The sequence below is a fragment of the Episyrphus balteatus genome, chromosome 3 (genome assembly GCF_945859705.1).
Source record: "Episyrphus balteatus chromosome 3, idEpiBalt1.1, whole genome shotgun sequence".
NCBI lineage: Eukaryota > Metazoa > Arthropoda > Insecta > Diptera > Syrphidae > Episyrphus > Episyrphus balteatus.
Window position 1 is genome coordinate 98296480 of NC_079136.1, and position 72089 is coordinate 98368568.

Sequence of the window (72089 nt, forward strand, 5' to 3'; positions counted from 1 at the left end):
GCCTGTCAACAAAACTCATACTTCAGTGTTGACACTTGTCAGTCCAAATGAGATAATTTGTAGTGAAAACACTTTTTTGGAAATTTGCTAAATTACCTCATTTGGGCTGTAGTGAAAACAGGCTATTAGTCAAAATTTGAGTTTAATTAAATAAAGTAATAACTATAATGCCTATTGTGATCTATGCTCCTCGCTGAACATGCTCATCCAATAACGTAACGTTAACGTTATTTACTCATCCGCCATCTTTTAATTGCCGATGTGTCAACGAATTGTCAAAAAAAAAGAAAGAAAACCCGAAAAGATGAAAAACAAGAGTCGTACTAGTAGGAAGTGTTACAAATTGTGCAAACTAAATAAATTATTTATGCCATAAAACCATTCGCGAATTTTTATTCTAAAAACTTTTATTCAAATACTATCCAGCAGTGAATTATGTTAAAAGTTTTTCCATAGCTAAAAGACAAACATGTTTAAACAACAAAATAATCTAATAAAAAGACTAGTGTGTTTCTGGTTTTGTGTTGCAATTGCATCAGCTACAAAGCAGGTGATTATTTATTTATAAATTGTCCTTTCTGTAAAAGAATAATTATTTAAACAAATAATTCATATTGAAATTCCACTTAAAAATACAGGGTTGCACCGATGTCGCTCGAGATGAAGAACCATTAATGGTCTTTTCAACATTAGGGGGCGGATTAACAGCCATCGATCCTATTACAAGTGAAATTCGTTGGTCAATATCGGATGGTAAGTGATTAAGGAGTTTTTACTACTTTAAATGTCTGTCACTATGCAGCAATTAAAATTTATTTGTATAATTTTTTTAATGCGACTTTAAATTTGTTCAACGTTCTGCTTGCGTGAACCAATTTTTCTTATCAAAAATAAATGATCTTTGTTTAGTCCATGAATTATTTTTGATATTAATCTAGAATTAAATAATTTACAATTCCAATGGGAATTAAGTGACGTAGGTTGGTATATATAGGAACAATAATATCATCGTCATATTATTTTGCCACGGTGGATTTCGATTGGAAAAATATTCGGTATTTTTTGTATGTACAGAATTATTATCTTATCAGCTTCACATACTCGAACTGAAAAATGAAACTGTTGAGGATGAGAGCTACAAAAAAAACAACAGAAATGGCTTTTTCAGATAAAAATTTGTATGATTGTATCTAAAAATACTTGTTGGTAACCGAACGAATGTGAAAGCCGGCTGTTTTAAGTCTTGACTTGACACTTTGTTGAGGCGAGAGGGTCTTTCTTCAATTTAACACATTTGTTTATTTGTTGATAATAGACAAATAAAATTGATAATTACTAATTTATGCAAACATACTTGAATGTATGTCTGAAATCTTATAAAATATAAACAGCATTTACCTACATTATGACTAATTACTTATTTTTTTTTTTTAATAAAAAAAAACCTTATCATTTTATACATTTGAGGCCAACATGTTTTGAACTTAATTTTTTTTTTCAGTTTGAAGACAAACAAAATTTCCAATTTATAATTCTATTCAATTCCAAAGTAAAATACTATTTGTATTTTTATTCTGATAAACAACTTTTTAGAAACATCTGGTATACCTTGAATAAAAAGTTTTATATGTGTATATGAGTAGGTAACTACGCGTTAATGTGCGTTATTTTTAAAAATGTGTATCATCTTAATTTTATCAGTAAAATGTTAAAAGATTTTTATCGTATGACGTGACAGAATATTATCATTATTTTGGGCAGAAAATAATGATAACTTAATACGTCTTTTTGGTAACTAGCGTTCAGATGTGTAGATATGTAAGGCGTTATCTTCCCAACGCAGATAACGCAAGTGTCTCATAAGCCCTTTAGAATTTTATGGAGAAGAATCAATTGTTCGAAACGTATTTTTTGTCGATAGTAAACCAAAGAATTGTATTTGTTTTTTTTTTATCTCCGATCTTTCATATCAGTTGTGCACTTTTGAATTCTTTGAAACCTATGTTCATATGCTATATAGCGTTGCCTTATAATTAAAAATAGAAGCCACACCGAACTTTGTTCTACCGCTAATGATATGTACACAGAACTCTAATGTACTTTTCAAAAAACTTGAACAACAAGACAACAATTTGTTCAATATTTTCAAGGAGTTTTAATGAAGTGATATAATATTTTTAATAGTAGGTACAATAACACTGTGCAAGTCGAAATCTTTGACATGTGCGCTGTTGACTGTTTCCCCCTATTTCGGACCTTAGAAATCGATTGGCATCATTAGTTTTTCGATTTGTCGCTACGACTTCGAACAAAATTTTTTTCGGAAGTTTTTTTCAATAATTTTAAACATTTTGCCCAGTTTAAAGTCATTTGTCTTGTTTATATTGCTATTTATTTTGCATAAACTACTGTCTTTGTAAAAATGTATATCTTAGTAATGAATGTGTTGCCGTTGTGTTGTAATACATTTTTTTACATTTCAAGGCGATATGTGAGATAATTGCTTCTACCGCCTAAACGATTTAATCTTTCACTCTCATATAATGTTTTTCTGTAAATAAAATCACAGCAAAAACATTACAGTTAAAAAAGGAGCCAAGTTATCCTATGTTTAAATTATGCTGGCACAAAAAGTACTGAGATGTAAAAGTGTACCAAGTTCGAAAGTTTGGGTTCAAATTCGTATCAATAAAATTTTGATTGTTCTCTTGACAATTTTTCTTTTAATTACCGATTTTTAAAGTTATTTCAAAAATTGCCAAGTAAACAATCAAAATTTTATTGATACGAATTTTTACTTTTACATCTCAGTACTTTTTGTGCCAGCATAATTTAAACATAGGATAACTTGGCTCCTTTTTTAACAGTAATGTTTTTGTTGTGATTTCACTACTTTTTGCAAGGTATGTCTGTAGAATTGAAAATCTCTATGTTTGGTGAAAATTCAAGGAAATTCTGGCTGAAATTCTCAAAATTTAAATTTTTTTCTTTGTATAAACTACCATCTCTACCATTCTACCAAATTTCAAGATTCTACGATAATCAGAAGTGCTCTATAATATTTGATGATAATTCAGCGGAAATGGGCGGTTGCCACGCCCCCTGGCTGAAATTCTCAAATTTTAAATTTTGTTCTTTGTATAAACTACCAGTTCTACCATTCTACCAAATTTCAAGATTCTACGATAATCAGAAGTGCTCTATAATATTTGATGATAATTCAGCGGTGAAGCAGTGAAAATCTCAAATTTTCCATTTTTCCCTTTGTATACACCACAAGCCTTATCACCGTGTAAAATTTCAAGTTTCTACGTTAACGGGAAGTTCTCCATAATTTTGATGATCTGTCAGTGAGTGAGTGAGTGAGTCAGTCAGTCAGTCAGTCAGTCAGTCAGTCAGTCAGTTACGGTTTTTGCGATTTTTGAAGCCCTATATCTCAGAAACTTCTCATCGTAAAAGGCTGAAATTTATTGAGGAGTTTGGTTTTGACAAGCGAAATAAATGTAGCGAGTTTGAAATTTCTAGCATCTTTGGTGTGGAAGTTAGAGGGGGGTCGAAAATGGCCTGAGTAGTTTCCTGTAAATCGTAAAAGGCTGAAATTTATTGAGTTTGGTTTTGACAAGCGAAATAAATGTAGCGAGTTTGAAATTTCTAGCATCTTTGGTGTGGAAGTTAGAGGGGGGTCGAAAATGGCCTGAGTTGTTTCCTGTAAATAAGGGTGTAGTGCCAAAGTTGCTAGAGAACTTGGCTGGGCACTACCGTGCCCCTTGATAAATAATCTTTGTACATCATTGTATTTATGAAATTCAAAAAAAAAACAAGTTTTGAAAAAATTCACCTATTTTTAGTTTAAACAAAACGGCAACACCGGCAATTTTTAACACATAGATTTTAAAGTATTTTTCATTACTGATGTTTAAGAAAAGAAATTATCAAAATTGGATCTGTAATTTGCTTTGGTTACTCCACTAAAACATAATAAAACGATAACAATGCAAAAAAAATCAAAATTTCATGATTTTTTTTTTCAACAAAAACTTGATGAATTATTAAAAATAAATCGCATAAAACAAACAAGAAAAAATGAAATTATACCGGGCAAAATGCTTAAACTTAAAAAAAATCTTCCGAAAAAAAAATTTGTTCGAAGTCGTACCGATAAATCGAAAAACTAATGATGCCAATCGATTTCTCAATTCCGAAATAGTAAATAAGGAGCGTTTAAATGGGGGTTAAAATTAAACTTAAACAAATTTTTTTTCTTTAGAATTATTAAAACTGACGGAAACAAAAATTTGCCTTCGAATTTTATTAGTTTTTCAAAACCATGTTGACGTGGTAAAGGAAAGAAATCTTTCGATTCACGTGAATCTAATAGCAGAATAGGGCTGTATATTTTTTCTTCTCATATTTTTTTTGAACACAACCTATTAGGTTACCACAAGAAAAACGAGGATATTATGTACCTCATTTCCACACTATATCAACTAGAGCTGTGTTTTATTTTCCTCGTGATTCAGATCAGATCAATTATTTATTTGCGAAACAATAACAAAACAAAATCTTGCTTTAGTTGTAAAGCTATATAATAAAAACAATGATCTGATCTGGATCACGAGGAAAATAAAGCACAGCTTAAGATACAAATTCTTGGAAAGACATTTTAAATAAACTGATTTGAATTATACAAAACTTATCATAGGTTTTTATTATTGTCGTTTTCGATTGGACGCCCAAAAGCGAAAGAAGTGCTTCTTTGGCACATAATTGAGAAATATCGATTTCAATTCAGAATCCCTTCATTTATAGGATAAATTCCAGGTTTTCCTAGCAACAGCTTAATGCTACGTTCCCACCAAAACTTAATCTAAATTTAGGGTAGAAAATGTAAAATTAGATAATTTATGAGAAGTTTTATTTTGTTCAAAAATTAATTGGAATTTTTATTTTTATGAATGTTTTGCACCTGTAATTCATTTATTTTATGCCAGAAGGTTAAATTTGTACATGTCAACTTTTCAATTTAGCATCAAACTTACTAGCCTTTAAAAAGATTAACATGAAAATTATGTAGCGGTTCAAAAATTTAGCCCAATTCACGCAACAAAGATACATTTTATCTTCTACACACATACAAAATTCAAAAATTTATCCTACGCTAAAATATTTAATTCAATTTGCACGCGACCCAAGTATTGCTCCAAAGCGTTGGTTAGAGCGTCACGTCAAAACCTACAGAAAACTAAAAAAAATCTCTCAATACGCCTCAATTGGTGTTGAGATAATAAATTTCTAATGTTAAATTAAAGTATTTTAGGTCGAACGACGCACAGTGTGGCCAATCACGAATCTAGCTGGACAAAATTAATAACTCGCGTTAAATCGACTTTTTTTCTAAACAGTTTTAAACAAATGAATGTGAATAGATAAAATTCTATAAAAAAGAAAGATTTTTTAAAAAGAAATCTATAACTTCTGCAAAAAGTGGGTCAAAATAGTGATGAAGAAAATGAATTTTTATAGTATTTGAATTTATGTTTCCGTAAACATATTCTATGATTGGATATACTTAAATATTAAAAAAAACGCTTGAAAAATCTCAATAAATAAAAACTCTTTTGCTATTCACGAAAAAAGAGAGGCAGAATAATTAGTTTTTATTAAAAAATAGAACTTTTACACACGTTTTTGACAGGTGACATATATGATTTATTTTCTCAATATCATGCTTTAAATTAAAATTTAAGCAATAATTTTAATTAAATATGTTTCCCAATCATAAAAAATGGCATCACCTTTAAAAATATCTGCAGATAATTTAAAAAAGTAACTCCTTTTCGTGCGATGCAAACTTGAAACTTAAGGGCCTATTAAAAGCAGCTGTGTTTATTATTACCTTCGATGTTTTTCAAGCTAATAATTCTCTAAATTTCTTGGTGTCCCTATTTCTGGCCTTTTACACTTGCTTGCTTTTTGCATTTAACTTGTTTTAGGTGTTCCGACAGAAAAGCATCATTCATCAATGATAATGCCTGATTAGTTGAAAATTCCAGTGGTTTAGTGGTTCCAGAGGATCAGAACTTAATCTTTTATACATTTTGATCCTTCACTCAAAGAAAATTTCGATAAATCCTTTACGGTTTTATTGGAATATGCTTTTTCAATTTTGCGGAGAGCGATTCTACTGATTTTAACTATTTCTAATGGATAGGTGCACTTTTAACCTTTCGTTTGTTATATTTTTCCCATTTTTTTAATTTTTAAAAATTCTTTTCTTCTTTGTTTCACTATCTACTGTTTTTGTTTATTTAGTTACCACATAATATTGGTCAAGCAAAATGAAATTCATGTTTAAAGAGCGGTCCAAAGTGTCTTCCACCTTTTTTGTTTTTTTTTTTGCTTAACTTGAAGCACAAAACTTTTATATATGTTTTTAATTTTTATTTATTGTCAAAAATGTTCCAAAGATGATACCTGCTCATTAAAAGATCAAAAAAACTGTCTTTTCGATCTTATTTGGCAGTTTTGACACATTTTTCGAAAATTTGTTTTTTTGAAAATCTTGACTTCGAAAAGTGAAAAAAGTTGTATGGCGGTCGAGAAAACGCGAGACATGTAAATAGCTAATCTCAAAGACAACACTCCACAATACATTAATTAATTAATTTCAGACCGGAAAAATGCGGAAAAATTAACTTTACCTCTATTTGAAAAACAAAGATATTTTTTTTTGCACTTCCTAGCCTTCTTACAGAATTTATTTTTTTTAAATAGTTGCAATGGTAATTAATAAATAAAAATTATAATACTTTACCTCCAAATGTAGATTAACAATTTAAAAAAACAATTACAACAAAAAAACTACCAAAGCGTTTTTAATCGTCAACCAAACTCAAGCGAAAAATAGAATACTTTGTATTATCTCCATCCAACTGTTGGCAAGAACCAACTTTCAAGCTTAGCTTAAGCTAATCCGAGATGAAAACCAAAAAACCAAACATGAATTACAGTTACCCATTGTATTGAGAAGCTCAACTCATGATTTAAAATCATGTGGCTAAACTTTTTTTTTTCTATTTTGTCCAGTCAGATTGGCGAATTACCACACTGTGCGACGATTGAAAAAAGGCCGTGAAATTATTATTATGAAAAACACCATAAATTTTATGTCGATTCCTTTACTCCACTGAGAGTACACTTTTGGTACTTATTTTTGGGCTGTTAAGGCTTTGTGTTCCTTCCTCTAGAGACCTAGAAAGATCCTGAAAATGGCAAAAAAATGTATTTATTTTAAAAAATAGCGGACCCTAAGTCTAATCAAATTGAATCAAATAAGTCTAATCAAATAATTTTGTATTCCTATGTATTACGTTAAGTTTGATATTTTGTTAATTATATTGTAATTTGTATAGCAAAATAAAGTCATAAAAATGATTTGATCTTAAGGCTTTTTTGATATAAATAAAGAAATATTAAAATATCAGATAACAGTGCTATAAAAAAATATATGGTTGAATTAAGCATCTGTATTGAAAAATGGCCTTTCGTAAATATTTTTAGACCCTCCTGTGATGTCCGAAAACCAACCAAATGTGCCTGTAAAACAATATTTGCCAGATCCTCGTGATGGAAGCATTTACCAACTGGGGGACATGGGGGACCTCAGAAAGCTGCCGTATACCATACCCCAATTAGTTGCTAACGCCCCGTGCCGATCATCTGACGGAATACTATATTCGGGCAAAAAAAGCGACACCTGGTTTCTAGTCGATCCGAAAACTGGTCGACGCGAAAAAGTCCTCGGCTTTGGATCAATGGAAAAACAAGAAGGTGACAGTATTGGTTGGGCAACTTCTAGATCTGTTTATCTCGGGCGTACACAATACACCGTAATGATGTATGATAGTCTTACAAGAGACAAAAATATCAAGCCGTGGAATATTACCTTTTATGATTACACATCGCACTCAATGGCACCCGATGTGTCCAGTGAATATGGTTAGTATTGTTATTAAATATTTTAATTTATTTAGAAAAATAATTAAATGTTTCTTTTATAGAATACATACATCTTGCCGCCACACTGAGTGGAGAAATTTTGACACTAAATCGTAAAAGTGGCCAATTTTTGTGGCAGAGAACCCTGAATAGTCCAATAGTTAGTGCATTTTTATTAGGCTCGGAAGGACTACTTAGTGTTCCATTCACATCGGTTTCTGATGATGCTTTTAATTCAATTGTTGAAGAATCCAAAGATGGCAACGTGAATGCCGTTGAGTTGTTGTAAGATAGTAAACTTTAACCTGAAAGATAAAAATTCAATTATGTTTTCATTTTAGCGAATCCCTTTACATTGGTGAACACTCGCATGGTCTATATGCACTGCCATCATTGGTCGACAAAGACACGCCGAGAATTTCATCAAAACCACCAGTTAAATTACTTGGTGGTCCAAATAAACCTCTGAAGGAGCCCAACAACAATGTTGTTTATTTAAAAGAGCTCTTGGACAAAAATAAAAACGCCATCATACTTGGACACTACGAAATGCCCAAAAACGATATTAAGCTCAAAATTTCTCCATCTCGAAGTAAAGGTGCTGATAGTCAACAACTGGCAACTATTGTTGAAATGAATGGAAACAACAATAACTTTGTTATTTTCGAATCTTCGGGTGGCAGTGATGGAGTGAAAGGATCTGTTGAAATCGGCATCCAAACAGATCCTGAGACCGAAGGAAGTTCAACTGCTTTTAATAAAACTAAAAAGTTGATTTTAGTAAATAGTGGTAGGATTGGACAAATGTTCAATGACTGGTTGTTGGATCATCCTAGCGGAAGAGTACATCAGATATTGATTGTGCTTGTTCTGGCAATGGTGGCTATGTTTTGGTACACCTGCAGTACTGTTCGAGAACTTAAAAATCAGAGCGAGAATGGTTCCAAAACATTGAACCGCAGTTCAGGAAGCAGTAATGGAAGTTATGAGGATTTAATTGATCTTGGAGATGGCGAAGTTAAAGTTGGTAAAATAACCTTTAACCCAACTGAGGTGTTGGGTAAAGGTTGTGAAGGCACTTTTGTTTTCAAAGGACAGTTTGAGAAACGACGTGTGGCTGTAAAGCGTCTTCTGCCAGAGTGCTTTACCTTTGCTGATCGTGAGGTGGCTTTGCTTCGTGAAAGCGATGCTCATGAGAATGTCGTGCGATATTTCTGCACAGAGCAAGATCGGCAATTTAGATATATTGCTGTAGAGCTTTGTGCTGCTACACTGCAGGATTATGCAGAAGGTGAGCGTGCAGCTGAGTTACGTGAACTTATTGAAACTTGGGAAGTTCTGCGACAATCTGCTGCCGGTTTGACGCATTTACATTCATTGAATATAGGTAAGTAAGCAAAGAAAACACTTTTCAAAATTTAACTGTTATAATTATTTCCTTTTTTTTAACCAGTTCACAGGGATATTAAGCCGCAAAATGTTTTATTGTCACTGCCCGATGTGAATAATCGTGTACGAGTTATGATTTCTGATTTTGGTCTTTGTAAAAAACTTAATTTTGGTAAAACAAGTTTCTCAAGGAGATCAGGTGTAACTGGCACAGAAGGTTGGATTGCTCCGGAAATGATGAGGGGACAAAGAACTGTATGTGCTTATTGTTCGATTTATAGAAAATATTTTAATTGCATATTTATTCATGTTTTAGACAACTTCTGTTGATGTATTCTCTTTGGGTTGTGTTTACTATTATGTTTTGAGTAAAGGACATCACGCATTTGGGGACACCATTAAAAGACAAGGAAATATTTTGTCAAATGAATTTGATTTGTCAAATTTGGAAGATAATTCACCAGGGGAAGCTAGCAAAATGGTAAGTTATTTATAGCTGATTTTTGATACTCATCTTCCTAACTCGGCAGGATGTTGACATGTGTTGAGATAAGAAATGTATTAGATAGAGAATCTTGTTGCTTCCGTTCAGTAGGGACAAATTTTCTAAAAAGTGACTTGAAATAATCTGTCTAGTTTTACTGACACTGGGATAGAGTTGTACAAAAAGTGCAATAACACTGCAATTATTAAATTGATTATGCACTGTTATTGCACTTTTTCTCAGAATTATCGCTATAAATGGACCTCCTTGTGGTATTCACATAAATCGGTTGCCTCTCGCTCAAGAATTCTTGCCAGCTATCAGGCTATCTGTTTTTGCTCAAATTACTTAGTTTATGATGTAATGAAATAAAAAAAAAACCGGTTCATATCCGTTTAAATTTGGATTTTTCATGGTGCGGCTATACGTTTGCAAATCACTGCATATTCATTCCTTTAAGGACGTCTCTTCCACCTCTCATCCAGGTAACAATACCACATTTGAATTAACGTAAAAGATCTCCATCTCCTGCTAAAGAAAGATGCTTTGGTCAACGGCTACAGGCTCATCGCAGAAGATAACTCTAATTCCAAGATAATTCACCCCTACATTCTCACTGAATTAAATAGGGAAGAATTACTTAAAATATCTCTAGTAGACAATTGTCTCCCAAGATATAACTTCACCCAAAACACATTCCCATCACGACATGATTGGGAACAGAACAGACCCATCTTCAATAGCGAGTCTCATGTATGGTACACAGATGGCTTCAAAACAAATGAAGGAGTAGGGGCCGGAGTATTCGGAATGAACACCAAAACTTATCTGCACCAGAGCATGGACAAATTTAATGATGTATTCCAAGCAGAGATATTCGCAATTTAACTCTGCCACGGAGAAAACTTTAACAGAGCTGTGACAAACAAAAATATTTATATTCTCTCTGACAGCAAGGCCGCACCTCAAGCTCTTAGGAGCAATGAAGTCATCTCAAAACTAGTATGGGACTGTATACAACTATTACACCACCTTGCCAGTACAAACAGAGTTCAACTCATTTGGATACCTGGTCACAGCGGTCACGTAGGAAATGAAATAGCAGACACACTAGCCAGAAAAGGTTCCGCATCACCATTCATGATGCCAAGACCATTCTGTGGCATACCAACAAGTATTACATAAATAAATGGCTAAGAGAAGGAGTTTATTATTGGACGTATATGCAAGGTAACAGACAAGCCTCATGTAAGGTAACAGACAAGAAACAATTTATACCAAACATCTCCCACGCCAGAACGAAACAACTCCTCACTCTCACAAGTCAGAGTCAGATTCGCATAACCACAGGCTTCTTAACTGGACACTGCTCAGTAAAAAAAAAACACCTCAAAACCATGGGAATTACACAAGACGACATCTGCAGAATGTGTAACGAAGACGAAGAAACAGCAGAACACATACTGTGTCACTGTAATTGCTTAATCAATACACGTCGACGTCACCTCGGACGGTATTATCTCGAAGCGGAAAACATCGCCGCTAGTTCACCCAAAAACATACTAAGTTTTCTAAACTCAGGATTTCTACGTGAACTTTAAAAAAAGAGGAAATCACAATAGGCCCATCAGAGGCAGGCCGCAGTGATAAGTAACAAAAATGAATACAATTTGGATTTTAGTAATCAAATGTCGTTCTAGTTTTATTTTACTCTTGTTGTCAAGTTTGAAAGATATGTATAGTAGGCAAAATTAGACTACACCACTATCATCACAATTTTATAACGATGATCGATTTTATAAATATCTATTTTATTTTCAGATTCTTGCTGAGCAGCTCATCGCCGACATGGTTCACAAAGATCCACAATTTCGTCCACCATCTCGTTGCATAACAAATCACCCAGTATTTTGGAATGGTCACAAAATATTAGCGTTCCTTCAAGATGTTAGCGATCGAGTTGAAAAACTTCAATTTACTGTTGAACCACTTAAATCACTTGAAAAGAATGGACGCTTTGTAGTACGGGAAGACTGGAATCTCCATTTAGATTCAGTTATCACAGACGATCTGCGTAAGTACAGAGGTTACATGGGTGCTAGTGTACGTGATCTTCTCAGAGCATTTCGAAATAAGGTAAGACTCATTAGTTCCATATTTTTATCGATTTATTATCATTTATTTATTCCTAAACCAATAGAAACATCACTACCATGAGCTTTCGGAAGATGTCCAAAGCATACTCGGCAGCATCCCTAATGAATTTACAAACTACTGGATAGATAAATTTCCGTATTTGATATCTCATGTTTATCACGCGTTTAGCATATGCTCGATGGAAAATGCCTTCAAACCTTACTACCATGCAAACTATCATTTTTCTCGCCCGGATTATTTCGAGGCAGATGATTCGGAGTTCATATCTCTACAACAAGATCCAAAACCGTTACAAAAGAACACATCAAGTCCTAAAAAAATCCCAACAGACAAATCTTCTCAACCTAAAGTAACAGGGATTTATAGAAAAGTTGCCTATAATCTTCGAAAGAACAATATGCCTGCAGATGAAATGAATTCTGCTGTAGACGGTGCAGATTCGAATACATTTGAAAAAAGAGATGCATTCGCGAATTTCAGACTCCGCCGAAATCAAAAACAACGAAATTTCAACCGCAATGTAAGGTGGACTCAAAACTCGGATGCCACAAACAACGAGTAGAAACTTAAATTTAGCACTGTTTGTGCTATGAGATGATAAATGAATTTTTTTTCTAAATGGTGACCGTTGCAATACTATTTCCCGCATGTGTGAAAACAACACTAAAGACATTCTTTGTTATTTCTTGTAACACTGCACCAAAACCGTCTGTGATATCCTTCAAATATTATTACCTAAGTGTATTTTTTTTTTCGTGGACATTCTAAATTATGTCAAAAAATTTAACTGCATTATGTATGTTTTTTTTTCTTAAGAATTCAAACTGGGTGTAAATATTTGTATTCATAAAAAATCTACACACAACTTGTGAAGTTTCTAAGATTTAATTTTTAATTTTAAGTATATCACAATTTTTTTATAGAGTAAATTATTTTGTAATTATATTGACATTAAATAAATATATAGAATTATATTATTTATTGAGTTTTTATGCAATGCTTTAATGGTGAATTTATATAATGTATTGTACAAACTTGAAAACTAGGTACAAGTAGCTACGATGACTAAGGATGGAGTAAATTAATGGACGATGAGCATCCAAAATTACTTTGTTTAAGTAAAACTGCTCTTAGACTGTGACGTGAGTTCGTGTTAATTTTTGGTTATTTGATTTTTCCAACAGAACTTCTCGCTTAGTTTTTTTGATATAATCCTTGTATTATCTTATATATATAATTCTCCTGTGCGTTTGTTTGTGATCCTACTCCTTCTAAACGACTTGATAGATTTTTCTGAAATTTGTTGGGTGTGATAGGTAGGTGGCGCTATTGTCAAGTTATATGCAAATTCCGTATTTGGGGTCGAATGATTGAACAGATTTTTGTGAAATTTTGTGTGTGTGATAAGGTCCATCCGAGACAGATTTTGTGTTAGAATTGGACCCGGTAGGTGGTTTCCCCCTTTTGTACATTTTTATCTAAAAGTGTATATTTTTTTTTACTCGTTTTAGTAAATCCGATAAAAACTCTAAAAAATGAACAATATAAACAAAAAAAAAATGTATTTTTCTGGTCGCTCTCTCAACGCTCTACTCCGAAAACGGTTAAGTTTACAGAAACATTTCATAAACATATTTTGCAGAAAATTTCAAAGCAAACAATTTTTAAAATGACCTTTGTTGACCTCCGACCATTAGGACGAGAGATATTTATGAAAAACTGATTTTCGTGACCTTTTGACCTCTATAACTTTTTACACTGGGAAGATATCAATGCCGATTTTTCACATCTTCATAACAACGCCGTTATTAAGCTTTATACCAATAGTTCTTGTGAAAATAATTGTGACGACGCGTTGTGTCGCGTTGTATTGTGCCGCCCGCGAATAACTTTTCTTGGTCATTTCAGATGTTGCGTATTGTAAACCATTAACAATTATCTTATGTTTTTTGACTCATAATTCAACATTTTTTCTTATTTAAAACTTAAAAAAAAAAAACAGTTTTTTTAAGAGAAGATAATATTTTATTTAACGATTATTTGCAAATACAAAAACAATCATACATTTTCATAATATTAGCTAATAAATTATTTATAAATTAATAATTTAAGTTAAAGTCAATTAAGTCCTAGTTGTTCGTAAGCAGTTGGTCAGTTAAATTTGGAAGAGAGGCTATATTATAAGTTTTACTTTTGTAGTTAATTTTCTTAACTGATAAGGAAGTTAGTAGGTGAATAATCTGTTAAAAAGGATTTAATTCTACTTCCGATTTTGTTTGATTTCTTGTCTTAGACAATGTTTAAAGGCATCCCATCCTTCAGATTTGGCAACAGACTATAATTAAAAGAATATCATATAATTAATTATATTAAACAAAAAATAACTCTTAAACCACATCACAAACTAGTAAAATGCTAATTTTGTTGAAACATTCATGCAAACTTAAACAATTTTGTTCTGCGCGATTCCTTTCGGTATAATGATGTCCAATGACAAGGCGTAAAACAGTTCACGACATCAAAAGCAAATGAAACAAAAAAATGCAGTTCATATATTCGTTTGTATATAAACCTTCCACAGAGTCAGAATGGGTTTTAAATATTTTTTTTACTAAAAAAATATTCTTTAAACTCATTTAATTTCTGAATGTAGTCACGGTCAAAGTGGACTAAAATTATTTCTATAGACAAATAGTGACTGCAGTTTACCTATGTCTTAAATAAAAAAATATAAAATATAATAAATAATATAAATTTAACAAAATAATAATTTCTTTATTTAATTTTTAAGTACATTTGTACATAACAAACAAAAGGTTCTAACCAATCAATATAAATTAGAGTTTACCAACAACATTAAAATTATTTCAAATTTATTTTTCTACATCACAACAAAAACTCAAAAGCAATAATAACAAATAAATAATTTAGTTTTGAAGAAATAAATACACTTGCCAACAAAAAATTCTATTAACTTATAATAAACAAATTCATTGCAAAAAATACAACTAAAAAATGCTTACAAGAATTCGAATGAAATAAATACTTTTTATAGATAACAAAATGCGAATTGATAAGTTAATAACAGGCTTAAATTAAGAATTTTTTAAATTGCAAAAAGAAAACTTTGTTGATTTTTTTGTTTTAAATATTGACAAAATTAGCTTAGTTAATTTAATATTGCATAATAACTTTTATATCTTATAGGTATAAATTTTGATTTTAACATCAAGGTTAAAAATTATGCGCCAACCAATACACTTCATCTGACACTGACTGGATTCATTTCGTCTCTTAGACACTGTTTAAATCCATTAAACCCTCTAATTGGTGTTGACTGAAATAAATTATTATTAAATGATATTTCAAAATAAAAAAATCTTTAACACAATTTAACACAAATTAATAGAGTTTCGACCCGAGTTAACAAATCATAATTATGTATTTTTATTCTAGGCAGGAAATTTTTTTTTTTTTACTGATTCGTAGTAGTTCTGTTTTTGCCATAAAATCAGGTCGTTGAGAATAATAACTAATGGGTAATTTGTTTAAATTCTGAAAAATAAATAAGTATTCTAGATTGAAAAAATGCCTATCAAGGAGCTGATTAAAAGTTTTAAAAACAATAAACCAGTGTCAAAATAATTATATTTTTTTCAGGGCCCTAGTTTTTCGTTTCGCTTTTGAATTGGTGTTCTGTAAAAATTTTGAAATGAAGAACCTAGCAAACAGACTTTGCTTCTCGAGTCGAAAAACTATAAATTGAAAAACCTCTAAACAAAAATATGTATACAAACTTTTCTAAGTTTAAAATTTGTTAGTCCCAAAACATTTGATCAAGATTACCTTTGAATGGTTATGGAGTTCTCAAGTGAGAATTATTGGCATTTCACCCATATATTATTTTATTATTTTTGTAAACTGAATTAATAAAAATATTAGTCATGTTTTGTGAAGTTAATATTTTTTTTTTATTAAACAAAAATAAAAACTTAAATCAACCAAATATTACGCGTCTAAAAACAAAATCGCCGGAATACCATTTAAAATCAATTTCTTTTTATTTTTTTCAATGCTTAAATTTTTCAGGCCACTGTTCATTTTCTTTTCAGAGATTCGTAATTCATACATGATTTGAATGTTTCTAGCGTACCAAGTCTCTCAGTATACTGAAATATTAAAGATGATTTTAAAATATGGCTAGGGCTTTGAGAAATTTCAAAAGACTACAAAGCAATTGATCCTACATATTAATAGTTAAATATATGCCCAGCAATGACTTGATGTCTGAACTATGTACTTTAATGTTAAGTAACTTTTAGCCCTATTCTGCTATCCGATTTTCGTGAAAGTATAAAATAAGAAGTATTTAAAATGCGGTCAAAATTAAATTTAAAGAAAAAGCCTTTCTTGAAAGTTTGGAAAACAAAAAGAAACAACGCTTTCCCATCGAAAGCTAGAAGATTTCAAAATAAATTGTGTTTGAAATGGAGGAGGTTAATTTGTGAATCGAATAGCAGAATAGGGTTGTATATTTTTAATAATTTTTTTTTTCATTTAGAGTAGAAAATGTCACATTTTTTGGAATGAAAGCCGATATTTATTTGGTAACACCTCCTTTCCTCTTCCTTAAAAATGATGTTATCTTTTTTTCAGCCTGACGCTGACCTACATTTAGTTCCTATTAATTTAATCTCTATCTATCGACTATATTTTTATACGGCTTTCTTTACGACTTATATTCCATGTACTGTGAACAAATTTTAGCTTAATAGACATATTAGCCAGTTTATTTTAAAATCATAGCATTATTTTATACCTAGGCTCAATAAAGGCTAATTTACAAGTTCAAACGTACATTTTAGCAAGACCCTTGTAAATATTGCATTTGAGTAAAATCTGAAATCAAAAATGACCCATATTTTCGAAACAAAAGAATTGAATAATAAAACTGTGTAACTATAAAAAATACTAGGGTTTTGTAGGACTTGTTGAACTGATTAAGAAACAGTATGTAAATAAATAATAACACCCGCAGATTTTTGAACCTTCAATTAGAAAAATTAAAATAAAGTGAAACATCTGAACTTCATAAGCTCAAGACAAGAGTTTCCAGTGTTGTCTTTTTTCACATTTTTCAACCTTAAAATCGATTTAAACATTAGCATAAACTTAATTTATTTCTTACATTTAAAAGACACGATTTCCATCGAAATTCATACTTATAGCAGCTCCAAAGTACATCAAAATGCTTTTTTATTTTTTTATACAGCGTTTAAAGATTGGTAGTATAATAAGAGAATGTCATCTTTTTGAAAATACCCTCAAATATGTAGTAATTCTAAAGTGCTGTGATGTATGTTTTTATTTTTTATTTAACTTTTATTTATTAAATGTCAATAATTTATATTTTTATTTAGAAGTTTTTAATTATCAATCATCTATCAATTAATAAATGTAACAAAATAATATTTTCATGTAATGGCGTTTTCGATTGGCAGTCCGGAAGCGTCCGGAATCATTCTGAAAAAATTTTATTCACACAAAACTGTCAGTTTTGTACGAATAAAACGATTTCAGAATGATTCCGGACGCTTCTGGACTGCCAATCGAAAACGCCATAAGTTTAAACAATTTTTGTAACAGTGTAAAAAGTTTTCAATATAATATCTAACAGATTTAATAAAACCCCTGAAGAAGTCGAGACATTACGACGAATTGTAGGGAAAAAGTATGAAATAAAGATTTTAATTTGCATATAGAAGGAAGTGACCAAAAATGCCCGATTCAACATAAACAAAAATAAAGGTTATAGGTTGATTCTGGGAGACTTTAGAACTGCTATAGAGGTTGAAAATGTGTGTCGATACACAAATTCGTCAATTAATTTGTCTAACCCGAATTCTATATTTCATGTACTATTTTTTTCTTAACATTTCCCCATCTATGGAATCCGAATTTTAGAGTACCTACATATTTTAATAACTTGGGTGTTCAATTTTATTTTGTTTAAAGAGCTGACCCACAACATTATTAGTGAAACGAATATCAAACAAAAAATTAAAAAATGTGACACATACCCATTAAAAAAGCATTATAATTTTAACAACAAATAAAGCAAAATAAAAGCAAGTGTATAAACAAATCAATTGAGTGAAGTTATGAAATCAAGTTTATCCAATTAAAAAACAAAAACAAAAAAATCATAAGAAATTTTGATAAATGTTTAATATTTTGAACATAAAGCTTGAACGTTAACATGCGAAATAAATGATATGTAAATTAATAAAACACGGTATAGGTTTAAAAAAAACTTGTACAATAAATGAACACTAAAATGTAATTATAAATCTAAACTATAAAGATATTGTCTAACGCGACGACAAGCATGTGATCTTAGCAAAGAGATCACAGGAAAATGAGGATCACCTTCATCGAGTAATTCCTCGTCATATTCAATAGTTGAGTCACTTACTTTGAAGCCACGATGAAGTCGATCCTTCATGATTGCAATAAACTCCTTATAAGACAAAAGGCCATCGCCATCCTCATCAAAAATAGCAAATACAGTTTCAATCAAGTGACTTGTAAGCTGGTAGCCTGTACAAATCATTACAGCCCTGGAAAATTCATCTAAAAATAAAACAAAAACAATTTGATAAGTAATCATATTTACACAAATGAATCATTATATAATACCTTTTGAAATAGAACGATCTGCCAAAGTGTACATTCGCATGGCAATTGTGAAATCATCTAAATTATTCAAAAAACGACAAAAATCTTTGAACTCGTGAAACATAATTCCTTTTTCATCCTTAACCCGATCCAGTAATCTTTCTAAAAACATATCATACTCGTCAGTATCCAAATAAGTATAACGTAGAAGGATTTTGGCGAAATCCACTTCTGTAATAGCTGGGTTTCCTTTAGAGAATTCACTAAATTCAAGTTCGAGGACTTCAGTTTGTAAGTTGTCCATGAATTTGTAAAAGCCATCATAATTTAAATCTTGGTTTCCTTTTCGACCAAAGAAATGCACTTGAAGAGTTGTATCGACCTTATGCCTGCGTTGTAGGCCTTCTTCATCGTCGATGTAACTGTCTTGCTATAATAAGAGGTATTATTTAGAATAAGATCATGATATTGTTTTTATTTAAAAAAAAGTCAAGGGCAAGTAATATTGTTCCTCAGCAAATAACACTCAACTTTCTTTGAGTTCTTAAATGTTTTTTAGTGAAATTGATCAGACGGTGTTCAATAGTTGAAGGAAGAAATTTGTATTCAGTTGAGTGCGTGCTTGTTAAGATTGATACATTTATTAATTTATACCTACCCTACATGCAATTTAATGGGTTTACATTCCTTATTAATGGAAATTACTTACGTATTAGTTGAATAGTTTTATTTTGTGGGTATTAGTATCCAAGTATCATTTTCATCTATTTGAAAATCGAAGTGAAATCTAATAATATTAAAGGGTCCTTATATTACGTGTGAATCTGATTAAGATACATCTTTGTTGGTGCAATTAAGACATTCCAAGCGTTCAACGCAGGCCACCTAGACCTAAGTTCTGAAATTTTAAAGGCTCTTATTGATCAGAACCAAATTTCACGTAAATGCCACTGGCATCTGAACAATCAGAGCCTCTGAAAATTCAGAACTTTATTTCAGGTGGCCTGCGTTAAACGCGGAGATTGACAAGCTTGTACAGCAAATAAACGTCAACCATACCATTTTCTACTTTAAATTTTTGTTTCTTTGCAAAGTACAATCACGATTAATGTATAGGACGAGTTTAGGATTCGTAAAAGAAATCGAACAAATGAGAAAAAAAATTATCTCGAAATCCTGTATGTCTTTCTCTCGAGCTACAGCGAAATTAAAACGAAAGAAATTACAATTTGAATGCAAAAAAACAGAGGTTTTCATATCAAAATAACAAACAAAAATCGAGGCTTTTATTCAAAAACAAATAAACAAACAACAGTCGAGAAAATGTATTTATTTTTCTTTATTTTTTTCTAAAAAGCCCTGTCTTGTTGCTTTTAAATTGTAATATCTTTAGTTCTTCAACTTTGGAAACCTTAATACATTTTTGAAAACTGCAATAACACGGCAAGTTTTTGAAATAATAAACCTGAACCACACCATACAAATTTTTTTCAGGCTGTTACTCTGAAATAAAAGTAAGAAATAGAGTTTTTAAAAAACATGGAACTGTTAATTAATTTGCAGCAAAATGGCGTATGAAATAAAAAATATTTTGCTTAATTAATTATTTCTTATTATTAGACAATGTTTTTGTGAAAGAATTGTAAAAACAAAAATCAATTACGAGCGGAGGAAGCAAAATACTGTTGCAAAGTCGGTATTTTTCGAAATTTCACAAAAACTGCATTAAATCGAAAAGCGTAAGGATTTGGGATGAACAAGTTACCAAATTTTGAGAGCCCTAAAGTTGGCCTATCAGCATATTTCGTTTGATCCATTACTTTTGGGACACCCCGTATAAAATAATTTGGAAATCACTTTTGTTTGCGAATTGTATTCGCAATAATTGAGTTGTGATTACGATGGTCCAAATTCTTATGTAAAATACATATTTTCATTTTATTAAAAAAAAAAAATCAAAAGAGATTATAGTCTAAGAGATGGCTGCAAGTTTTCGGACTCACTCGGGAAATGGAATTTTTTTTCATGAAATTGTTGGATGGGGGTGGGATAAGCAAATGCCAAATTGGCAGAAAGCAGACTGGATGGAATAAGCGTGGGTGGGCGGTCAAACTTGCATTTTTTTTTGGAAAAAAAACTTTCTCGGAAATGGGTGCAGAGTGGTGGAGGTGGTTGAAGAAGGTGTTAAAGTGACAATTCCAAAATGGCAGAAAGCTAAGTGGATGGAAAAGGGGTGGCAGAAGGGCGCAAAGTGGTAAATTTTTTTTTTAAATTTACTGACTCGGAAATGGCTGCCATTTTGCAAGTGTGTTCCTGATGGTATGTAGTTTCTAAATTCAAAATGGCAGAAAGCAGACTGGATGGGTTATATTTTTTTTCAATTTTTTACTTCGGAGAGTGCCAAAAAAAAACTTTTATTTTAAAAAAATATTTAAAAACAACGGCAAGTCCTACAATCTTGTATTATAACTTTTTTTTAAGCCAAAACTCTATTATTTAATTATCTTTTCAAATAATGTCGTTTTCGTGAAAAGTTTTTGAAAACCAAATTTTTAAACTCAAAATTTTAACTTTTTTTTAATTTTTGTTTTTTACTTTAATTTTTTCTTTAATTTTACACGATCAAGCTTTGTTTTTGGTAATTTAATTTAATTATCTAGCTAATTTTCAACCAATTGTTGAAAACAAGATGCTAAAATGTCGTACAGTTTTTGAAATAATTAATTTTTAAACTCAAAATTTTTAACTTTTTTTAAATTTTTTTTCTTATTTTAATTTTATTTTTTATTTTACGATTTCAAACACTGCTTTTGGTAACTAAAATCAATTTCGTAATCAATTTTAAATCAACTACTGAAAACCAGAAGCTAAAATGTTGTACAGTTTTTGAAATAATTAATTTTTAAACTCAAAATTTTTAACTTTTTTTAAATTTTTTTTCTTATTTTAATTTTATTTTTTATTTTACGATTTCAAACACTGCTTTTGGTAACTAAAATCAATTTCGTAATCAATTTTAAATCAACTACTGAAAACCAGAAGCTAAAATGTCGTACAGTTTTTGAAATAATTAATTTTTAAACTCAAAATTTTTAACTTTTTTTAAATTTTTTTCTTATTTTAATTTTATTTTTTATTTTACGATTTCAAACACTGCTTTTGGTAACTAAAATCAATTTCGTAATCAATTTTAAATCAACTACTGGAAACCAGAAGCTAAAATGTCGTACAGTTTTTGAAATAATTAATTTTTAAACTCAAAATTTTTAACTTTTTTTAAATTTTTTTTCTTATTTTAATTTTATTTTTTATTTTACGATTTCAAAACACTGCTTTTGGTAATTAAATTCAATTTTGTAATCAATTTTAAATCAATTACTGAAAACCATATCGTCGGCGTAAGGCAAAATTGTTCACAAAAATATTAATTGATTTATTAAAAATAGAATAATATATAGGAGAAGTGGGGGCAAGACTGTTTTTGTACTATGTTGTATAAAAAAGTAAAATTGGCAACACTTGCAATATAATATAGGTGCCTTTTAGTGTGATCGATCACCTCTGTAAGTTTTAGCAAGTTCACTTGACACGCCGAAAAGTTACGGTAAATTTTGTGATTTTTGATCAAATTATTATCGTTCATGTGAAAAGCCAGTTGTATTTTTAACACTGAAAAAATTAAATTTTTAAGTTTTCCTTTTTTATAATAGAAAGTGAATATTCAAAAGTATTCTCTGCGAAAGAAAGAGTCATAAAGATAAATACAAAAATAATAATCCAGAACATCAGATATGATATGAATGGGGCAAGACCGCCCATGGGCGAAATTGAAAGTTAGTTAAGTTGTACACCGTTAAATCTTCCAAAAAGCTAAGCGACTGCTAAAAATGTAAGTGATGATTCTCAGGAAGAGGACTCTGCAGACTGTATTTGTACCTTCTATTTGCAACTGTTTTCTAGATCCCATTCAAAATATTGTTGGATTAAGTGCAAAATGTGTACCAAATGGTACAGCTTGTGCTGGAGTGAGAACTAATGAAAATATAGCATAATTGTGTTATTATTGCAAATAGACTGCAATAAAAACAAAAGAAACGATCTTTCTAGCAACAAAATTTGATATTGCGGTCTTAACCAAATGTTGGGGCAAGACCGTTTTTTGTTAGATGTTTTTTCAAAACTTATTATCTTTTGTTCAATATTTAAATTTTTTTTTATAATAAGGAGAGTTTTTTCAGGAAACATTTAATTTAATGAATAACGATTTTTTTGATTAGGAAATTGAATTAAATTACCAAAAGCGATGCTTGATTTATCGTAAAATTAAAAATAAAATTAAAATGGGAAAAAATTAAAAAAATTGATTATTTTAAAAACTGTACTTTATTTTAGCATCTGGTTTACAGTACTTGATTTAAAATTGATTACGAAATTGATTTTAGTTACCAAAAGCAGTGTTTTGAAATCGTAAAATAAAAAATAAAATTAAAATAAGAAAAAAAATTTAAAAAAAGTTAAAAATTTTGAGTTTAAAAATTAATTATTTCAAAAACTGTACGACATTTTAGCTTCTGGTTTCCAGTAGTTGATTTAAAATTGATTACGAAATTGATTTTAGTTACCAAAAGCAGTGTTTGAAATCGTAAAATAAAAAATAAAATTAAAATAAGAAAAAAATTTAAAAAAAGTTAAAAATTTTGAGTTTAAAAATTAATTATTTCAAAAACTGTACGACATTTTAGCTTCTGGTTTTCAGTAGTTGATTTAAAATTGATTACGAAATTGATTTTAGTTACCAAAAGCAGTGTTTGAAATCGTAAAATAAAAAATAAAATTAAAATAAGAAAAAAAATTTAAAAAAAGTTAAAAATTTTGAGTTTAAAAATTAATTATTTCAAAAACTGTACAACATTTTAGCTTCTGGTTTTCAGTAGTTGATTTAAAATTGATTACGAAATTGATTTTAGTTACCAAAAGCAGTGTTTGAAATCGTAAAATAAAAAATAAAATTAAAATAAGAAAAAAAATTTAAAAAAAGTTAAAAATTTTGAGTTTAAAAATTAATTATTTCAAAAACTGTACGACATTTTAGCATCTTGTTTTCAACAATTGGTTGAAAATTAGCTAGATAATTAAATTAAATTACCAAAAACAAAGCTTGATCGTGTAAAATTAAAGAAAAAATTAAAGTAAAAAACAAAAATTAAAAAAAAGTTAAAATTTTGAGTTTAAAAATTTGGTTTTCAAAAACTTTTCACGAAAACGACATTATTTGAAAAGATAATTAAATAATAGAGTTTTGGCTTAAAAAAAAGTTATAATACAAGATTGTAGGACTTGCCGTTGTTTTTAAATATTTTTTTAAAATAAAAGTTTTTTTTTGGCACTCTCCGAAGTAAAAAATTGAAAAAAAATATAACCCATCCAGTCTGCTTTCTGCCATTTTGAATTTAGAAACTACATACCATCAGGAACACACTTGCAAAATGGCAGCCATTTCCGAGTCAGTAAATTTCAAAAAAAAATTTACCACTTTGCGCCCTTCTGCCACCCCTTTTCCATCCACTTAGCTTTCTGCCATTTTGGAATTGTCACTTTAACACCTTCTTCAACCACCTCCACCACTCTGCACCCATTTCCGAGAAAGTTTTTTTTCCAAAAAAAAATGCAAGTTTGACCGCCCACCCACGCTTATTCCATCCAGTCTGCTTTCTGCCAATTTGGCATTTGCTTATCCCACCCCCATCCAACAATTTCATGAAAAAAAATTCCATTTCCCGAGTGAGTCCGAAAACTTGCATCCATCTCTCCGTCTATTATACTTACATCATCTTCTTCCTCCTGTTCCTTTTCGGGGTTATCTGATTCGGATTCTGTTAGCCCACGTTTATCTTTCCATGCTCCACTGAAAATTTTTTCCATCTAGGTTTCGTGCGTTAGAGGTTAGTTAGTTATGGTAAAATCTTATTTTAATAACAAATATAAATTTTGTTAAGAAAATAATAGGTAAGATATAATAACACGTGCAAACGGAAATCAAATATTCAAATAAAAAAACAAAAATTCTGAACACAAGAAAAACTATAACTTCAAATTGTGAAAAATAAAAACAATTTTGTAAAGAAAAACTTTCTTATCATAAATTAAATCATAAAACAAAATTATCGTAAATAAATAAACAAAAACAGGAAAAGCTTTAATCAAAGTTGGTAAATACTTACAAACAATTAGTTGTATCCTTACAACTTTGTGAAATACAATACATAATTAAGTTTCTTAATTTTATGAGAAACAAATATTTTCAGGTATAAGTATGTATTTTATATGTATATGTTTTTACGTCTTCACGCAGAAAAGAAGACATTCACAGAGTAGAAATGAGTGAAAGAACAATTTAAGCCAGAACAAAAAAAAAAGTAAATACTTAAGCTATCCGTACTTTCGGACGTTGGGTATAACTGTGTTTGTTGTTTGTAAGCTGTATTTTTTATAATATTGTATCTGTATGTTTAAGCAAAGTCAAAATTATGTACAATAGTACATTACTTATAGAAAATTTGGCTGAAAGCTGGAACTTACAAAACTTATCTTCATTTGTTTTTTATCATTATTTCTCTCAAAAAGGAATTTCGCTTCATCAGGGGAAACCAATCGTTGGAGCTAAATTTTGTTTAAATCAAGAAATTAATCAATTATTGGGAACTTGTTTGCAGAGTTATTAAAAAATTTAATTTAATAATGGTTTTAATTAAGTTAAGCATAATAGAAAAAGGAATTTTAATTCGAATAAACTCTGTTAAATATGTAAATCAATTGGATGTTAAAAATATTTAAAAAACTTACAGAAAGAGAATTTTAACAATAACTGAGGCCTTGTCAAACAGATAGCATTTTAAACTCTGCGTTGAGATTGAGATCATTTTATAGTGTTTTCGTTTGGTTTGGTAGAGAGAACTGTTTCGAACTGCCTGATTCGGAATGCGAAGCAAACAAATTTAAATACTTAAGATTGTATTTCACTGTATTTGTAATAGAATAGTTTCAAATATAACCACACTAGTTAGTTTTGTTAACTCCATTTAAAGTTTCTTTTTTTTTTTACTGTGGTGGGAGTTTACTCATGAGTAGATGATCTAGTACATTTACTATTAGAACCACTCATGCTCTTCTGCTTGCATTGCTTTCGTTAAAAGTACGTTCATCGAAAACCCCTAATTAACTAATGATGTTCCCAGGGGAACAGGGCTGTTAATCGATTAACTAAAAAAAATAACACTATGATTTGAAATTTTAATTTTGTGTGTGTGCACACTTTTAGTTTCTATTCAGAATCGATAAATCGAGCATTTTCGAAAGCATTCGGATGGATTCCAAAAAAAAGTTCCGGATCGTGAGCATCAAACAGTGAATTTTAGCAATAAGTAACGCGATGTTCCCATCTTTGCGTCGAAATAATTTTACCGAAAACAGATGTAATATCAATGCGCGGTTAAAAAAACTCTTTGTTTGAAAAGGCTTTTATATTTTTTTTTTCATTTTCCTTATTTTATAATTTTATATGAACAATTTATTTGTCATGTTAAAATTCTTTTTTATGTGTAGTCTTTATTATTAATTTTTTATTTGAGTTTGTTATCATCAGTTAAACTATCAGAAGAATAAAAAAATATTATTTCTTACGATAATCAATCTGAGGTTAAACAGATTTTTAAAAAGTAGAAGTCTAGAAATATTATAGCAGAAGAAATTTATTTATATTATGTTAAAAGCATATTTTTTCTAAAAAAAATTGTCAGGAGAATGATATATTTTATTTTATGTTTTTTTTTTAAGATCGAAATGAGAGTGTTAAGGCTTTTGACGATAAAAAAGAGAAATATTGATTTTTGAAAAAGAGAAATATTTATCGACACCAATCAAAAACATTCATCAATTATTTTTTCTGACTTATTTTTCTTGTATCTGCGAAATACAATTAGTTAAGATTGTAAAATAGTCTCGTTGTAGTTATTTAACATTTTATCTGTGCACAAAAACACAAAAAATAATAGTTTATATGTATATTTTGATGGCTGCATCAAAATAATTGATTGGATTTTTCTGTTTTAGAATTTTAGCTCCTTATAACAATTTGCAGAATCAGAATCCATTTGCTAACCGTTTTCAATGTTTTTTCTAATAAACTGTTGTTACACTTGGCTATAAACCTCAGGCTCCTATTGCGATAATTAGTTTGTGTTCTTTAAAATTTATTGCAATTATTTTAAATAATCTGGAAAAAAATCTAGACTTGAGCAATTTGTCAATTAAAGAAATTCTGAACTTATTTTTTGTATCGACAATCGCAATAGGAAACTTTTGGTTTTTAATATGTATTTATATTTGCTTTGAGGCAAAACAAAAAAAGAAAACATAAATTAATCTTACAATTCTACGTGTTTCTTCGTCTATTTGATGTTTTTGCAACGAACCGCCCAAAATTTTTTGAATCTAAATAATAAATTAAAAACAGAAACAAAAAATAATAAAATAAATAAATAAAATTAAAATAAAATAAGAAAATAATTAAAAAAATGATAATTATAATATAACTGGTTATTGTTGACCAAATCTTACCACTAAAAATTCATTTTTATCAACCCGTTGATTGCCGTCAGTATCAAACATGTTGAATGCAATGCGGAATCCTGATTGTGGTTCTAGTATGTATACAAATAAAAATGGACATTACACAAAAGTATTGTCTAAAAAAAATTTAAAAAACTTACTCGTCAAAATCGACAGAAGAAACAGATATTCTGTATAAGAAATAATTCCTAAAAGAAAAATTGAAAAACGTAACATTAATAAACAGATGAATGTGAATTTAATAAAAATATAAAAAGTTGCTTGTAGCATATATGTAACTTTTCAAAAAATTGATATTAATCTGGAAAAGCTTGTTTTTAAATCAATTAAGACAAAGACTTCAAGTGACCTCCACTCAGGTCACCTAGGGGCGGGTACGATAGTATATTAAGGAATTAGATGATCTTGAGTCGTTTAGTTTTCAACAAAAAAAATCCACCTTTGATAAGAAGAAAAATTAGTTAGTAATATATCTATTTATCTTCATAACTGGTCTTAATTCTACGTTAAGGGCCGGTTATAGCGATCAGGAAAACGTATCAGGAAAATGCTTCAAAGAAAGATCTCAAACTAATCGATAGGAAATCATTTAAGAAAAGGTTTTCAAAAAAAAAAAACAAAGTTTGAATTCAACAATTAATTGTTTATTGTAAAATATGAATATTTGTGTTTTTCTGATGGTTTCGATCAGGAAAATAAAGAAATACTTTTTTAACAAAGAATAATTTTTCAATTGAATATGTTTTAAGCAAAACATTTTCTTTTAGAGATCTTTTATCGAGAAGTGTGGCATTTGTTCTTTAAATCGCATAAGATACCGTTAACTATTGATTTAAAAAAATTTATTCTTACTATGAAGTTATGTGTATTCTTTTGTTTTTCATCGGTCACATGGCCACACATTCATTCACAAAAAGAGATCGCTACCTTTTTTAATTTCCTAAACACCAAAAAAGTATCGACTTTAGTAGCGATTTTAGTAGCGACTGCAAGTGGGTGAAAGGAATTCGACATAAATAAAGATGAGTTAAACTTTTTTTTAAAGACTATGAAAATTTGAATTCACCGAATATATTTTCTTTACACAGATCAATCAATTTAATTAAATTCTTATTACATTTTGCATGATTGTTTACAAGAAAGTAAAAGTTTGAAGTATATAATACCTTTGTCTCGTAAGTCTCTAAACATATTAACTGATCCTTTTTTCAATGCTGGTGTGGCATCTTTAATTTTTTCAATGTCATTATCAGTTAATGCTCTCCTTTTCAATCGAGCTGGAATTGAAACATTCATTAAACAATTTTCTTTAATCAAAATAACAAAAAAACTTACGTCGAGGTTCCTGCTCAACAACAGAGTCCAAAAAATCTAAAGGTGTCATGTAAAGTTGACCATTGTATTCAACGGAAGAAAACTTGATAAACCTCCGTTCTCGAGCTGTGAGTTTAACAAAGCGTTCGTCTTCCTAAAAATAGAAAAAGACAATAAATACAATGAACTCAGGAAAAAATTAAATGAATATGAATATTAAAGAATAAAGTCTGATTAAAAAAATAGTTCTCAAAGATCAAAATCGACATCAAGAAGGTATTGTTATCTTAATTGCAAAAGGACTTTTGAACCATTATACAATAAATATCGAAACGGCGACAATTAGTGTTGTTATAGTGTTGTTACTTCCAAAGGAATTACTTTAAATACAGAATTGTCAGTAAAATCCAGTCTCATGGTTGGTGGAAACCTTCAGAATTCGCAATATTTTAATTTCCCTTTCGAGTTAATCATAAATAAAATGAGATACCTTGATTAAAAAAGCAAATCAGCTTTCGAGGATGTCTTTTGTAGTAAAAGAGAAGGCAAACTACATTCGACATATTAATTGCGTTGATGACACTTGTTAAACTAGAATCGATTATTATTTTTAGTTCAGCAGGAACTTTTCACAGCTTTATAAAATTGCAACAAAGTAATATAAGAGGTTTAAAAGTTTATCATTTGGGTTTATCGATAAGTGTTGACATTATTGACAGGTCACTTGCAAATCTACTGAGTACTGATCTATTTATAGTAACAACTTATTGTCAATGAGTGACTTATTTATCCAGTTATACCAGTTATTTTAAGGACACAATGACAATAAAATACCAATACAAACTAAAGTTGGTTTTAATCCTCTGATAAAATCCCTGCACATTGTATGAAGATTAATAGACTTTTCTGTATGTGCCCACTAATTGAAGCTGGTTGACAATAAAGTTCACAATCTCAGTCTCAGGTATGCGCCTGTGCGACGACATGTGACAAGATACAATGCGCCATTAACATTAACCCAAGAATTCTGTCTGTATGCGCACTAATATACCTAGAGAAACCTTGAATCCCACGTGCGGCAGTAGAACCTTAAGGGCTATTAAAATAGGATTTGGAATTTCATTTTGTTTGTCAACCTTTAAAAAAAATTTCTTTTGGCTCCTGGGAGTTGGATTATTATCCTTTTGATGGCACAATTAAGTGGAATTTTATATTTTGTTGTGAGTTTTCTGAATGATGAATGTCTTTTTGATTTATTTGTTTTCGTGTTTTATTGTTGTTGGAAAGAATATATGAGTAGGTGTGATCATAGGATTTTATGACTAATTCATCATAAGAACACAACATAATTTTGAGTATTTTTTCGTTTGTGTAATGTGATCTTGTTCATGAATCACGATCAAAGGTCAATGAAATAAAAAAAAAAGGAGAAAGGGTTTTGTATTTTATTGAACAAGGTATGTTGTGTTATCCGAAGTCCATCATCGATTTTTGGATAGGAAGAAGATGAACTCTTGCTGGTTTTTGAAAAGGGTGGGCATTATAGTCAAAGAAGATCCTCAAGATTATAGTTTCGTGGGAGATATAGAACTTTAAGGTGAGGTGTTTGAATAGTGGAATTCCCGTGAAGATTTACATGAATAAATCACTTATCTTATGTGTTGTCGAGGGAAATAACTTTTTTTGTTGGGAAATTCGAGAGAATTTTGATAAGATTCGATTATGATTGGGATAACACATTGAATAATCAAATTAATTAAACAAACATGATACGCCAGAACATAATGTGTTTAAATTTATAGAAGACAGGTATTAAGACAATTAAATATTTTAGTTTTTTTTTTTTTGGTACCTTTTATTTATTTATATCATGACCTGTGTGTAAAATTGTATAACAACTCAATAAGAAAATTGTAAAAACCCAATTTTTTAAAAACAAACAAATTTAACCGATGTTTCTCATGACATTGGTTAGTCAAAATAATATAATGATTTATTTAAGTAATGGTGAGCTGATCAGAAATCATTTCGAGCTTTTGAAAACCTGCGAAAACGTTTGAAAAAAAAAAAAAAACATTTGCGGAGTAACTAAAGGTCGAAAAAATTTAATTATCTGACTATCTTGATAATGGTCTAAGCCGCTCAGATTTTGATGATTTTTGTTTAAACGTTGGTTTAAACTAGCTCTTCAAGAACCGATTTTAGTTTGTTGAGTTTGGGAAATATTTTGAGTGTCTAAATAATGCAAATGCTCTAAAAAGTTATTACTGTTTAAAGTCGTTGATTTAGCCGATGTAGCTGATTTAGTTTGCTATGAAACACAAATCACCGATTAGACTAGTCTAGTAATTTGGCAAAATATCTACTAAAAAGCTCATCCTATGAGAGAAATCAATGGGTGAAATTGTGAAGCAGATCCTTTGCTTAAAGTGTCACCACTTAAATTCTAGCAAATCTTCTTGTTTTTACCAAATGGCTGGTTACCATAGGATATAGATTAGACTGATTCAAAAAAAAATATTTTTTTGTTCAAAGCATTACCGAAAATATTGTTGGAAATAACGAAAAAAAAAATACTGTAAAAGTTTCAGCCCTTAATATTAACATTTAGTACCGCCGTATCGCAAATTTCTATTTCCCATACGATTTGTATGGGAAAGATTGTGTATTTGTGTTTAGAATTTTTTATCTTTTTAATTTAACAAAAAGGAATATAAAATTTGCACAAGTGAAGTGTAGATGAAAAAAAAAAAAAAAATCATTTAGACAATTGAGATCTTAAATATTTCAATTGAGTAAGTATTTATTTGCTGTTTCATACTCTACCTGTTTTTCTTAATACCAAATCAAGTCATTTCAGGTTATTTTTTTTTGTTTTTATTTATTTATCGTTGTCCACCAAATTCGGTTTCAAGAAAGAACTGATTTAAATAAACAACTTCAAGTAGAAACAAATCTTAGAGGATATAATATATGGAGTGCTTGTGCTGTTAGTTCCGTGAAGCTTTTATAGAGGGCTCTAGTTTCTTTAAGTTTTTCGATGAGTGCATGCCTCCATTTTATTTTAATTAGATGACCTTCATCAACAAGCGTGTTTATTTACAGCTGCGGAACCGGACTCGCACTGAAAAACGACGGCAACGACCCCTATCCATGTATATGGCGTTACAATGTATTAGGTATAGGAACAAGCACTCCATATATATTATATCCTCTAAGAAAAAATTAAACAAAACCGATAACAATTAATTTAAATCGATAGCAATGAAAACGACGCAAAAATATAAACAATAAACAAATCTAGAAACTGGTGGTAAAAAAATCAAAATAGATTACATCTTAGAGATATGAGTAAAAATTACATTTGCGTTATTAAATTATGTTTGTGTTCTTTTTTAAATCAAAAACTGTGTATACAAAAAATGAAATATGAAGAACTTATGTATGTAGGAGTTCCAGAAACTAAATTTTTTAAGACTTTTTATACAGAAATTTAGTAAAAGAAAAAGAAATGAAAAAGAAATTAAAAAAACTCTAAATTCGTTTTTCAAATTAAAAAACATGTTTAATCGAATTGAACTTCAAAATAAGCATGCAGTTTAAAAAAGTTTAAAATAAAATTGGTATGCCATTTTGTAGCTATCTTTAATCAAGTACTCAACCAATTGGTATGCCATTTTGTAGCTATTCTTAATCATGTACTCAACCAATTGGTATGCCATTTTGTAGCTATTATTAATCAACTACTCAACCAATTGGTATGCCATTTTGTAACTATTATTAATCAACTACTCAATCTTAAACTAAAATTTCAAAAAATTTCATGTCACATTTCCGAAAATTTGATTTTTCAAAAAAAAAAAAATATCAATTTTTTTTTTTAATCAAAAATCAGTTTGTTCAAAATTTAATTTTTGTTTTGTACTAAAAAAATTGGTATGCTATTTTGTAGCTTTAATTAGTCAACACCTAAAACTAAAAGTCCAAAAAAAATTTCAATGTCACGTTTTCAAAAATTTGATTTTTCAAAAAAAAATCTAAAATCAGTTTTTTTTCAAAATTTAATTCTTGGTTTATATTAAAATTTTATAAATGTTTATGTTATAAAAAAAATTCGTTCAAATAAAATTTGTAGTTTCGGAGAAAACGGATGGCAGATACCGTTAATAATGATTTTCGAAAAAAAAAAATTCATTAAAAGATAGACTTTGTCTTAAAACTAATATTGGAATTTTTTTAACAAAATCGTTGGAACCGTTTTCAAGCAAATCCAATTTTGCTAAAATTGGTATATGACAGGTACCGTTATTTTTGGTCAAAAAAATTACATAATTCTAAAAACCCCTCTGGAGAGTTGTCAAAAAACGCTTCACATGATGTTAATCTACAGACATGTATGTAGCTTCGTATCGTAATGTCATGTCTTTTTTTTTTAGTACGAATAACTTGATAAGTAAAAGTGTAAAGTAAAAGTGTCATCTTTTCAATCTAAGCTCTTCAAATGAGAAGGAATAATTTTTAAACAAATTCTGAGCTAAGATTTTATTTTTTTAAACTCGTTCAGATAGTTTGGGATTTATTACTTTCCTGCCTACAGATAAGCTATGAATTCCTTCCTAGAATTTGTATTTTCATTTCTCAAAACAAAGTTGTTTCTGAATCCAACTTTAAAAATAATCCTTCCAATGAAATCGAATTCGTAATCGTTAACTCTTTATTTAATAACCTCTAAATGTAAAAAATAAGATGAAAACAAAAAAAAAACTAATCACGTTGTTCCGAGCTGTCAGCAAACAACCTATTAAATTTCTTCAAATGGTATCCCAAAATACAGGCGTTGCATTTTATCGCAAAGCTAAATCAGATCTTAAATCGAACGTTGTGCAATATTTGCCAGTTCCTGCTGTGTACCACCATCAGCGATTTTTAAACAAAGGACATGGCTCCCAATCAATTATGAAATCCTCATGGTGCCAATAAAACTAAAAGACAAATAAATAAACGAAACAACAGAAAATACACAATACCTAATGGTAAAAGCATGCGTAGCTACAGTAGCCTTCGTCCAGGGTGTTCTCCATGTATCTTTTTCAAGGAACAGTGTGAACAGGTATTTCCAAAATATAAAAAAAAATAAAAGAATATACATTCAACTTCTTTAACTTCCATCGTTTCGTTCGATGCAACATGCGGGATTCCAGCTGAGAAAGTGCTTTTGCCTTGAATCCAATATCTCTAACATTTACATAGTGTTTGGATTTTTTACAGAAATATTGTCGCTCCAAGAAACAAATGTTGCAAATCAAATTATGTAATAAATTTAATTATCGCCTCGTAAATTAGAGAATGATGCATTTTGGATGCGCAACGAAATGATTTACCATTGAATGTTGAATTCGTTATCAAGATTGTGTGGAGAATTGAACATGAGAAAAATTTCCGGAGTGCAATGACGAAATATAGCGGGCCCTAACCAAAGGACAAAAAAAAAAGCAAAAGGAAGAATTTACGAAAGAATTCCCGAAAAAGAAGCATATCTTATCAGATGCAACGATCGATTGGAATGGGATTGAAGATTTATAGGGTCAGCAGTTGGATTGTTTCGAGTTTTTGTCTTTTCTTTTTAAATATGCGACATAAGGTAGGAGACTCACTGTTGTATTTTGAGTTTTATGTTAATAATATTTAGTGGCGAGAAACTTTGGTCAATATTAGTCAACTTTTTTAAACCAACCCGACTTGATGAGAACCTTAAGCTTAAAAATGATATTAATTGAAAAATGGCAAATGAATCTTAAGTTGCCGGAATCGAGTGGAATTTTAAACAACACGGATTTTTCGAAGTTTGAATTTCTAAGCACCCCTACAAACTGCAAATGAATTCGCTGGTAGATATGAAACTGAATAAAATTTTGCACACAACTTTATTTTACTATAGAATTATTGTATTATAGAAATAGAATTAAGAGGTGCCCCATATATTTTGAATTTAAGACTTCAGTGTGAAGACAGAATATGAAAATAGATTCCACAAAATTTGTCATACGATTCCAATTCCAAGCGATTTGCGTATGTTTATACAGTAGTCTCTCGCCAAAAATTTTCATTGTCATCTCTATAATGTGAACTTCGAAAATTTTTAGACTCTGTAATGTGAATTTCTTTTGTAAAAGCTTGCGTGTTTTTCTTGTTCGTGCACGCAATTTTTTTTACTGGCCTGGATAACTATTATTTGTCTAGAGTCTAGACATATCTTAAGAAATATTGAATGCAGTTGCTTTTATGAAGAATTGATTCTACCGATTTGAATAACTTTTTTTGATGTTTTAAAATGGAGTGTTGATGTGTACCATTGTTTGGAGACTCTCTAGACGGGTTTTTGGAATTAATTTTTTGTACCAAAAATAACGGTACTTGACATAACGGTTTTAGTAAAATTGAAATTTCTCGAAAACGGCTTCAACGATTTTGTTAAAAAAAAAATACCAAATGTAAGTTTTTTAACAAATAAAAAAATTGTTTTTGAAAATAATTATTAACGGTACCGGCCATAGAACCGTTTTTATTTTTTAAATTCGATTTTCTCCGAAGCTACTAATTCGTTTCAACGATTTTTTTAAAAGCATTTTCAGAATTTTAATATACGCCAAAAATAAAATTTTGAAAAAAGAATTTTTGAATTTTTGGATTTTTAAACAAATTAAAAAAATTTTTTTTTAATCAAATTTTCGAAAACAGGACATTGAATTCTTTTGAAGTTTTGGTTTTAGTAATTTTTACAAAATGGAACACCAGTTTTATTTTAAAACCTTTTTTTCAAAAAAATATTTATAAAAAAATAGTTTTTTTAATTTTTTTTTCTAAAAATACTTTCTAACAAAAGAAATGAAATTGCATCAGATGATGTTTGTTTTTTCCTTTGAAAAACGAATTCTTAGTTTTTTTTTTAAATAAATTTATAAAGTTTTTATACATATTTATAAATGCTTTTAAAAATGTTATCAACTATAACCCTAAGAGCAAGTTCGTGCGACCTAGTCGTGCATTTATTTTTCAACAGAATACGTATGTACGTACTACGTACAGTCACTCACAATAATTTTGTGGTGACTGTGACTGCGTTTTCCAATAATTACAAATTTCTTTTAGGAATAAATGTATTTTCTTTGATTTTGCTTGTCGAACTAACGGCTTGAAGAATATACAAGTATCTATGCATTTTTCAAAATATTTATTTATTCCTTCTTGATTTTTTTCGACATTTAACTCAAGACAACGATTTGGCCCAATAATTTCGTGAGTGACTGTATGTACATAACATTTCAAATGTTTTTGTTTTTACCTAATAATGGTGATACCCCTGATCAAATTGAAAAATCTTGGACACTTAAATATCTACTCTCCAGAAAATTTTCCAAAAAAAAGGCAAACAAATTTGTTTGGGTTTGATTTTTTGAAACATTTTGTATGATGACGTTGCGGATATAAGCTAATAGCTGGATGATCAATCAGTGAGTCAGTCAGTTATGTTGTTTTTGATTTTTAAAGTCCTTTGTATCATAAATAATTAACAAGCTCATCAGAATTTATAATCTTACGAACTTAAGAGTAATTATAAATTATAGTAATTATAACACTGGTCAACAAGGTTTTTGCCACAAGAACCAAAATATACTTTTCTAGTATTTTTTGGGGTGCTGAATCCGAATCTGAAGTCAGAAAACTTTGATTGGCCTTCGTTTTTAAAATATTACCGTTAGAAAATGTCAAAAAACGTAATTTTGGCTGTTTTCGAGGTTCTGTTTTTATATGCGGTAATTCATTACAAACAAATTTGTAACGGTTATTATAAGAACAGATATTCTTCTTTCAAAAACTGTTTAAATTTTCCCGATATCTCTTTTATTGCCCGAGATATTTAAAATTTAAGTAGTGGTCTTTCATTCAGAAACAACACTGGCCAACCAAATTAAACTTTTTTTGCCACAAGAATCAAAATATACTTTTCTGAAGGTTTTTGGGTTGCTGAACTCGAATCCACAATCAGAAAAATTCTATTAGCCTTCGTTCTTGAAATATTACCGTTATAAAATGCAAAAAAAGGGTTTTTTTTATAACGGTTATATTTCTAGAACGGAGGCTAATAGAATTTTTCCGATTGCAGATTTGAGTTTAGCAGCTCGAAAACCTTGAGAAAAGTATATTTTGGTTCTTGTGGCAAAAATTCTGTGACCAGTGACTTGAACTTTAGATTAAGTTTAGTTTCTCTTTGGCTTATTAAATGAAACTTAAGATATCTCGAGCAATAAAAGAGATATCGGGAAAATTTAAACAGTTTTTGAAAGAAGAATATCTGTTCTTATAATAACCGTTACAAATTTGTTTGTAATGAATTACCCCACATAAAAACAGAACCTCGAAAACAGCCAAAATGACGTTTTTTAGCATTTTATAACGGAAATATTTCAAAAACGGAGGCTAATCAAATTTTTCTGACTTCAGATTCGGGTTCAGCACCCCAAAAACTACTAGAAAAGTATATTTTGGTTCTTGTGGCAAAAAAAAAGTTAAATTTTGTTGACCAGTGTAATTAGTCTTCTTAATTAGAAGTACGAAATCCGAGAAAGCCTTCATGTTAAAAACACCATCTCCCAAAAAATTGAACACGACCGACTCAGTTGGTATTGCCATGTTTGAGAATATTTTTTAAATATCGTAAACTAGTGATTGAATAAAAAAATAAGACAGATGAGACCCAAATCAAGAGCAGAGAAAAAAATTATTTAAAAAGCAGCTGCAATTCCCTTCACTTTGCCGCTAAAATCGATCAAAAACGTGGTGTTAGTGCGATGGTAATGTGTTGGTTTGTTCCATTATAGAAGTTATAAAAGGTGCACAACATTAAAAAAGCCTCAAAATGCAAAAAAAAAATAATTTAAGTTCCAGATAACAAAAAAGTTAACTATTTTATAGTTGCATTCGAACTGAAAAGAAGTGAGGAAAAGAGTGGTTTTTTAAAGGAAAAAATACCAACTCAGATGGACCATGTTAATATTAGTCCTATTTCATTGGTTTATGGAAGAATATCTTCTATCGCATCGCCACCAAAGGGCACTAAAATGTGTTATAGTAATACGCTTTGTTTTTATGATATGCAATAGCAAAAATGAAGCTTCTCGCTTCGAAAAAAGATGCAAACTTTTACAAATAAATAATGGCAGAAGCTCTTGGCAAGTTTAGGAACGTGGGAGAACAACCGTCTTAGAGATTGCACAAGGATAGTTCCAGAAAAAACAACGCAATAGAAGCAAAACAGATGCATTCCGGATAAAAACGAAAGTTTATTTCACTTATTCAATCCTTAAATTGTAGAAAATGTCATTTTCTTAATTTGTAAGAAGTTACCAAACACTTTCATCCCTTTCTCCAATTAGGTCCACGTTTGTGTACAGTACAAGTGCATTTTTAATGTTAAATTCTATTTATGCATTTTCTGTGGTGCCTAATGGTAGCTCGTAGCCCATAATTGGTTATAATATGCAAATAATGTCAAAGTTTAATATTGCTTTACTAAAATTAGTGTTTTCCATGATTTGTCATCACTTTTATCTAATATAAGAGCTTTTTTCTATTCAAGTGACGCAAAAAAAAACACTGTTTTTTGTGAAGTAATGCGAAAAAACGCAACTAGTAGCCATACGGTTTCTGTTTTGGATTTTTTGTTTTTAAAACATTGTTTATTAAAAGTTCCTTTTTGAAAATGCAAAACCAAAAATCTACTAAGTTACCTCACTAAAGCACCAATTGCTATTTTATAAAGAATAATTGTTGTTTCTATTCAAGTGACGCGCATTGTAAGTTTATTAAATTCTGAGGAGCTTGTTTTTAACTAGCTCAACAAAAACAGTGAGTTAAAAATTTGTAGGATCTTTTAGTAAAGAATTTAGTGGTCTTGTGAATAAGGCTGTAATGCCAAAGTTGAGAACATGGCTGCCCCTTGATACCTATTAAAATTTGTTTTATGATTCGTTTTCATAATAGTTTCAATCCGTTTATTTTTCCTATACAAATGTATACGCTTTACCAGCATCTTTTTTTATATTATGGTACATGTAGAATAAAGAACATGAACTACAAACAAACTAGAAAATACGCAATACGAAACTATGGGTAATTCCATGGAAGGGTTTTGGCAGATTGTTTTACCTATGTTTCCGTTCTTATTTCTTTAACTATTCACTATGTAAAGTATTTTAAAACATTAACACCTAGTAGGTATATTATTTTGTTTTTATTGGTACTAAAAGTAAACCAACTATTGTGCTGTCTGAAAATATTTTCAAATAAGATGTAACGGGTGTGACGTTAGAAACTCACACCCATTACATCTTATTTGAAGAAATTCTCAGAAAACACAATCATTGAAATACTTAAATAACAATGAAATAAATGAATACAGGTACAGGTAATGAATATGTAGGTACTAATATGCTAAAATATAAAAATACTTAACTTAGTGAATAGTTAAATAAATAAGATCGAAAAACATACAAAAATCTATCAAAATTATTCCATGGAATTAAACGTATGTATGTTTGCAGATGCACTAGTCTTCAAGGTTATAATTATGAATTAAGAAAACAAACTAGCTAACATCTAAGGAGCAGCATGCTGATTCAATCCTAGGTATATTTCATTTAATAAATATGTTCTCATTTATATATTATATTCGACTCCATAGTTTAGTATGTATGACTCACACCTACTTTGGCTCATAAACTTAAATTGGCAAACAGCAAACAAACCCCCCAGATATATTTCACAAAGTTGGCACAAAGTTTCTTGGAACTTTTTTCAACTAATATTTATGTATGGCGTATTTGAAAAAAAAATCATTTATCAAATTCTAAATGACGCAACTAAGAGGAAAGAAATCAGCATAAACTTGTTGCCATCAAATAAATAAATATCAAACTATCGTTATCACATGACAACAAAACGCTCACATTGAACTTGAACTGATATTAGCGAACGCATGTTATTTAATTTAATCGAATTCAACCAAAATCTTGTTTGAGTTTGCCGGTAGACTTGAAAGAATACCCAAAAATTGTTTTGTTGACATTTTTTTTATTACAAAGTTTGACACAAACAATCGAAATGTAAATAAACAACATTCCAAAGAGAGCCTCACTCTCATTTTAACAAAAAAAAAGAGAATTCCGTTTAAAAATAAACACACATACATACAATTCTCTTTTTATCCATTTTTAGCAAAAAAAATATCATAATATACAAATGTATATATACATACACACCTTTGGTTTTAATTTTTTCAGATTCATCGCTTGAACTTGATTCGATTTTACCAAATTTGCACATGTAAATGCAACAATTCCACCACCGATTATACAAAAAGTACGAAAGTAAGTTTTTGAGGCACTTTTAGCATTGCGAAAATATCCGAAATTGCGATTGATTTGTGAAAAATTTTGCGAAAATTGCAAAGTTCGAGGTGCTAGACGACTAGCGAACGCCATAGTTAAAGTTGAACTGAAAATTTAAGAGAATATCGAACGTTGAGAAATGTCATTGTGCTCATATGACTAACGTAAGGTAACGTAACGAAATTAAGAATTTTATTTTGAATGGAGTTGCCATACAAAAAAATAAAAAAAAAATAAATAAGAATAGAAAAAATATTTAAAATAAAGGAGAATGGGCAATTTTGTATGGAACTTGGACGTTCCGCGGCCAAGAACGATTTTGTTATTTTTTTATGTAGTTAACTCTTACATACATTGTGCAGAAGTTTTATCCTTCTAACAATCTTCACAAACCGATAAAATGCATTTTTGCATTTAAAAGTTAATGCAAATTGTCTCAATGTTTAAAATTGAACGTGTATTTTAAGTGCAAGATATGATAATCTGTCATTTTCCCTGAGCCTGAAGACCTTTATCTTGGATATCCAACCAATAGAACCCAAAATATTGGCTTTTTAAAACATCAATTTCGAGTCTATTTTAAGACTTTTTTCTTTTTATTTGTTTTTTCCTTTTGAAAACTCAAAAACAAAATCTTCAAGTGGTTGGCTTAAAAAGCTTATATTTTGAGTTCCATTGGTCGAATATTCAAGATTGAGGTTTTAAATCATAGAAAAAATGACATAAAATCATATTTCATAATTTAATTAAAATAGTAATTCAATTTGCCCTTCGCATAATGCTCGATGCATTAACAACACTAATATTGCAATATCTTCCATTCCAAATGCAATACAACGAAACCGCCATAGTAAAAATTTTTCCTACGTTATAGTTCTTTCATTTGATACCAATTTCATTACTGGCCGCCAAACGTCCAATATGCCCATTCTCCTTTATGTTGATGCCAAAAAAAAAAACAATGGTTTCTTTGGTTTTATTGCAATATTTCTACACAAAAACAAGCTTGGAACAAGCTTGAGTTAAAATACCTATAACATTCTTGTGTGCTTTAAAATTTCAATAGTTTCAAAAAAAAAATGGTACTCTTAAAAAAGTTATTGCCGATTAAAGAGATAAAGGACCATTAAAGCAGAAATACAATCACGCTTTGCCAGACGCGTCATCGCGTTACGTTGAGAAATCCTCAAAGCGCGCTTCTGTCACTTTGACTTCGAATAGCTGATTGAAACCTAAAATCTGCTGTCAAATAAAAAAAACACAGTCACTTACAAAATTATTGGGCCAAGTCTTTATCTTGATTTAAATGTGGAAAAATGAAGAAGGATATTAATGTGTTTAAAAAATGTATAGAAACTTGTTTATTCTTTAATCGTATAGTTATAAAAACAAAACCAATCAAAATAAATTGTTTTCTAAACAGAACAAACAATAAAACTCAGTCTAGAACATCATTAAATTATTGTTGTTTTTAATACGTAAATTGTTTTGATTTAAAATATCTCGATGTCGTTTTTTTGTGCAAAATCTATATAGAGAAATTAAAAAACACACCTAGGTTTGCAATAATTTATTTTTTTTGTATTCACATTTGGCGCAATAATAATGTGGGTGACTGTAACTATGTCTGATAAATGTCAGAAAGCGAGCAAAAGTTCAGTCTGGTTGAACTTTCGCTCGCTTTCTTACGTTTCCTTACGTTTGTCAAAAAAAGCGTACGTAAGAAAAGCGTCATTGTGGGAGGTTATACAGATTTCGTATGGGTGAACTTTTGGCAGTTGTCAAAATCGACGGCAAAGCGTGAAAGCTGCAACACAATCACGCTTTGCCGTCGATTTTGACAACTGCGAAAAGTTCAACTATAGGAAATCTGTGTATCCTCACACAATGACGCTTTTCTTACGTACGCTTTTTTTTGACAAACGTAAGGAAACGTAAGAAAGCGAGAAAAAGTTCAACCAGACTGAACTTTTGCTCGCTTTCTGACATTTAACAGACATAGTTACAGTCACCCACATTATTATTGCGCCAAATGTGAATAAAAAAAAATAAATTATTGCAAAACTATGTGTGTTTTTTTCTCTATATAGATTTTGCACAAAAAAACGACATCGAGATATTTTAAATCAAAACAATTTACGTATTAAAAACAAAAAAAAATTTAATGATGTTTTAGACTGAGTTTTATTGTTAAAAACAATATATTTTGATTGGTTTTGTTTTTATAACTATAGGATTAAAGAATAAACAAATTTCTATGCATTTTTTAAACACATTAATATCCTTTTTCATTTTTCCACAATTAAATCAAGATAAAGACTTGGCCCAATAATTTTGCGAGTGACTATGTTTTTTTTATTTGACAGCAGATTTTATGTTGCAATCAGCTGTTCAAAGTCAAAGTGACAGAAGCGCGCTTTGAGGATTTCTCAACGTAACGCAACGAAGCGACGCCCTAAAGCGTGAAAGCTGAAACACAATCACGCTTTAGGGCGTCGCTTCGTTGCGTTACGTTGAGAAATCCTCAAAGCGCGCTTCTGTCACTTTGACTTTGAACAGCTGATTGCAACATAAAATCTGCTGTCAAATAAAAAAAACACAGTCACCCACAAAATTATTGGGCCAAGTCTTTATCTTGATTTAATTGTGGAAAAATGAAAAAGGATATTAATGTGTTTAAAAAATGCATAGAAATTTGTTTATTCTTTAATCCTATAGTTATAAAAACAAAACCAATCAAAATATATTGTTTTTAACAATAAAACTCAGTCTAAAACATCATTAAATTTTTTTTGTTTTTAATACGTAAATTGTTTTGATTTAAAATATCTCGATGTCGTTTTTTTGTGCAAAATCTACATAGAGAAATTAAAAAGCACACATAGTCTTGCAATAATTTATTTTTTTTTATTCACATTTGGCGCAATAATAATGTGGGTGACTGTAACTATGTCTGTTAAATGTCAGAAAGCGAGCAAAAGTTCAGTCTGGTTGAACTTTTGCTCGCTTTCTTACGTTTCCTTACGTTTGTCAAAAAAAGCGTACGTAAGAAAAGCGTCATTGTGTGAGGATACACAGATTTCCTATAGTTGAACTTTTCGCAGTTGTCAAAATCGACGGCAAAGCGTGATTGTGTTTCAGCTTTGATTGTGTTTCAGCTTTGATTGTGTTTCAGCTTTAAAGTTCTTAAAAATATTTTTGGTGAAAGGGTGTTTTTTTCCGTTTTATTATAATAGCTGACATAAATTTGGTTGATTTTTTAAAATTAGTTAAAAAGTTTCGTTTAAAGGCTTAACTACATTGGCTCAAAAAGTGAAAAAGTACAAAAGTGAAAATTTTCAATCGCATTTTTGTATAGTTTTTCGGCCTGAAAAATTAAAACAAATGATGCAGAAAGCTTATTTTTTGGTCTAATAAACAATTTGTATACCTACTCTTTTCCACAAAATAATTGCGCTAGCCAGAAAAAAATATTTTCACTTTTGTACTTTTTCAATAAGTGGTGTATGTAGTTAAGCCTTAAGAAACGTAAAGTGTGTCTATAAATGTATCTTGAGTGAAAGGGTGTTTGTTTAAGATATGACGAAAATCATAATTAGTTCCACAAAAATTGGGATAAAAACAGTAGGTACCCCAATACAAAATTGGTAGAAATGTTTCATTTATAACAGAAATTTAAAATCTAAGCAGTCTATAAAAATATTTTGGGTGAAATGGTTTTTTTGCGGAAATAAGGAAAATTAGCAATAAGTCAAATAAAATTAATGGTGTAGGTAAATTGTACCCCTACGAGCAAATTTGAATCTATTACTGAAAAAACTAAGTAGGTAGCTTAACGGATACAACGGTTGACACCCCCGATTTGTGTACTAATTGTTGGCACCCTTCATGCAATAAAGCATTTCTCACACTTCACGGAGAAAAAAGACCACATAGAAAAAAGCGGATTTCTGTATGGTTTTTTGCTAAGATGACTGCCACCTTAAATAAGATGACAAATCGCATTAATTTCTTGAATGCGCAATTAAGATGATCTCCACCTTAATTTAAGCGAAAGATCATCTTGTTTTTATGTGGAAACACTTAAAGAAAAAAAAAGAACTGGCATCCAGTGGGGATCGAACCTACAACTGTTTGGTCATTAGGCGATTGCCTTACCACTAAAGCTTAAGTTTGACTATAATTTTAAAATTTTAATTTTTTGTTGGTTTTTTTAAAGATGAAAATTCACATTAAAATAAGATGAAGTTCACATTAAATGTAACTGAGTTTAAGTGGAATCACCTTATTTTAAGCGGATATCACCTTATTTTAAGGTAGTGAAATTTAATGTGCGCATCATTTTATTTTAAGGTGCCCTTTTTTTCTCCGTGTACTATGTCCAGGCACAAAAATTAATGATTTTTTTCATAATGTGTATTAATTCTCCACAATTTTGCATTTTTATTCAGGTTTATTCCATTTTAGTTCCTTTTATTCAGTGAAAAATTAAAACCTTTCTATGTCCGTGAAAAATGTGCCAAAAATACAGTGTTCCTGCTAAGGACACTTAATTTCGTAACTGTCCAGATATCTGCATTTTTATTCTGGTTTTAGAGATATGTATCTATTGTAATTTTCTCAAAAACGGCGAATTTTTATATTCACACCTCAAAATTGACTCTCCCGTGGGCAAAATTTGTTTCCGCTTCGCGTTTGGCTTGTGCAATTTAAATAGATTCTCATGTGAGCAAATTTTTTTCCACTTCGCTTTCCGCCAATTAATTGGGACTTATTTGTTTTTAATCTCCATGTGATTATTAATTAGCCCGCTTTGTTTGCGAGATAGTTTCCCAAATAAGTGATGATTATCAACATGAGACTCCAAACTAATATAGTCCAATAAATGAAGCTAAAAAAAAGGGGGTTACCCTACAAAAGGTCCGGTAGTTCTAAATTTTTGATATGTTGTTAGGTATGGTTAGTAGATAGAAAAACCAAATTTCCACAACCACGCCCCCTCCGCCCCCTTCAGCATCACCGAAAAACCATAGAAATCTGGCACTTTTTTCACTTTTATGCCCATAACTTTCTTCTGGTGCATTTTATTGAAAAAAAGTTGTTGGTAGACTTGTAGAAAACATAATTTCCTACGAAAATGACCTTGGTAGTATTTTTATAAATCCAAAAACAACGAAGTTATGAAGCTTCCAAAAACATGTAAAATTTCGGATTTTGCAATATTTTCAGTTTCTTGTCACTTAACAGTGCTATAACTCTTTAACAATTGACTTTTACGCAAAAGTCTTCATAATCAATCTTATAGACAATTTAATTACCTAAAATAAAATGTAACCCACTTCGATTTTGTGAATCAAATAACCGAGTTAGGGCTAAAATAGTAAAAAAGTATTTTTAATAGTTTTCGACACTTTTTGAATTATCCATTAAATGTATAATTTGTATCCCACAAAAGGTCGGGTGGTTCTTATTTTATATTTAATCAGGTTTTAATGGTAGATTGAAAAAAAATTCATAGCCACGCCCCCTCCGCCCCCTTAACCATACTCCAAAAACCAATTCTGCATTTTTTCAGTTTTATGAAGTTTCATATATGAGTTGATGAGTTGACAAGTACGATTGAAGGAGGTTCAGCTTTATTGCTATATACAACAGGGTGGTCCTTAGGAACAAAAATTGGGGACGCCCCCTAGAGTGGTTCCAAATCAGGAAAAAAAAGCCCTAATTTTTTCAAATTTGTATTCCTAACCCTTCCTGACCATATTTAATTAAGAAGTTTATATCAAAAATCCGCCATTTACCCAACACTGGACACAGAATATCGCCCTTGCTATAGTAACTTCTTATCAAAATAGGGCCAGGAAGGGTCAGAGATAAAAATTTGAAAAAAATAGGGTATTTTTTTTCCTGATTTGGAACCAATCTAGTTGGCGTCGCACTCAATTTTCGAAAAAGAGTAAAATAAGGACCACCCTAATATACAACTATCAATCGGAAGTTGATACAAATTTAATTTTAATATCTTATTACTTAATTAAAAAAAGTTTTGAAAGCAGAGAATGGTCCTAGTCGTTATAAAGAAATCTAATTACAAAATTCCAGTTGACCAGTTTTCCTATAATTTTGGTTTAAAAATCCAAAATTTCAGTATTTATCAACAATCGATTGACAGTTGTAAATCACAATACGGGTGATTATAAAATGGATAATAAAACAGTCAAATCCTGTTTGCCTAAGAAGTATGGAGAAGGTTAAAAGGTTGAGAGTAGTCAAAGCAGCCGCAGGCACAGTTTTGGAAGTCATTCGGTCTAAAGTTTACAATACAGATGAGTACCCTTACCCATCCTCTATTTTTTGAAACTGTAATACTGAAGAATAAGAGTGGCCCTTTGTATAAATGGAAAAGGAAATGTTTGGCCTTATCCCATGCTGTTATAGCTGCTGCTCGTCCCCCTTCAAACAATAATAAGTGTATATGTATAGGAAGGTCCTGAGCTTCTCATTTATATGATTACATCCCTTGGCTTGTCATCAAATCACCACGAGGCGCAGCTACTTTAAGTTTCTACTATCATGCAACCACAACCACCCCTGATTCAACTCGAACGTAAGGATGCTTTCTTCCAGTTGCGCCAGAATTAGTATCTAAAGCAGGTACCATAGAGCTTCAAAGATTTTTGAGGAAGACATCGACTTACTATACCTAGGGCAGAGAACGTGTATGTACCTTCGAAAACCTGGGAGGATCAATTTATCTGATGAATTCTCCATTTTTCACATTCAATTCTATGGAGAATGTCTTATTCATGCCATAAGTGAATGTGACACCACCTCAAACATCTTTGTTTTCGGAAAAAAACAAATTTTGCAAAATGTTTCAAAAACCCCTCTGCTCTTGAAGCTGCAGAGAAGCTAAGGACCCAAATGCCAGAGATCAGAAAGTATCGGAGGCGGAAGAACATATCTTGTTGGCTTTGTATGGAGAGGACAGTAGTCAATCTCTAAGCTCTCTTCGATATTTCAAATTTATGAGCAGTTCAACTAACTTAATTTGTGCAAACTACCGCGTACAACAGATTCAGCACACTTTCATTTCCTCCGGACTTATCACCAGATCATGGCGTGGATGGGTATTGAGAAAAACCTCTGGAATGGGGCTGGACGAGAGGATGCCACGTATTGCAACCCATTAAAACTGTGCAAGATCCTGCTCCCCAAAAATTGATGAAAGCTGTGTCATGCAAATACCTATGTGCCTAGATGCATGGGAGCTGGCAGATGCAGGAAAGGGGGACTTAAATGTTCCACATTCTGTAAGTTTTGCTGTGGACAATCCTGTCAAAATCGTCCACTTGAATTTTTTATGAAGATGTCGACGAAGAAGATCAGATATCATCGATCAATTTGAAGAAAAATTCAACGAAGCCAACTTTTCTCATAATTCACCATCTTCAACTCCACCTATTACTTCTATATTTCCCCACCTGCTACCCCTTCCCCTCATAACGCAATTCTTTTACCTTCGTCCACTCATAGCCCACCGCTTTATAAGCGCATGAGATATTAAACTAGGTTATTAAGAAATACGACTTTTATTAAATAAAAACACTTACTATTACCTGGTTCTTATCAAAAGAATAAAGTTATGAAAATGAATTCCCTACAAAAGGATTTTTGGCTAAAAATTAAAAATTAGGAAGTTATAGCGCTGTAAACAGGTAAGAAACTGAAAATAAAGAAAAACGGAAATTGTAACTTTTTTTTGAAAATTCTTAGTTTGGTGGATATTGGATGTGCAAGTTGTAGAAAATTTTGTGTTCTACAATTTTGCACATTAAATTTTCACATTTAAATGACCAGAAGGAAGCTATGGGCATAAAACTGAAAAAATGCAGAATTGTTTTTTGGGGTATGGTTAAGGGGGCGGAGGGGGCGTGGCTATGATTTTTTTTTTTCAATCTACCATTAGAACCTGATTAAATATAGAATAAGAACCACCCGACTTTTTGTGGGATACAAATCCTTCATTTAATGGATAATTAAAAAATTTTCTAAAACTATCAAAAATACTTTTTTACTATTTTAGCCCTAACTCGGTTATTTGATTCACAAAATCAAAGTGGGTTACATTTTATTTTAGGTAATTAAATTATCTATAAGATTGATTATGAAGACTTTTGCGTAAAAGTCAATTGTTAAAAAGTTATAGCACTGTTAAGTGACAAGAAACTGAAAATTTTGCAAAATCCGAAATTTTACATGTTTTTGGAAGCTTCATAACTTCGTTGTTTTTGGATGTATAAAAATACTACCAAGGTCATTTTCGTATGAAATTATGTTTTCTACAAGTCTACCAACAACTTTTTTTCAATAAAATGCACCAGAAGAAAGTTATGGGCATAAAAGTGAAAAAAGTGCTAGATTTCTATGATTTTTCGGTGATGCTGAAGGGGGCGGAGGGGGCGTGGTTGTGGAAATTTGGTTTTTCTATCAACTAACCATACCTAACAACATATCAAAAATTTAGAACTACCGGACCTTTTGTAGGGTAAAACTCCTTTATTTACTGGACTAATAGTCTTTTGAACAAAATTGTGTTCTTGGCTTTGTGCGAGTTATCCAAAATTACTTCAATAAGCTTTACAAACAAAACTCGAGTCAGTTAAGAAAAAAACATAAAATTTTCAAAAACAAATTATAAAAAAAAAACTAAGAAATCAATTTACAAATATTGTTGAAAAAAATTAACGTTTCATTCAACATTCCTTACAAATTAATAATCCTTAAGCACCTTCCACATCTTTTTCGACATTATGGAATTCTGGCTCACTTTTTTGTGGGTTTTTGACACCCTTGGGTGGGTTGTAAGTCCATAATTGATTTGTGGACTTATAACCCACCAAAGTGAGTCAGTAGTCCATTATGGACTTTTGGCCCGTGCACTTATGACCCTGCACCAAAATAATCACCCTGCTGCGGCTAGGTTTTTTTTTTTTGAGAAATCCTACTGCTTTACACTGCATGTGCTTTTAACAAAAAAAAAAAAAAAAAAAAAACACCTGTTGTTGAGAGAAAAATTCTGCGTCGATAACAATCCTAAAAATTCATGAATTTCAAATTTTTCCAACTTCCAAAACTACCTTCACTTATAGACCAAAATATTTATTATCGGGATAACTATTAAAATAGTTAAAAAAAATAGTCATTTTTGACTTTTTTTATAGTCAAATTTATAGTTAATTTGGAGAATATGCAATTTTAACTATTAAAATAGTTATATGTGACTATTTAAATATTCAATAATGACTATTTAATAGTCAATACACTGAGGGAAAAAACGCAACGTAAAATGTTCAACGTTGATTTAATGTTGCAAAATTAACATGAAACTTCTTCAAAATAAAATTGAAACAACTAGTAAGAAATTTTTATATTTTTGTCGGAATTCAGCTTTTGTTGCATTTTATCACTCTAATTTTCAAGAGTTGTAGGTTCGATCCGATTTATTTTTGAATAAATTGATGCTTTTTTTTTAAGTTGAAACAACTTTGGTTTAAAGATGTTTTATAACGGTAAACCACTTTAAACTAACGATGTTCTACTTTGATTTTAAAATTTTCGTCTTCAACGCAAAATCATTCCGAAAAATAGTTGAATCAACGTGGTTTTCGTTGATTTTTCCCTCATTATAATGACTATTTAATAGTCAATAATGACTATTTAAAATAGTTATCCCGGTTGTAACTATTAAAATAGTTATTTTTTTTCTCTATACCTAAAATTATTTGAAAATTTTATGCAATTTAAGAGAATCGCTTTTGCATTGCTTGATTTTAATAAGGGCTAAAAATGTAAATATAATTTTTTAATGGTTGAAGTCTTATTCCCAGTTCGGGAAAGTTAATTTTGTTTCTACATTATTGTCTGTAAACAAAGATTTGAAGTTGGATTTAATTTAGACAAATTCATCTTTATTTAATCAGAAGTAAGCGCACGGTTTCTAAAAGTTAGTTAATTACACTGGTTTACAAGGGTTTTGTTGCCGAAACAAAAATATACTTTGCTGAAGGTTTTCGGTGTGCTGAACTCGAATCCGAAGTCAAAAACAACTAATCAGCTCCCGTTTTTGAGATATTACCGTTAGAAAATGCAAAAAACGTTTTTTTTGAGTTCTTCGGATATTATTCTTTTGTATAGGTAAGGAAAATTGTTTGAGCATAAATATAGTAACGGTTTCTATAAGAACTGTTTTCCATCTTTCGATACCTTTTAAGGCTTTCACGGTTTCTTACAGACATGGTTTTTAAAATTCTCGGATTAGCCGCGTTTTTTAAACAAAGAAAGTACTTTTGTACTCACCCCGAACGTTTAGCATCAAATTTCATTGAGCGTGGTCACCGGGAAACTGCCATAAAATGTTAAAGTTGGTTAGATCGGCTCCGCAAGTTGTATTTGTGCGTAGGCCGTTCTAACCAACTTTAACATTTTATGGCAGTTTCCCGGTGACCACGCTCAATCAAATTTGATGCGAAACGTTCGGGGTGAGTACAAAAGTACTTTCTTTGTTTAAAAAACGCGGCTAATCCGAGAATTTTAAAAATTATTTCGATACCTGTTTAAATCTTTTCATATCTTTTGTATTGCCCGAGATATCTTAAACTGAAGTTAGTGGGTTTGGCTTCATATATCACAAAGAAGATAATGACGTTATAAAATTTATAAAAATACCAAACAACTGAGGATATCTCGGGCAGTAAAAAAAAAATCGGAAAGATTTAAACAGATTTAAAAAGGTGGTAAATAGTTCTTATAAAAACCGTTACTAAATATGCTCAAACAATTTTCCATATATAAAAGAATAAGGTCCGAAGTGCTGCATTTTCTAACGGTAATATTTCAAAAACGGGAGCGGATTAATTTTTTTTGATTTCGGATTCGAATTCAGCACACCGAAAACCTTCAGAAAAGTATATTTTTGTTTCGGCAACAAAAAAAAGGTTTAATTTTGTCAACCAGTGTTATTAATTAAAACCAGGCCCTGCTTTTGAGGTTAAGAATATGAGTACAAGTACAACGCATGTCAATATTAAATTAATACTGTCACCTTTAATTTAAAGAGTTTCTATATGGTATTACTCCATATTTAAAAATATCAACACGAAAACGCTTTTAGCGAAACGAATATATTGACAAACATCTCACTAATCTAGTCCATTTTTACATTACCCTATATTTAATGCTCTCATATTTTTCACCAGGGGCTTTTTGGAATAGACGCATATAGGTACAACCATAAATAAAAAGAACACCACTTTTTCCAATAACTTTATTTGAAAGCGCCACTTTCTTGTACATCGATTCAATATCTATCTACAAGATCTAAGTTAATATCTAATGTTTTTCTAATCTTCCATGTAGCCGATAGCATCAGATAATAATCTTAAACAAGTTCTAAAAGATGTTTTCTTTTCTTTTGAAATGAATCAATTTGTACCCCAGTCTGTATATAGAGTCTTTCAATATCTTTCTCGCGGTCCTTTAGTGTTAGAAAAACACTAAAATGGTGTAAAATACATTTCTATGGTCAATAAAATTTTTCACATTCAATGTTACTTTATATCGAAGGTCCAACCGAACTTGTAGATACTTATCTTTTGCCACAACACTTGGGTCAATTTAACTCAAAACGCATAAGTCTTCTCAATTGCGTCCACCCTGCCGGCTAACTGACCAATTTGTCCCATAAAATAGCGTGTTCGTAGCGAGTCAGTGTGTATCAAATTGCGCATCACGGTTACCACACGAAACAAATTTTCCAGCAACGACCATAATAAGTAGTACAGGACATTTCATTTCATGGAAAAAAAGTAAGTATGTACCTACTTCTTCATTTTTAGAAGAATCGGATGAAGCGAATTTAAATTGTAGATTTTGGTCAATTTTTGATATGCAAAATAAAATTTCAATGGTAGACTGAGAGAAAGAATTGCGGGGCCCACTTTTTTTCGCATTTTCAATCATCGTAATATGATGTCTGATTGTTATCTCTAGTTAATTTTTTTTTTACGAATCCTAAACTTTCTGTATAGTACAGTCAAACCCGCTTAAGAGAAACGGCAAAATGTCACAGCTACTCTTTCACTTAAGCAAGTTTATCACTTAAGACTGGGTTCCCTTTTTCAGCAAAGTCAAATCTCATGTAAAAGCATTTGTGTGTATTAGTGAATGTGTTTCGCTCTCTCGCCATCGAATTCTCTGGTTTTTTACTCTCAGGATGTTGGTTATGGTTTTCATTCATTGTCTCTTTGTGAGATCGCCATCGCACTCACGCGTGCGGGGTGACATGCAAATGGATGTAGGTATACTACATAGATCTTTATATGGATATGGTGTTTGTGGACGAAAACTGGTTTGAAATTCAATATTTTCATGAAAGATTTCTGGAGTGTATACCTATTTATTTTTGAAATGAAAACTTGTTTCCATGTTGCTGTTGTGGATGGCATTTGAGTTTTTTGTGTATCAGAGAAATTTTTTGCATTATAATAATAATTATAGTTGTTCAGCGGAGAAGCAGGTAGAGGATGTGTTATATGGGTGCATTGATATAATATACTTGACAGTATCCTTTGTGTAGTTTGTATAAAAATATGAGTAGATGCGCAGAAGGATTGGTTTTCAGGTTCTTGCTCACTTTTCAGTTGTTCTTCGTTGAGCAATTTTTTATCTCGCACACGCGCGTGCCGGCTGACATGGAAATGTATTTACTTACAATATATAGAATGTTTAGGTTCTTATCTATATGTTGTTTGAGGATGGACTCGATATCAATCCAATTTACTTTCAACACCTTTTTAATAAAGATTTTTTTAGAGTCACCAATGCAATGAACTCAGTTGAATCGATTTTGTTTTTTATTTACCTATACCTACATTATTAGGAAACAAAAATAAGGCAGCATTAATAACACTGGTCAACAAAATTGAACTTTTTTTTTGCCACAAGAACCAAGATATACTTTTCTATAGGTTTTTGATATGCTGAACTCGAATCTGAAGTCAAAAAAAATTTGATTGGCCTCCGTTTTTGAGATATAACAGTTATAAAATGCTGAAAAACGTCATTTTGGCTCTTTTCTAGCTTCTGTTTTTATGTGGGGTAATTCATTATAAACAAATTTGTTGCCAATAGCATTTTTCTGATTGCGCATTCGAGTTCAGCAACTCAAAAACCTTTAAAAAAGTATATTTTGGTTCTTGTGGCAAAAAAAGTTTAATTTGTTTGGCCAGTGCTATTTCTGAGTCAAAGACCACTCCTTAAATTTTAAATATCTCGGGAAGTAAAAAAGATATTGGAAAGATTTAAACATTTTTTGAAAGAATAAAACCAGTTCTTATAGGAACCGTTACAAATTTTTTCATAAGGAACTACCCCACATAAAAACATAACCTCGAAAACAGCCAAAATGACGTTTTTCGGTATTTTCTAACGGTAATATTTCAAAAACGGAGGCCAATAAACATTTTCTGACTTCAGATTCGAGTTCAGCATATCAAAAACATATAGAAAAGTATATTTTGGTTCTTGTGGCAAAAAGCTTGTTGACCAGTGTAACTTATAAGTTACTTTTTTTTAAACCTTGAAATTAATTTTTCAACTATGTAATCAAAGTTTAGGGAAGTTTTCAAAAATAATTTTCAAGCTCAACACTTTGAAAAAAAAAAAATGATCTATTTTTTCAAACTGATATTTTATTTATAAATTCAGATAGGCATTAGCTACTTTTTTGCTTGTTTCCTCAGTAGGTGTAATTTTAAAAACTTTGTTTTTGCTAAGGAAACATATTGAGCATCTTCACCTATTCAAAACTATTTCTATAAATACCATCAGGTGCATTCTAACCACAAATACACTTATATAACCCTTTACACATTCCCCGGCGAAAATATAACTATTATACCTACAAACCTACAAAAAAAAACCGAATCCGCAACATATAAACAAAGACTATGAAAAACAAAACGATATATTTATATTATATAACCCCGCACGCACGCGCGAGTGTAGTATAATAAACAATACAACCCAGAAATCAACCTAAATATAGAAATCAATCATTGTGCACAAGCACATGTCAAATGTCAATACACATTTTTACACACAAACAAATGCATACCACATATCTAATCCTTTACCTATATCCCCGCACGAGCGATGTGAATATTACACAATGCAAAGAATTTCGCTGACACCAAAAAAAAAAAAACCCAAAAGTGTCAACTCGCAACCGCGGGTGCGATATTATAAACACGAAATGAATTGTTAGAAAAAACCCAAGAGTCAACAAGAACAAAACAACCCTTTTTGAAAACAAAAGATAATGATCTTGCAAAAAATATCTACTATCTACCTACTCTCTGCAGCATCTTCATAATTTCATGAATGATTTCTGCCTGCCTGAGTGAGGAAATAGGAAACAAAAAAAAAAAAGTACATATTATGTAAACACAAAAAACAAAAACAAAATATAACGAGAAAATGAGAGCGCAAGAGCAAGTTTTTTTTCAATAAATAGAAAAGAACAGAAAAAAAGAGTTCATCAGCGCCAGCTTATGCGTGGCATTCTTTTGAACTAAATTTGCATGTGTGCGTGATCAATGGAATTTTCAAAGTAAAAAAAGCTAAAATAGACACTTTCTCAACAATTTATATTAAAAATACTGTGAGCAAAAATATATATTTTTTTTTTGAAACTGATTTGAAATATAATGAAAAAAAATAATAAAAATAAATTGTGGATGCTTTGACTGCCCCTTCCTCAAAAACAGAATGCAAATATTGGTTTATTAAAATCAAATTTTTAGTGTGTAAATAAAAAAAATATTTTTTTTTGGCAAACGGGTTGCATGAACAACTTTATTAACTTCTCATTAAAAAATACAAAAACATTTTAAAAAATAATCACGCTTTGCCCCACGACCAAAATGCTAAAAAAGTGCATTTTGACACCTTTCCTTCAAATTAACCGTTCAAACTAACTTCAAATTAAATTTTAGAAATTTTATTGGATTCTCCTAATTTCCCTTTATTGTTTTCTTTTTGTTTCATCTAAAAACACTAATAAACGGTAAAGTTATTCTAAGAAGAGTGAGTAAAAAAACATGAAATTACAACAAATTAACGAAGCTTTTTTTCTAATAAAAAAAAAAAAAAAAAAAAAATCTGTTTCGCGTACTGCATGAAAACACATTTTAACATTATAAAACAAAAAAAAAAATAAATAAAAAGTTTATAAACAACGGTGCCCCAACCAAAATTCTGATTCAATCTAAATTTGCAGGAAAAAAATCATTTTCGACCCTTATAAAAATCGCACAAGAAATGTTTCTAAAATTTAAATGATGCAAAAATATTTGTACGTTTATTTCCTTTTCAAAAAAGTACGTTTCATAAGATTATCTTATAAACTGCAAAAGTTATACAACAATTAGTCAACCGTCTTCCATTAAAATGCTATGGAAACCCCCCCTTAAACGAACCCCTTTTAATTGAAAAAAGATTTTTGGGAATGACAAAAGTGTTTCAAATAAGCGGTTTTTTTCTCGTAAGCGGGTTTCTCTTAAGCGACAAAATGATATTTTGAGGTTGGAAATCCATAAATTTTTCTAGAAATTTATAAAAGCGGTAACCATATTGCGTTTTTCTACGCTGTGCCATCTACAACTTCGAGTTAGGTATGCGGAATGTGTGTCCATATACTATCGGACAAGATATCTTCTCGATAAATTACGAATCTAACAATCTATTTTTCAATCTTGGTTGCAAATTCAAGTGCGCAAAAATTACACCTTTTTAATACGCATAATTTGCAATTACCTTCTTCGCACAAGTTGCACTTTCAATTAATTCTCGCACGACTTATTTACATATATACCATATCTACCCACCGAAACAGATCAGATTCACATATCGAAGATATCCCCTTTGTGTCGCATCAAAAAGAGGTGCGAAAATTGATGAACTGATGATGATCGTAATTCGCATCAAATAGAAATTCAATGCACTCTCGGTCTCGATCATTGGATTCATTCAATAAATTTATTCTACTCACAGATCTTTATCGAAAATTAAACATATCGAATATCTATGTGATATGGGACAATAAATCACGATTTGAATTAACATGATCGGAATGTTTCACATGTAATTATTAAATTTTTGACACAAATTACCCAAGATAAAAAAAAAATAATAATAAAACTTTGATGCTAAATGAATTTTGAAAATCACGATCCTTTTCGAATATTGTGTTGTGTCGCGCCTCTGTCTGGGCGTGATTGTGTTATTTGCGAACAGATTTTTTGATTCATTCGATATCTATTCAAAATATGTCCTGACATTAATGGCGATTGAAAAATGTTTTATTACGATATTAGAATAAGTATTTGCCAAGGAGTGCATGATAATGATAACTTTTTTTTTGTTGCTGCATGAATTGAATTTTTAAAATGTATATGCTGAAACAATGTTAAAGAAAGAACGTAATGACCATTTCGGTGACTTTTTGCGGTCATGTACATTAGGGTGTCCGTTATTTCCCAAAGTGATGTTTTCGGGGGAAACACCCCCTAGATCGAAAGCTTAGGGCCTAAATAAGGGGAATTTAGCAAAAAAAATTTTTTGGAGGTCATTAACCCGTGCCTCTTGGGTCATACTTTCCCCATACAAATTTGTATGGGAAATTTTTAAGTCATACATAAAATTTTTTTTCTCTCGAGTTAAATCATATTTTTTTTTAATGTTTGATAATTCTGGTTGGAAAACAGTTACTTTAAAAGACCACATTCAAAATTTCCCGTTAAAAATTTTTTTATATTTTATTTCGATTTTTAGAATTTATCAGCTGTTTTCGTAGTTTTTGCTTTCACCTATCACACAGTTTTAAATGCAGTTTTATTGGTTTTTAATTCTTTTCAAATATTGCATTCAAAAATTTGTGAATAAATCAAAAATTTCAATTTTTGAAATTTTTGTTTGAAAATTTTGCCGTTTTATAATAAATAAATATTAGTAAATACTTTACCCTTTCTTGTTTGCAACTTTTTTGATGTAATTTTTTAGGTGAATAATTTTTAAACAAAATTCAATAAAAATATTGTAAACATATCTTTTGTAGTTCGAGAAAAATAAATTTAAACGTATAAAAACCGCAAAAATTTGCTTGTCTTTTTAATTTTTTTTTCTTCTTAATTTCATTTATTAAATGTGCTTTAGAAGAACGACTAAGCAGCATTTACCATAAGAGCAAGTACGAACGAATGACCCATTCGTGTATTTTATTAATTCTTAGATCTACTTCTAAAAGGTGTAGTCTATCATAATCCTCTTTCAGTTTTTCAAAAAAAAAAAAAAAGTTAAGAAATATGTACACATTTAACATTACCTTAATAATTTAAATGAGGGTGTACGCATCGGATACCAAGATGTTGTATAGTAACTTAAGTACAAGTTTTTAACTTCCCTTATCGACCTTATTCGCAGAACAGAAAATTTTACATAATACTTACTTTTAACTCGAAGACAACATTTTTTTTTCGATGCTACGACTTAGTACACGTGCACCACCTTATTTATGCGTCAATAATTTTTTGTTTTTAAACCCCTAATAAGACAAAACACCCTAATAAGACAGAACGCACTTCCATGTTCTTTTCTTGTTAAAAATCTAAGTACTGATTAGCACCTTGCACCAATTAATAAGATTCAAGAGCCATTGAACTTTTCAGTGTATCTACATCTACATGTACAATCAATGTCTGCATAGAATTAAATTTTCCAACTGACTACAAGAGGTCATTTCGATACAATAAATCAATAAATTTAACAGTCACTTACACCAAACGCAAAAAAAGCAACAAAACTTCCGCATTACTTTGTTTCATTCCAAGAGATTCAATTAATGTTTTTGTATTGATTGCATAGAGCATAGCGGTGCCAAAATAAGAATTGATGTAGGAAAAACAATCCTACGCAGTATTTCAATTAGAACGTAGGTTGTATGGATAGTTGTAAGTTGCGCTCTGCAATTAGTGTGAACAGTGAACACATACCGAATCAATCAAGTGGGTGGGATTTTGAACTTAACCTAGTCAAACAAATTGTATAATTTGGGGAACAAAAGTTGTTCTGTACCTATTTGAATGCAAGTAGATATGTAAAAAGCCACAATATCATAACCAAACGTTGTGATGTTGTTAGATTTTTGTTCCTAACTATATCTATATGTGAATAATTTTATTATACTTCAGTCAGTTTTCAACGGAAAAGAAAGATAGACAGGTCCTTGGTCCTTGCCAATTTTCTGTGCTTGAGATTCGAGAAGTTTATATCAAAGAGATATAACTTTTTGAGAAGTTTATATTAAAGACAATGAGCGATTCACACATGTAGCATAAAATTCAATTACTGACATTCTTCTTAAAGAAGGAATTAGGTTCATATTAAGTAGGTAAATAGGTTGGCTGTCCGATAAAAGTAATTTAGAGAGAATACCTATAAAAAAATAAACATTTACTAAAAATACTATTTTGTGCTACTTGTGCAGCACTCTAAATTAACCCTCCCTTTAATTTTTTAAATTCATGTAGGTAACTGACCGTCCCTTTGCATTTAAAGGCTACTTTAAAAATTAGAAAGCTCAAATCGCATATTGAACTCATTTTTTTGTTTGTCCATTTTTTAAATTTAAGTGGCAATGGCTACTGCGGATCCGAATGCATCCACTGAAAGCTTACGTCAGACTGAATTCTATTTTGCTCTTTTTGCTTTGAAAAGAAGTAATTAAGTGGGAGATATTGAAAGGGTGCCATATCACCCGTGGTGCCATATCACCCGACTTTACCCTATCTCTTTTTATTTAATCAGAGCGATAATTCGAAATTTAAATTATACTAGGTATAGACGACTTTCCAAAATATCATCCAAGTGCGCTTTTTTAAACTTTGGCTACCAAAGTGCCAGTGTGTATTACGTGTTGTTATGACAAAAAACTTTCCATTTTCATTACAACTTTACTGAAATCCGCTTCGTGCAGCTGAATCTTTATCTTCAAATTTCCAAAGAAACAACTCATTGAAACTGATACTTACATGTTTACACCTTATTTATGATCTTGAGGGCCATTCGAACAAAACACTTTTGCTTTCTGCACTTCCAGACAGAGTCAGATGACAGTTGACAGATACTAAATATTTAAAGAAAACTCAATACTCAACAACCGCGTATGACGTAAAAACATTTATATGTGTCAAAAAATAAATACATCAAATGAAGGGATTGGTACCTACTACTAAACGTGAAAAAGGTTTGGTGGGATCAATGTATATTAAGTCCACGCATTGTCACAAATATAGTCATGTCCTTTCATTCCTTTTCCTTATTACCTCAATACAGTACATAACAAATATGTATATGAAACTCAAAAGAATTATTTTTTTTTTCTTTAAAGAATTTAAATTTTTCTGAATTAAGGAATGAGAATGGCAAAAGTCTGTACGTCTTCTAAAATGTAAATAGAAATGTCATTGAATGTAATCTTGTGTCAGCTTTAACTAATTGTGAAATTATAAAAAACACTTAATTTTCATGCATTTTAACTGAGGACGAGGACCGTAACTATTATCTTTTAGTTCTAAAAATTAATAAATTGAAATTGATAGCTGACATGATCACGCATTACCAGACTTTTTGTACATTTCATATATCCGTAGAATACTGTGATTTCACAAAATTTATCGCTTTGGGTGGCTTTATGAAAATCTTTTGTACTTCTGCCAATGAAACAAGCAATAAATATCACCTACTCGTGTATAAACATTTTTATGTACATATAAACATATTCAAATTGATGTCCACCTTTGTCAATGAAACAAACGAAATGAAAGGACATTCCTGCTCCCACATTGGTTAACAATTAAATTAGGAGCAATAAAACGCATTCAACATAAATTCATCAGGATGGATGGCGCGCCATTCATTTATGTTCAAATAATATAAAAAGTCGTTTTATACCTCATGTAGGCCTTGTAAAATACATAGCTAAAAATACCCCTTAAAAATAATGGTGGTCCTTACAACAGAGAGGCCTACTTCGGAGATTGTGACACCAATATTATGGTGACATTGACACAAAAAAACAAAAAACAAAAATCTCGTTCAGGTTCAACAGACCACCCGTGTGCGAGATCCTCTCTGATCTGCTGGTCATTGGGCTTGTCTGTCGTCCGACGGCAATAAAATTGTTAACATTCCTTGAATTGATCTTTACCTATGTACATCTTTGGGTGAACTTTGGAAATGAATGTTCCTTTACGCCTCTCGTGGTGTAAATTAAATGACTGATAAATGTGTTGAGCCTTAATGGTAGTTGGCGCTTGGTTCAGCGATAAGAAGATAACACATGTTGATGGTTTAGGTCAGCGCCTTTGCCTTCCTTCCAATTCCAAGTGCGGTGGTGGATTATATTACATCTACTAATGGAAAACATTTGTTTATTTTTTTTTTTTGTTTTCCTTATTTTTCATTAAGTTGTTGGTCCTTACAAGATTTTGTATGGGAATTCCTATCAATCAACGATCAGTAAGTTGTGAGCATTATAGGTTTAATGACTGAGTAGAGACTAATGGTGATGTGCTGCACTGCACAGCGACAGCATGTGTGACAATTTGTCCTCAAAAGACATAAAAAAACAGAATCAGGAGATGCGACTCTAACTTTCAGTAGATAGTATTTGTCGGTGCATAAAACACATTTTTTGTGGAGCTTTTAACAAATACATTAGTCTGTCAACATTCCCTCTTAAAACTCTGAAAGGACTGATTGAGATTGATATCCGCTAGCGTAATGCAATGGATAAGGATTTTATTACTTCAGCACAACACGTTCAATGCAAAGAAAGGAAAAATGGGATCCATACTTTAAGGAATATTATCAATATTCCCTTCATCATAAAGACCAAGAAGATGTGCTAGAAGAAGCTAAGAACTACAAAACTGAACAGTCAAAATTTGACTAGGGTCTTCGAAAACACTGAACTTCTGCTTTCTACCATGGGCCTTAATGGGATTGCTTTTTCGGTATGATATAACAAATTAAATTACTAGTTGGTTATTGTCATTAGACACTTTGTCCTTTTCTAGATTAGACCTAACGGCTTACACCCTTTATTCAGCAAATATGTGACCAGAAAAATAGCCATTTTAAAAAATCGCTCCTTAGAGCCCTTTGCTCAGACGAATCTTAAGAATTTAAGTTCTACACAAAATTTAATGTTACAGTTAACGGAGAGAAACAAAAGCCGTATTTATTAGATTTTCTTAAATTGGTTCTCAGATTGTTTAGTATATAAAGCTTGCTTTAATATGTAGGTAATTGCTTTACGATTAAAGCCCAATTTATTCAATCTCCATTAAATTTAAAGTCGCCATTAAAAATTGAAAATCTGTCAAATCGCATACAAATTTTAAAATTTTCCGTTTTTAATGGAGACTTTAAATTTAATGGAGTGTGAATAAATTGGGGCTAAGTTGACTGAATTCTTATTTATCAACTTTTTTAATTGATGATTAATTAAAGGATAATAGTCTTGTCGAAAAATGTAAGAGAATAAACAAATCTTTTGGTTGCTTAACCCTCTGTAGGCACACCTCATTTTTGCGAATTTAGTTTATATTAGTTTATTTTTATATTTTTATATTTTTTAATTGCAATTTTGATGAACTAAATAATATAGAGATTGAAGCAAATTACAAAACGCACAATCAACACAAAAAGCCGGTATACTGTATTTACAAAATTTGGGTTAATAAAATTGGGGTAACAAAAAAACCATTTCCATCTTCTTCTCATTATTTATTAAATACAAATATATGTGTTACTGATATAATGATATAAACATTAAAAAAAAACATGAATGATTGTTTTTTTTTACAACCGAACGGGCGGCTTGCTTGGCGGTGGGAGCGGACTAAACGACTTTGCGGCCGGCTGGAAGTCGTAATTTTTGTCAAAAAAAAAATATAAAAATACGACATTGTAGGTCTAAATGTGGTCTACAAATTTTATGTTAATAATTTTTTCGATATTCATCACCCAAAAATAGATTATGTCAAAAAACAAATGGCATGTCCTAAATTTTTTACTTTTTTAATCGATATCTCGAAAACGGTTCATGATACACAAAAAATGTGTATGCATGAATTGTAGAACTCGTTAAAAGCTACAAAAAAGCTCCTTGTAAAATTTTCGCATCTCGTCAGATAGCCGAGTTATTGTCAAAAAACCAATTTTATCCTTTTTTTCAAAATGGCGGAAAAAGCTCATAGGAAATCTTGGTCGAAAACTTCAAGTTAAGCTTTTTTAAGCATCCTCTACAACATATCCAAAATTTAGCTTTCTCGGTCATTTTGCATTTCTAAGCCGTTTTTTCCGACATAATGACTGGCCTATAAAGACCTGTCCCCTCCTTATCTACCTATAAATTACAGCTTCTAATTACATAGACAGATTTGGTTAATAATCAGATCCTAATTTTGCTTAATGAGGGAAGAATCTCCAGTTTTCTACATAATTATTGATAAATCTGGTTCTAAAAACCTATATGTTTATATTTATTTACCTGCCAAAAAATTCGCTGTCTTTGGAGCTTATAAACCTTTTTCCGCATTATCAAACTAATTTAAAAATATTTGTTGTTCGACTGTCAGATATCCTTGACATAATCTGCAAAGTTAATAACAATTTATCATTTAATGAATAGAGTTGCACCACCTCTTACCTACCACACCATCAGCATCACAAATAATACGCCCTCCATGATAATAGTTCAAGATTACATCAAATCAAACATATACATTGAATAACTACTTAAAAACACATTTCCTGGCAGTAAAGTCATTCATCACATCCAATATAATGCTATCTTCATCTCCATCTAAATAAGCCATCTTTTCGTTGACACTTGTTCGGTGGCATTGATTGCTCTAACGGCTCTAAGAAGGCATGAATCACTTTGCCCGCCTTAACTATGATCTGCCCCACATAAACTATGCTTATCACAGTTGATAGACACTTCATTAAAAAGTTGGTTCTTCTTCTTGATATTAATAGTATGTGTGTGTAACAAATTTAAAATTTGTCGTTCATTCCTTAGCACCTACTTAAGTTGAACTTGATAATTGATCTTGGATAGCAATTGAAAAAAACAGTTGCTAGCAAAATCAACTAGCTACTAGCAGTAGCAGTAGAACCGTCCAAACTATGTGTTCTAACATGATTCCTCCTAATCTCCATCAATCAATGAATTTCCTGGTTGAACATCGTCATTTATCTCCTCCACGTCCCACATTCTGGCAAAACGTCGAAATTCTCAGCCACCGGGAAGACGGGCCGGCCGACACCGGGCAGCCAGCGTGAAAGTATAACCATTGCATTTCTTCAACCTACAATGAAGCAACCTTGTAACCATGTTCCATGTACCATGATGACGCGTTCAGACTCTTTCTATCTATAATTTCACATAATTACGATGGGGCGTCCATTTGAGAAAATAATATTCAATTACATGTCGAGATACTTTATTATGGCATCTGGCAGATAGATACGAGTATTATACGCACCTCACTTCCTTTCTTGGCGAGCTTCAATATGTGGCAGCAAATGTGTGATGACAACATTTTTCTGCATGCTCCTCATTGGCTTTTGTTATATTTCTTCACTGCTTTTTTGGCCTTATCTAGACATGGACGGCAACTATGCACCAGGCAAGAGCGATTTTGTCCAGTTAGTCACTGGAGGCTGCCCGGCTTGAACCCCCATGAAGTCGACTGTCAATATGATAATGATTTGCAAATGATGGTATAATGATTTTGGATTATGGCGCAACTTCTTGATCATATTTTTATGATGAAACCTGTTTTGTTGGCGGCTTTAAAGAGCGTAATTTGTAAGTGCGCAGAGATACTTTGTGAAGAATGATCATAGGAGATAAATTGCTTTTAGCTAGGAGGCAAAAACTCTTGTCAAGTTCATGATCGATCAAAAATGATAATGCATTCATCAAACTGAATATGACAAATTGACCATTATATTATGCTTGTTGTGATGCAGGAAGCGTCAGAAATAGAAGGATTAATATGTTATGAGATCATTTTTCACTAGACGACCAAAACAATTAGAAAATATTGAATTTGATGTTTTGGTCTCTATCAGTCTCCTATAAGATGAAAAAAAAAACTTGATAAATCGGTTCTTATAAACTGAAGCATAACATTAGCGGAAAGTAGTCCACATGCTGAAAGTATCTATTAATTTTTTTTATCTTAGAATATACACTAGCCCAAGAAAATTAAGGGAACAAAAAAAAAATAGGTTGTATCTCAGTAAAAAAAATTAGCGTATCATGACAAAACATAATCATTTGTATCAAAAACAAAACCGACTTCCATGGATCAAAACTGGGTTTTATGGTTCCTATGGCCAGAACTGAGCGAAATTGAAATGGGACCATACTGCAGTCACCAGCATTCTAATACAAACAGAATTCTCAAAATTGGTTCACTCAGTCCAAAGTTATGAGGTAACAAAAAAAAAAAAAAAAAAAAAAATACAGACGATGAATTGAATAACTCCTCCTTTTTGGAAGTTGGTAAAAAAGTATGTGAAAGCTACATTCTTCTAGTTTAGTCTAGGATTTTATGACTAAATATTTTGTTTCTAATGATAAAATAGCTTAATCGTAGGAACTGTTCACAAACCATAATGTAAGAAAGTGGGAAAATTTTTTCAGATAAAATGGTTACTATTTTGAGGCTATTTATTTGCCTTGAAGATTCTTTTTGTTTCAAACTTCTACGATTTTTTTTAGACTGCAATATCAGTCATAAAGCCAAAAACCATACTTTTGACTTTGACTATCAATATCTCAACAACGGATCACTTTACAGAAAATTTAAGGATACATTTAAAAATTCATTCGATTAAATTTGATTTGAAAAAAAAAAAAAAAAAATATTTTCTCATTTTTTAGATCAATTTAGAAAATGTTGGCATTTTTACGGTTTTTTAGAAAATGTAACGCTTTTTCATATCTACACCCAAAAAAAAATTGATAATAACAGGTATCAAATTAACATTTTTGAGTGACAAAAGTCGTCCAACCATTAAAATATCAATTTTGATATTTTTTAATTTTAGGTGGATAGTGAAAATTTTACTTTGACAATTAAAATATCAATGTTGACTAGATTTTACGTTTTAGTTTATTATAGATAATGAAACCTATTTCTTTCTTTTTCTTTTTTATTATTTCTATTATTTTAAGTATTTTCTTTCTTTTTCAAAACATTACTGAAAGTGAATATTCTTTACAAAACAGTGGTGATATTATTTTTTCTATTATAGGTGATATAATTGTTTTGTTATTTTCTCCCAAACTATGTGAAGTAAAATCTTATCGCCGATTAAATTTTGTCAGTAAATCATACATTTTACTTCGAAAAAACACAAAGCGCCTTTAAATTAGTACACATTAAGAATTTTTTATTTAATATTTTTCAATAATTTGGAATGAGAAATTAATATGAAAAAATGATAATAAAATATCAAAAAAAATTTCCAAAATGTGACATTTAAATATCATCCTGATAATAAAAATGTTGTTTTAACATTTTAAATATCATTTGATTTTGATATTTAAAAAATGTTAAATTGATATTGGTTTTTTTTTTCGGTGTACCGTGTACGGATGATAAGATTAAACTGAGGCTTAATTAAGATACCTGAAATTAATCTGTAAAGTTTTTTTGTTATTATATAAATATCGTTTAAATTTTAGATAAACCAAGAAAAAATTAAAAGTTTTCAAAAAAAGTAAAATAAAAAAAAAATGTTCATACCATTTTTTGATATTTTTCCTAATCTTGAATTTTTTTTATTTTTCTTTCGTTTATCTAAAATTTAAATAAATTTAAAATATTTATTTATTAATAAAATGTTCAAATAAACTCAAAAGAAATCAAAGAAAATGATTTTGCTTATAAAAAAGTGGTTAGAAGTAAGCCATTTATAGCTGCAGAAATATGGTGTTTTAATTCATCTCAAAAGTTTAAACCCTTACAACAGAAAAACTGTTTGTTGAATAAATCTGTAACTTTTCAGATTAATTTAAGGTATCTTAGGCTTTAATAATTCAATCTTATCATCCATAGGCCATAGGTAGAAAAAACGCGGTACATTTTCTAAAAAAACGTTTTTTTTTATTTTTAAAAGATCTTTAAATAACGAAAACCGAAAATCAAAATTTATTTGTTCTGCGACTTTTGGCTCCTCGCAAAAACGGTAGACGAAAATTAGTTTTAAGTAACACAAATATTTTAAATCGTTTTTCTGAGGCGACGCGACGAATTGCAAATAGCGATCCTTCGACAACATAGTCGCCTAGATTCTTAGATTCTTGGTCTCTGTAGCAAACGAAACATTTTTGCCAATTTTCAATGGGTTACCATTTTTGTCATAGTTTTTTCGGTGCTAATTCTGAATTTAAACTTGTCTAAAAAAAACCTTCCCCTGAAGGTAATTTTGTAATTTCACTGGTCAACAAGGTTTTTGCCACAAGAACCAAAATATATGCTTTTCTATAGGATTTTGACGTGCTGAACTCGAATCTGAAGTCAGAAAATTTTTATTGGCCCCCCGTTTCGAAATATTACCGTTAGAGAATGCCAAAAAAACGTCATTTTGGCTGTTTTCGAGGTTATGTTTTGATGTGGGGTAATTCATTATGAATAATTTTGTAACGGTGCCTATAAGAACTGGTTTTACTCTTCCAAAAAATGTTTAAATAATTCCGATAACTCTTTTACTTCGCGAGATATTTGCCATAAGAACCAAAATATACTTTTCTACTGGTTTTTGGGTCGCTGAACTCGAATCAGAGTTCAGAAAAATTCTATTAGCCTTCGTTCTTGAAATATTACCGTTATAAAATGCAAAAACAAGGTTTTTTTTATAACGGTTATATTTCAAGAACGGAGGCTAATAGCAGTTTTCTGATTGCGGATTCGAGTTCACCAACCCGAAAACCACTAGAAAAGTATATTTTGGTGCTTGTGGCAAAAACTTTAGATTAAGTTTAGTTTCTCTTTGGCTTATTATCTGAAACTTAAGATATCTCGAACAATAAAAGAGATATCGGGAACATTTAAACAGTTTTTGAAGGAAGAATATCTGTTCTTATAATCCTTTTTACGAATTTGTTTACAATGAATTACCCCACATACAAAAATATCCTCGAAAACAGCCAAAATGACGTTTTTTTTAGCATTTTATAACGGTAATATTTCAAAAACGGAGGCCAATCAAATTTTTCTGAGTTCCAGATTCGAGTTCAGCACATCAAAAACCTCTAGAAAAGTATATGTTGGTTCTTGTGGCAAAAAAAAAATTCAATTTTGTTGACCAGTGTTTTTTTAGATTCTTAATTCATAGATAAAGGTTATAGCAAGCGAAACTTTTTACCAAGTTTTATATTAAACCCCCATCCAATAAAATACAAAAAAATTCTTGTTAAACATTTTCTCTCAAAACCTTATTTCACTTATTAAATAATAATAAGAAACAACAGCTGAAATAAAAAACTTAAAAAAAAAAATCAAGACATAAAAATTACCAATCGTAAAATCGAAACTCAAATCAAAAAATCATCATTCAGATTTTTGTTTTGATTTCGATGAACGCAAAAACTTCACAAAAATCACAGATCACTGATATCGATAGTGCCGTGGTGATACTGACTTAAACATATCAAATTGCATCTCTGAGCTGAGCTTGAGTGGTGCGTTCATATTTTGTTCCTACAGCAAGTCACCCAGCCGGTGTACCAGCGGGAGCATGTTTTTGTTTACAAGTATATGACTGTGTGGTCGCTTCTGGCCGAGGCCGCCCGAGGATATTTTAATGACCTCAACACTATAAACGATCACTTTTTTTTTCGAAACGAAAAAAACAACAACAAAAGAACAAAACAAACTGTGTCCCAATCTAAATAGTTTCAAGTATCGACTTTCAATTCATTTACACTGGGAATGATCAGAGTGTCTCTCTCGCAGGAAACCAGGCATCTTGTCGTCGTCATAGTGGCATCCTTCCACCTCCTCATGCTGTGCAAAAGTCGTTAAACTACAAGTTACCGTCTGGGGATTTAGTTTCTCTACTGAGTTGTTACTGTCTTATACCATCCCAGGGATAGTTTCCCATCCCGATTCGATCCCAGACTGGGACAACGGACACGACGCAACGGACGGACGGACGGACGCTTGCAAATTAAAATCCTCAAAAGAAACTGTATTTCAAAGCAATGCGCTAGCTAAGCGACGGGTTAGCAATTAGAATTTTCAATGGAAAAAGTGTCAAAATGCACGCGGATGCTGCCCGATCGTTATGAAGCGAGTTTTATGACTTGACGCCTGTGTATATAGTATATTAGTTTGGTAGTCGTAGTGGCCCGGATGGACTTTCTTTCTTTTCAAGTTCATCGGCTTCAGGTTCTAACCGCATGGATTGGATGGACAGACTTTGGTGCGATGCGATGGTATGATCTTCTGTGTGAGATTAAATCCACCACTCTCCTCTGGATGGCATGGATGAAAGAAGGTTCATGGTTGTTTGGTGCAGTTGCAATTGCTGGATCATTAACATTCTCTTTGCGGGCGGTAAAGTGTCGGAATCTATGGGATGGGATCATCTGATCATCTGGTTACACTGGTGCTGGCTGGGCTGTGTGCTGGTCTCAAGGCGACATCATGTTTTATGTATCCTAACCGAGCAAATCGATTTTGTTGTCATAAAAAATGTTGCTTCCATCGCTGTTAATGACAGATAATTGCCCTCTTTGGTTGTCATAAAACTAGCGATGATTGATACTTACATCGAATGCTGTCGCTAGGAGAATATAATACGACGAAAACGCCCACGGTCGATTACTATGCAGACCGTAATAGACTGCAATCGCAATGTTATGTAATAGTTAAATTGGTGAAATGCGAGATTTGTAGATCTTTCACCTTAAAATATTGATTGTCAGAAAAGTGGGTAAGAGACTTAACATTATTTAGAAGGAAATTGAAGGTTCTAGCAGCAGCATATCTCATTTAAGATCTAGATAAAATTCATAACATGATGATGAAGTCGTTTTTGAAAGGAGGAGCAGCTTCTATTGTCTAAGAAGACTTTCACCAAAAATTATTCCAATATGATGTCTCGGAAGGCTGGAAGATAGGTAAAATAGAATTCTAAAATTCAACATTTGTGTGGTATTTAAGAATGTGGCTTAACTTACCCCAAAATCTCATGGCTGAATTGGGAGTTGCACAATTGTACTTTGAAAATACCACTTAAATATTTGTGACGGATAACATACATATGTACTATTTATTTCAAGATCAACAAGTTTTTTTTATTGTTAAAATAAAATGATCAAAATTTAATTTCGAATAGGGCTCCAATGAGAGAATTTTGCAAATTATCTGATTTCGAATGCCAAATGAAGTGATTTCCTATACGATTTTGCATTCGAAATGAGATAATTTGCCAAATTATCAACTTCCTGTCGTTATTTAAAGTTTCAATTATTTGTAAAAATGTACATGTGTGAGAAAAGATAAAATAAAAAAGAGGTTGTCTGTAAAGCCGGTTTACGGACGATGATTTTACGTGATAACGTCGTCAGAAAACAGGTTGTGTGCTTTTGTTTAAAATGAGTCAACTGAAGCGTTTACTTTTTTCAAACAATCATAATTTACAAGAAAAACTAAAAAAAAAAACTTTTTTTATTTTCTCATTATATTAATTTTTTTTATTTTAAAAGCTTACAAAAAAAATTATGCAATTTAAAAGCCAAGTATTTCTTCTTAAGAATTAAATCATTTTTAAATTTTTGCAATGCGCAAAAAGTATAAAAATAATTTATTGAAAACAATCATCAAAAAAGCAAAAAAAAACATGAATTTTTATCTTCTAACGTCATTAATTCCATTTTTTACTTGCGATATAGGTACTATATATCAAGTTATGCATTCGTAAAAAAAAAAAAAGTTGAGATAACATTTTTCCATGACATTACGATGGTAGACAATGCCAAAAAAGTGGGTCCCGGAAGTCCGTCTGTCTGTCTGTCTGTCTGTCTGTCTGTCTGTCAGTCTGTCTGTCTGTCTGTATAAGGAGCTACAGCCTAAACGGATGGACCGATTAATGTCAAACTTGGTATGTAGCGTTATTTGGCGACTCTCCAGAGGGGTTTTTGGAATTAATTTTTTTGGACCAAAAATAACGGTACATGTCACATACCGATTTAAGAAAAATTGAAATATCTCGAAAACAGCTCCAACGATTTTGTTTAAAAAATTCAAATGTTAGTTTTAAGCTAAGGTTTATCTTCCAATGAAAAAATTTTTTTTTGAAAATCATTATTAACGGTACCTGCCATAGAACGGTTTTTTTCAAATCCGATTATCTCCGAAACTGATTATTCGATTTCAACGAAACTTTTTGTGAAGAAGCATTTATATAATTTAAGTATAAACCAAAAATAAAATTTCCAAAAAAATAATTTTTGGATTTTTAAAAAAAATTTGAAATTTTTTTTTTGAAAAATCAAATTTTCGAAAACGGGACATTGAATTTTTTTGAAATTTTGTTTTTAGATGTTGATTAGTGATTTCTACAAAATGGTATACTAATTTTATTTTAAAACTTTTTTTCCAAAAAATTATTTATAAAAAATTATTTTTTTTAAAAACGGCTCTAACGATTTAAAAAATTTTTTTTCTAAAAATGCATGTTAATATATCAATCAAAACTGCATACTTGTTTTGGAGGGCAATTCAATTTTAGATTTTATTTTATTTTTTTAAAAAACGAATTTTATTTTTTTTTCCAAATTTCTATATAAAGTCTTAAAAATTTAAGCAACTTTAACTCTAAGAGCAAGTTCGTGCGACCCAGTCGTGCATTTTATTTCCCTAACAAGCTATAAAAAATTTTATACCATCTGAAAGCTTATTGTCTTAGCTCAAAATATATATATCGATCAGGCTTATGAGACATCTACAAAAAGAGCTAGAATTGTTTGAACTCGAACAAATTTCATTAAAAAAAGCAAAAAAAACATTTATTTTTATGTTCTCAGGCTATGGAATCAATTTTTTTGTTTGACAACCTATACAATTTTATACAATGTCAAATGACGTATCAATCTCATTTCAAAGATGCCTACAAGAGAAGTTAGAATTTTTTAAAGTCAACCATGTCGAATTTCCAGACTGAGATTACGGTACTTCCCACACTGGTGGCTGTTCGGGGGCCAACAGATCTCCACTGGTGTTTTGAGGTTTTTCGCAAGTTTCTTGATTTAACTTGTAGTTAGTCTACCGTTATGTGTGATATACCAAATGAAAGGTAATTGTATCAGGATGTTCATAAAAGTTTAATAAAATTTCTATCTGCTCTTGGTCAAAAGTTATAACCTGTTGAATTCTAAAATTTTATTTTACCGTTATCTCAAAATTGTGTTTACGAAAATGATTAAAACTTCGCACACATATAGTCGTAGTCATGGTCTATCATTACTCCATATTATACTTTATTCCTGTATCTATTAAAAAAAAGATAAAAATAAAAAACCATGAAAATCGGTTAAAAATTGTCAAAAAACGTGTTTTTTTAAAACTTGTTTCTTCCGTTCTTCAGTCAAAACTCACTTAACGACTCCAAGTTTTTGCACATGTATGCATAAAACCTATTAGTTTGAAGTTTTTTGAACTCCCTAAAAAAAGCTAAAAATCAAAAGTTACCCAAAAATACCCCTAAAAAACAAGGTGTTTTTCAAAAATTCATATTTCGAAACGCAGAGTGTTGAAAAAAAAATCCGTATCAGACCTTTA

General features: G+C 30.6%; 2 protein-coding genes across 8 annotated transcripts; one reads left to right on the forward strand and one right to left on the reverse strand.

The window, feature by feature from the left end:
* The first annotated feature begins 283 nt into the window (after positions 1-283).
* LOC129916932 (serine/threonine-protein kinase/endoribonuclease IRE1) lies at positions 284-13005 on the forward strand. The gene is made up of 9 exons (XM_055997180.1): positions 284-550; positions 639-753; positions 7561-7998; positions 8061-8283; positions 8340-9385; positions 9452-9642; positions 9704-9868; positions 11693-12007; positions 12072-13005. Exons 1-9 carry the CDS (start codon positions 470-472, stop codon positions 12588-12590), a joined length of 3093 nt encoding a protein of 1030 aa, XP_055853155.1. The 5' UTR covers positions 284-469; the 3' UTR covers positions 12591-13005.
* A 1120-nt stretch (positions 13006-14125) lies between these two features.
* Positions 14126-40217, reverse strand: LOC129916939 (calcium uptake protein 3, mitochondrial). Of its 7 annotated transcripts, none has more exons than XM_055997198.1 (11): positions 39967-40217; positions 28670-28802; positions 28501-28611; positions 27475-27522; positions 27323-27405; positions 27134-27196; positions 25286-25366; positions 24533-24628; positions 18728-19136; positions 18504-18661; positions 14126-14363 (listed from the first exon to the last, which is right to left on the reverse strand). In XM_055997198.1, exons 1-11 carry the CDS (start codon positions 40186-40188, stop codon positions 14289-14291), a joined length of 1479 nt encoding a protein of 492 aa, XP_055853173.1. In that variant the 5' UTR covers positions 40189-40217; the 3' UTR covers positions 14126-14288. The 7 variants fall into 7 exon arrangements, with proteins under 7 accessions (XP_055853173.1, XP_055853179.1, XP_055853172.1 ...); XM_055997197.1 differs by lacking the exon at positions 14126-14363 and adding an exon at positions 14790-15365 and having other exon boundaries at positions 39967-40216; XM_055997199.1 differs by lacking the exon at positions 14126-14363 and adding an exon at positions 16082-16197 and having other exon boundaries at positions 39967-40216.
* Between the last annotated feature and the right edge of the window lie 31872 nt (positions 40218-72089).

Excerpts from the sequence above, each read along its gene's own strand:
- LOC129916939 (XM_055997198.1), bottom strand. The coding sequence starts at position 40,188 with ATGGCGTTCGCTAGTCGTCTAGCACCTCGAACTTTGCAATTTTCGCAA. Across the intron at positions 27,197-27,322 it reads ATAAAAATGAATTTTTAGTG|ATTCAAAAAATTTTGGGCGG; the intron begins GTAAGATTTGGT and ends TTTATTATTTAG. Across the intron at positions 14,364-18,503 it reads GACTTCATCGTGGCTTCAAA|TCTGTTGCCAAATCTGAAGG; the intron begins GTAAGTGACTCA and ends TTTTAATTATAG.
- LOC129916932 (XM_055997180.1), top strand. The coding sequence starts at position 470 with ATGTTTAAACAACAAAATAATCTAATAAAAAGACTAGTGTGTTTCTGG. Across the intron at positions 754-7,560 it reads TCGTTGGTCAATATCGGATG|ACCCTCCTGTGATGTCCGAA; the intron begins GTAAGTGATTAA and ends AAATATTTTTAG. Across the intron at positions 8,284-8,339 it reads GTGAATGCCGTTGAGTTGTT|CGAATCCCTTTACATTGGTG; the intron begins GTAAGATAGTAA and ends TTTTCATTTTAG.